The 72,089-nt window shown below is 45.7% G+C and overlaps 1 pseudogene; it reads right to left on the bottom strand.

Moving 5' to 3' along the window:
- Positions 1-13,006: 13,006 nt before the first annotated feature.
- On the bottom strand, positions 13,007-61,355 carry LOC119292755 (annotated as a pseudogene).
- Between the last annotated feature and the right edge of the window lie 10,734 nt (positions 61,356-72,089).

Here is a 72,089-nt window from a genome sequence, read left to right as displayed (position 1 = left end):
TATGAAAAGGGAATTTTATGTGTTTTAAATATAATGATACGTGTATATGAACTAGTAAAACTATAGGTAGAGATTAGAAAACAGATGTAGGACATGCGTTTCAAGAGGAAAATAGAACTGGGCTATGTGTTTGATTCAGTAAAAAAAACTGCCTGCGGATGTTGTAAGACAAAATATAACTAATGCTGGCGGGCCAGAGGCCAGTAGATACCTGCTGGATCTTTGTGCCCTGTTATCGTCATGGGCTGGGCTTGTTAAAAACAAAACCAACCCTGGGCAGTCTACTGCCCAGTGGAAACTTGCTCGACCTGAAAAAACAATATACTTGCTCAATAAACGAGAGAATTCTGCAAGCACAGACTGATAACTGGGATGCAGCACGGATATAGTTTTTGTATCGTGATAATAAGTGCATGCACTTGTTTCAAAAAAACTGCAGAACTGGGAATTCGAAAGGCGGGTGCTTATGCTACCCATCGAATAAAAATCAGGTGCCTGAGAATTCGTTTCGAAACAAATGATTCAACTTTATATCCACGTCGACCCTCGGCATGATGGTTGGAAGATAATGCAAGTACATACCAAAAGATCGTTAACAACAATACCAACTTGCGGACGACAAGGTAGTACAACTACCAATACCAAACTAACTTATAATCTTTTTACTCCTGGCCCTAGTGTTCGTCTGGTAGAAAATCTTGCAGAGGACCACCTCCCCCTCCTTCTCTTGATCTAGGTCCCCGAGGTGGTACTAGTGCATCACCCAGTTGGTCCTCTGCTGGTCGAAGTTCTTGTTGGTGTGCAGCACCAGAACCTTTTTTGCTCCCAGTCTGCCGGCTGTTGACCATCACCGGCAAGGTATTGCCGGTCTTGTGCCACATCGCGTGCATGCCGCACTCCGACTGTATCTTGCGACGCGTCCACGTGCCCCTTTTGAACGCCCTGGAATTGTGCTGGAAGAAATGCTTCCTTAGGCCACTCAGTGTGATACCTGCAGTATTGTGGAATACAGGTTTTAGTGTACCTAGTTGGCATTTTCATAACATCTTTGGCATGTTGCAGTCACTTGTTTCACTTTTTATTAACTGTCAAATTGTAATTGCTTCACCAGGCCTGCGTCTAAAAAGAAAAATAGAGCTATAAACAAAGGAATATGTTTGTGCAAGTAGACGGCCGATCGGTGTCTTACCTGGAAGTTTCTCAGGTTGGGTGTAGCATATGTCGTGCTCGCTGTCGATGGTTGGTATGAACAAAACAATGAGAGACTGAAATCTCGCGCTGTCAACACCAGCCGGCAGCACCGACCAATCCTTCTTCGACTTGCATCGGTAATTCCAGTTATATGGTACTCAATGTATGATCAATCGATTGTTTTAAGTGAATGATGAAAGATGTCGACAGATAAGTGGTACTCCAAATCTGAAGTCCAGAATACCCGAACACGCCGCCAGGATTCTTGTGTCTCCTCACGTGCAGCATGTTGTCACGTCAATTCAATGTGTGGACATGATGAATAATTTGACCGACGTATACTAGTACTGCTACTATACTACTTACTAGTCGTATTTAGTGTCACAATTTATACCTAGGTTTAACTAACAAGTACGCACTTGAAGCCTAACTGATGTATATGTATATATATGGCTTCTGCACAGCATCTCCATCATCATTAACAGTACATCCTATGCAGGTGAGTTAGGATGAACTTGATCCCAGGAAGGTATCTATCCTTCAAACCAGAGGAGTGCTTCAAACTAACAATAGTACATAATATCCAACAAAAGAGGGTCATGCGACAGTAGCAGAATACATGGCTCAGTTTAGATATCAGCACGAATCAAGTTGTGCATATTTCCTGTTGGCATGAACCACATCGCCGCATGTCGGGTTTGCAAAAGCCATCCATCGCATGGAAGCTTGATGCCTTTCACACACTGAAGATTACCTGGCAACAAGCGGTGTCGACGAATGTCTGGATATGGAGATTCATGAAACCCATGGTATGATGTGTAAACACATCCCCCCCTCGCGAATGGAAGTTGCATAGCACAATAATCATCGCCGGTGATATGATCGATGATTGGTTGGATGATTGGATAATTGAGCCCGAGGAACAAGGAGTGGTTGCCGAGGCTGTAAACCCGCCTCCAGTTGAATACGCCTGGCCCAACGGAGCTGGCATCTTTCTTGAACACGAAGTAGCCATAGCCATCAATGTCACGAACGCCCCATGCATTGTACTGCATGTGGTTTGATGTAATGGTTTGGTCAATTTGGTACGTGTGAATGAGCATCAAATGACCGCCGTCAGCTAAACGAGCGATAAACCAGCACCCATAGGTTGGTATGATTCCAGGTCCTCATGAAGGCCAGCGCATTTGCATCTGCTGAAACAATTCAAATTGGAGACCAAAAGGACAAAAATAAACATTCATGTTCAGAGTATGTGTGGAATTAAGATTATTATAACAGCGGCACATATCATAGACAGAGAATTGCAATGCCATGGTCATAATCATACCCCAAGTTAAAAAAATAAGCCAATGGCTTTCATATTCTAGCAACATGTCATGGTTCAAACATCATGTAACAATGAGAGGAAAACAGCTATGGCAGCGCCTACTCATATTCTACCATAGCACTTACTACTACTATTCTCATATCAACTCTAAGCAACAACATGCATTGTTATAAAAATCTTGTAAACGAGAGTAACATATAGCAATCATGATGTTATGCTCGTAATATGTATTCTAACAATCATTAGATGCCAATTGTTCTCATATCAACTCTAACAATAACATGTGTGGTCCTAAAAATCTAGGAAATGAGAGGAACATATAGCAATGATGTCGTTATAGACACGCTATGCATTCTAAATTTGTAACAAATGAACAGGCAGTCGTATTCATAAGGTAAAGATGAGATGAGATAGAACAATTACACGACGATAGATTCCACCAGTATAGGCAGCCAATCTGTGCGTCAACCGCGTAAACGATGCCATCATGCACTATAGCATCAGACAGAAATGTTGCCTCAATAGGATTGATGATGAGCCATAACCATGTATGGCGACCGGATTCCAGATAGACTAATCCCATGTTGAACAAGGCAATGAGCTTGTAATCCATGTAGCCAAAAGCTTGACGCATCTCGTGCGTAGTAGGCAGGAGTGTCTGGTGGGCCGCAAGGCTCGATGTTGGCGGTATCCAACAATGGAAGGGTGATCTCTCGCTGGGTGTAGATATCCACGAGATGCCACGGACTACCGGTGTGGTGGATGAGGACGATCCAGTTGTCCTTCATGCCCGCCCAGTAGTGGCCGCGCATGAAGGACAGGTGGACCGGTAGTGGTAGCATGTCAAGGGGCACCACGGCAACCTACGTAGGATCGTCAAGTCGGTGTCTGGGCCACCTGCGAGGATCGGGCATCAGCAAGCAGGGTGTCTTGAAAAGAGCCGGCCGGTTGCAGACGAGTAGTCGGTAGAAAGACACCGAGCATGCGGCCAGACGGACGGTGCTGAGTAGGTCCATACGACTACAGATCTGCTCCAGGAGAACATTGGGGAGGGAATTCCAATCGCGGCTCTGCGTGTCAGTTGGTTCTGCCATTCGGGTTTTCGGTGCCTGCGAGCCAACGGGGAAGTGGATTCGGGTGGGCGAGCGAAGAAGCTTCTCCTCATGTAGCTGAGCAGTGAGAGGGGGGATATGGTACGCGCGAGCTACCAAGGAAGATGGCGCGGGCGGGCGAGCAGTGAGCGGGGGTAAATGGTGTGCGGCTGACGATGGGGAAGAGAGGAGGAAGAAGAAGAGAGGAGGAAGAAGAGTGGAAGACAGGGAAGAAAGTGCATTAAATCTCAATTCTACTAGTACTACTACCAGGATATAGGCACCGTCCTTCGGAGTGTAAATAGTTACACCGATGACATGTGGGTCTACCACAAGAGGGCCTATATGTCAGTTAATGGAGGACAGAGGTGCGTAGGCGTATTTGCGGAAGCGTGCTCTACTGGCAAACATGATGGCAGTATTGGGTAAGGCTGATTTAGTAACACCAACACGCTGGTTCAGCTTATTAATTATGTGTCCCATCTGCTGCAGCGTGTATTGTCACTTCACTGCGAAGACTAGTTGAATAGTTCTCTCTGACCGAGATGGGGAATGATGGATCGCGAGGACTTCCTTTCTACAATATCCCTATGCCTCTACGCTCACTTCACTCATTTTGCTCCGTACCTAGTCACTTGTTGAAATCTATAGAAAGACAAATACTCCGTATTTGGGAACCAAGGGAGACTTTAACTCCGTACTATTTGGGAACAGAGGGAGTATCACCATATGGAGGGAACAGAGGAAGCTTTAAATATGAACATGTCAATGGGAGGGAGTAAGCCCCATGCATGCATGCATGCATGCAACATGCAACACTCACACGTACTCCACATGGACGCACGCAACACTCACGCACCCATGCGGCACACAGCACATGACGCAACACACACGCTCACGCTCAAGTGCTCAACCTACTCCCTACGTCCGTGAAAGACTGTACATTTAGAGATTTACACATTGACCAAGGTATAATTAACGCTGAAAAGTAGGAGACTTATGTATGCATGCGACCATTGAGATAAGAAGACTAAATGAAGGCCGTTGCATGCTGTAATTAAGGATAGACATGTAGCCTATACCTACAGCACAAGTTGGTGCATTAGTCAATCAATATCAATTTAGATTAAAGGCTAAATGCATTGGAAGTGTAGATGTACAACATGTACTACTACACTCCTTGTTTTATAGCCGATATACACTCTTTGTTGGAAGATCGAGGGAGGACACGTGCATGCACTCACATACACAGCCAGGGCGGTTCAGGCGCAAGGGTCGGACTCGTGTTGCTCCTGCGTAAAGTTTTGTTTAACTGATTTCTTTGCTCTGCCAACTGACAGGTGGGACCGAGAAACCAGGTGACAATTTAACCAGTCAACAAAGTGCCACGTCGACTAAGTGGCTGGTCAGTAGGGTGCAATATGGTGCTCTATGATGAGCTAGTGATCGTATAATCGACGCAAAACTATATATAGTGACCGTAAAGAGAGTACTATTACATACGTTGACCGCCAGTGTATTTTTCTCTTTTCAAATTAAGCCATATTAATCGGAAAGGATGCAGTATGGACTACTACTAGTACTAGTACTGCTTTGATGTGTCCTGTAAACTCGCCGAACGAGGATAAGCTTGCTTACTACGCCTCTCCCTCGCCCACGCGCACGGTGGTTCGCAGGTCGAGGAGAGGGTTTTGACTACAGCGCCCTCTCCCTCTCCCTCTCCCTCGCCCTCGCGGTGGACGTGCAACAGTTCAATCGGTGTCAGATTGCCAGAAGCATATACTGTAGTATCATCATTGTTGGACCTTCCGAAGAGACGAAGAGGCAAGTGCAAGGTTCACACGAGTACGAACTGTTGAACCTCCCGAAGAGGCAAAGAGCCAAGTGCAAGGTTTTATAGGAGTTGTCGTCCTAGTAGGAGTGTACTACAACTATAGGGAACGATGCTACTGTATGATGCCGCCACGTCACATATATCCAAAGCAGTGCCACCTTTTTTTCTCAAAGAGCGTGTTGGAGCCCGTGGAACAACCACACAAGCTGCACGTACACATAACACATTTACAAGTAATAAATTCTAAAGGACAAATGCCAGTATGCCACACAAGTTCATCTCCAATTCATGTGATAAATTTGTGCACGACTAGTCTACATATATTCACAGCGCTACCGTTCACAATTACCGTACTCCACTTACATGTTATAGATGGGCTACATGTCCTCCTCTAGGTTCCAGTCCCAGGTGTTCTTCATGGATGGCACGATCCATAGCGGTGGGCAACGGGAATCATTGTCGCAACTTTCTAGTCCGGTTCCACACGATGGAGACTCATCCAAGCTGAAGCGGCATAAATCAGGGATAGCGTGTCCCAGCATGTCATTCATCCGGCGGTGCGCACTGAAGACACAACCATGCTTCATGAACGGCAGGCATTCCGTGTCGTGCACAGAAGGTGGCATCCGCTTCACAATGGGGTAGCTGTCCCCGATGAAAAGCGAGTACTCTCCAAGAGTGTTCCTCGGCACCCACGTAGCATCACAGGGGTCGAACTCGGCGCCGTTCATCTGGTACACGCGGCATCCCAGATCTAGACACATGGTGACGTACATAGTCAAGGTCCATGCATAATAATGTTGTGCTCAAATATGGCGGTCAGTAATACTGTGCAGCAAATAGTACTACTCCGGTATAGAGGAAGTAAAATAACCGGCTTATTATATATAGCCACTCTTGGCTACATGGATGAGATAGTAAGCCATGGAAAGACAAAAATGGTGGCAGCTAGTGGGTTCAAGTCTTCAAGGGCCTAGCTAGCTATACGCATCCTCCAAGGTAAAAGGTGCTCCTACTAGTAGTACTAAGTATACTACTAGTACAACATGAAAGAGAAGGCGAGAGGATTACAAAATGGAATACCTGGGTAGATGGTGACGGTCCGATCATGGTAGATTGTGTGACCATGTTGCACATCAGTGGTACCATGGGTAACGACTGCTAAGATAGTTGATCCCAATATGCGAAAGTCAGCTACAAGGTTCCAGGTTAGACCGAATCGCGGATGCAAATGCACATCCAGGATCGGCGATCTTATTTGTGCCGTTAGGGATGACTGGTCCCTGCAAAATAATGGAGTACCGTTAGGGATGCAAATGATGGTTTGTGCATTCCATTTGTAATCTCCCGTACCGTAGGATGGCAACCAGATGAAACAAGTCCCTGGCTTGTCACCGTGAAGATGCGGCCTAGATGGCACACGGCGTCTTCGAACGTGTAGGGGTACAAATCTGCCGCCGCCAACATGCGCCAGCCTCTGCCGTTACTGCGTCTTGCATTGATGGCAATCCTTATGTCGAACACCACGATGAGATGGTAATCGTCGTAGCCGCGTAGATTTGTCGGCGGGTCCGCAATTGCTATCTCCTTCAATCTCATGTAGGCATCATCATACGTATTCAAGCCCAGCTAGTCCGGAAGGCCGATCCCAATGGTGGAGAAGGGGTCTACCGGAATGGCCGCACTGTTGTGGATGTTGTGCAAAATGATGGTGGTATCCGGCCGAAGGTATGCAAGCCAATCTTCGTTGGCACCGACCCATACCTATATATAAGACGGTGGGCAGCGGAGAAATTACGGGATGGAAATGGAATAACTAAGTACTACATGATCAAACTCCATTACTGACCTGCTCATCGGACAAAATCCGACTACCTCTCAACGTCGGCAACTCTAGCGGAGTCAACGTGCAACCATGGCCAGGGAGCGGTGGACTGTTTGAAGGATTGTCCCATAGAAGAACCTTCTCCTCGAGGACGCATGGAAAACCAACAAGCATGGCCTTTTCCCAAGCCTGTTTAAGCAGCGTCTTGAAAAAGTTGGTGCAGGAAGCACCGAGTCTTGCGGCGGTGAGGACGTCGGAGCGGCGTGCGATTCCTCCCAGAGGATCGTCGTCCAAGGTCTCCCAGCCCCAACGAGGAGGAGTACTGCCTGGCGAATCCATGGGAGCAGCGACGAACTGCCTTATCTTTGGGGGGAGGGGAACTGGCGAGGAGGAGATAAGAGCGTAATAACCGCAGGGCCTCGTCCCTTCCAACTGTAGATCGTCCCTCAGCAAAGGGGTGAGGCTATTATTTACTACTAGTACTAGCATTATGGAACGTTATGGGATTGCATGATACTGTAAATAATAGCACTAGTAAGAAATTTTTGGCACTAGGTAGTAGTTTTTGGCGTGGATTAAGAAATTCTGGGTATGTTTTTGCCATTTTTTGTACACGCCAACTAGTGTCACAAAACATCTTACATTATTTGACGGAGGAGTACGTACTCGTACTGTAGCAGTACCAGTAATACTTTTCTCAACTAGTAGTTGCTACCTCTTGAGCACTGGGTTGGATTTCCCCGAAGAGGAGAGGATGATGCAGCAAAGTAGCGTAAGTATTTCCCTCAATTTTTTGAGAACCAAGGTATCAATCCAGTAGGAGACCACACACAAGTCCCTTGTACCTACACCAAACGATAGCTACTCGCAACCAACACGATTTGGGGTTCTCAATCCCTTCACGTTCACTTACGAGAGTGAGATCTGATAGAGATGATAAATAATATTTTTTGGTACTTTTGGTATAAGGATGCAAAGTGAAAAGTAAAAGGCAAAGTAAAAACAAAGAAAGTAATAAAGTAGTAGAGATTGATATGATGAGAATAGACCCGGCGGCCATAAGTTTCACTAGTGGCTTCTCTCAAGAGCATAGATATTCTGCGGTGGGTGAACAAATTATTGTTGAGCAATTGATAGAATTGAGCATAGTTATGAGTATATCTAGGTATGATCATGTATATAGGCATCACTTCCAAGACAAGTAGATCGAAACGAGTCTACATCTACTACTATTACTCCACTCATCGACCGCTATCCAACATGCATCTAGAGTATTAAGTTAAAAACAGAGTAACACCTTAAGCAAGATGACATGATGTAGAGGGATAAATTCATTTAATATGATAAAAAGCCCATCTTGTTATCCTTGATGGCAACAATACAATACGTGCCTTGCTGCCCCTTCTGTCACTGGGAAAGGACACCGCAAGATTGAACCCAAAGCTAAGCACTTCTCCCATTGCAAGAACTACCAATCTAGTTGGCCAAACCAAAAGGATAATTCGAAGAGACTTGCAAAGATAACTCAATCATACATAAAAGAATTCAGAGAAGATTCAAATATTATTCATAGATAAGCTAGATCATAAACCCACAATTCATCGGTCTCAACAAACACATCGCAAAAAGAAGATTACATCGAATAGATCTCCACGAGAGAGGAGGAGAACATTGTATTGAGATCCAAAAAGAGAGAAGAAGCCATCTAGCTACTAGCTATGGACCCGAAGGTCTGAAGTAAACTACTCACACTTCATCGGAGGGGCTATGGTGTTGATGTAGAAGCCCTCCGTGATGGATGCCCCTCCGGCGGAGTTCCAGAACATGCCCCATGATGGGATCTCGTGGATACAGAAGGTTGCAGTGGTGGAATTAGGTTTTTGGCTCCTGTTCTGATTGTTTGGGGATACGTAGGTATATATAGGAGGAAGGAGTACGTCGGTGGAGCAACAGGGGGCCCACGAGGCAGGCTCGTGATCGCCTCTTTTGTTCCTTGGAGCAGGGTCCAAGTCTCCTGGATCACGTTCGGTGAGAAAATCACGTTCCCGAAGGTTTCATTCTGTTTGGACTCCGTCTGATATTCCGTTTCTTCGAAACACTGAAAGAGGCAAAAAACAGCAATTCTGGGCTGGGCCTCCGGTTAATAGGTTAGTCCCAAAAATAATATAAAAGTGGAAAATAAAGCCCAATATAGTCCAAAACAGTAGATAAAGTAGCATGGAGCAATCAAAAATTATAGATACGTTGGAGACGTATCAGGCATCCCCAAGCTTAATTCCTGCTCGTCCTCGAGTAGGTAAATGATAAAAAAGAATTTTTGATGCGGAGTGATACTTTGGCATAATTTCAATGTAAATCTTCTTAATTCTGGCATGAATATTCAGATCCGAAATATTCAAGACAAAAGTTCATATTGACACAAAAATAATAATACTTCAAGCATACTAATCAAAGCAATAATGTCTTCTCAAAATAGCATGGAAAAAGAAAGTTCATCCCTACAAAATCATATAGTTAGGCTATGCATCATTTTCGTCACACAAAGATGTTCCCAACTTCTATACCCCCGATGACAAGCCAAGCAATTGTTTCATACTTAAATAATCTCAAACTTTTTCAACCTTCACGCAATACATGAGCGTGAGCCATGGGTATAGCCCTATGGGTGGAATAGAATATGATGATGGGGATTGTGTGGAGAAGACAAAAAAGGAGAAAGTCTCACATTGACAAGGATAATCAACGGGCTATGGAGATGCCCATTAATTGATGTCAACATGAGGAGTAGGGATTGCCATGCAACGGATGCACTAGATCTATGAATGCTCAACAAAAGAAAACTAGTGGGTGTGCATCCAACTTGCTTTCTCATGAAGACCTAGGGCACTTGAGGAAGCCCATCGTAGGAATATACAAGCCAAGTTCTATAATGAAAAATTCCCACTAGTAAAAAAAGACAACTTATGAGACTCACTACATGAGGAACAAGGTGCTACTTTGAAGCACAATATATGAGACTCACTACATGAAGAACAAGGTGCTACTTTGAAGCACAAGTGTGGAAAAAGAGATAGTAGCATTGCCCTTTTTATTTATTTTATTTTTTGGCCTTTCCTTTTTTTTGGCCTTTTTTTTGGGCAATGCTCTAATAATGATGATCATCACACTTCTATTGATTACAACATAAGGATTACAACTCGAAACTTAGAACTAGATATGACTCTATATGAATGCCTCCGGCGGTGTACCGGGATGGTGCAATGAATCAAGAGTGACATGTATGAAAAATAATGCATGGTGGCTTTGCCACAAATACGATGTCAACTACATGATCATGCAATGGCAATATGACAAAAGTAAAGTATGTCATGATGATGATGATGGAAGTTGCATGGCAATATATCTCAGAATGGCTATGGAAATGCCGTGATAGGTAGGTATGGTGGCTGTTTTGAGGAAGATATAAGTAGGTTTATGTGTGATATAGCGTATAGTATCACGGGGTTTGGATGCACCGGCGAAGTTTGCACCAACTCTCAAGGTGAGAAAGGGCAATGCACGGTACCGAAGAGGCTAGCAAAGGCGGAAAGATGAGAGTGCGTATAATCCATGGACTCAACATTAGTCAAAAGAACTCATATAGCTATTGCAAAAATTTAGAAGTCATCAAAAATAAAGTACTACGTGCATGCTCCTAGGAGGATAGATTGGTAGGAAAAGACCATCGCTCGTCCCGACCTCCACTCATAAGGATGCACAAGCCAGGTACACTTCATGTTTCAAATTTGTTACACAACTTTAACCATACGTGCATGCTACGGGACTTTCAAACTTCAATACAAGCATTTCTCAAATTCACAATTAGTCAAGTAGCACGACTTTGATATTATCACCTCCATATCTCAAAACAATTATCAAGCATCAAACTTATCTTAGTATTCAACGCACTCAAAAGAAAGTTTCACATATCTTGAATACCAAGTATATTAATTTTAAGCAAATTACCATGCTATTAACGACTCTTAAAATAATGTAAGGGAAGCATGAGAGATCAATAGTTTCTTTAAAACAAATCCATCACCGTGCTCTAAAAGATCTAAGTGAAGTACTAGAGAAAAAAAATTATCACCCTCAAAAGATATAAGTGAAGCACTATGAGCAAAACTATCAAGCTCAAAAGATATAAGTGAAGCACATAGAGTATTCTAGCAAATTCCAATTCATTTATGGCTCTCCCAAAAGGTGTGTACAACAAGGATAATTGTGGTAGACTAACAAGCAAAGATGCAAATAATACAAGACGCTCCAAGGAAAACACATATCATGTGGTGAATAAAAATATAGCTCCAAGTAAATTACCGATGGAAGTAGACGAAAGAGGGGATGCCTTCCGGGGCATCCCCAAGCTTTGACTTTTTGGTGTCCTTGGATTATCTTGGGGGTACCATGTCTATCCCCAAGCTTAGGCTCTTGCCACTCCTTGTTCCATAATCCATCAAAAGAATTCACCCAAAACTTGAAAACTTCAAAACACAAAACTCAATAGAAATCTCGTGAGCTCCGTTAGAGAAAGAAAACAAAAGAATACTTCAAGGTACTGTAATTAACTCATTCTTTATTTATATTGGTGTTAGACCTAATGTATTCCAACTTCTCTATGGATTATAAACTATTTTACTAGCCATAGATTCATCAAAATAAGCAAGCTACACACGCAAAACAGAATCTGTCAAAAACAGAACAGTCTGTAGTAATCTGTAACTAACGCAAACATATGGAACTCTAAAAATCCTACCAAAATAGGAAGTCCTGGACAATTTGTTTATTGAACAGGAGCAAAACGAATCAACGCAATTCCTATGATTTAACAAAATTATATTCGTGCGTGCAAAGTTTCTGTTTTTCAGCAGAATCAAATCAACTATCATCGTAGGTTATCCTATAGGTTCTACTTGGCACAAGCACTAATTAAAAGATAAAACCACATCCAAACAGAGGCTAGATGGATTATTTATTCCTAAACAGAAGCCAAAAAAATTGGGTTGCCTCCCAACAAGCGCTATCGTTTAACGCCCCTAGCTAGGCATAAAAAGCAAGGATAGATCTAGGTAGTGCCGTAGTAATAAGATACATCGGTGAAACTCATTTCATACTCTCTACGTTCGGCAGCAAGTTTTATTTGAGGTAAGCAAAAGTAATCAAAAGGGCTAAATTTAATAGAGAAAAAATCCCCAAGATCAATTTTAGGAGGTATAGGTTCCTCTTTCGGCCCTTCATAATGCACAACCAATTCATCATTATAAGCGTTCTTTTGACAGAACCTTGTGAGTCTACACTCAAGAGAGTATCCTAACTCATTATTTCGAATAGACAAATCGTTATTAAGTTCAGAGATTCTATCAATTAAAATGTTGGTTGGCACCCTTTTTCTAAGGTTTTCATTGAAAGCAACATAGTCAAGAGATTGAAAACGCATAATTTCTTCTTGATCAAAGAGGATAGATTCTATGGGAGGACGACCGGCGTCCACCCTATAATGCGCAAAGATTTCTTTGACCTCTTTTATTATAAATCTGATTTCATGAGCCAAAAAGATAGTAGCAGCACGCTTAACAGAGGAGTGTTCGATATTAGAAAATTCTAGGAAAATCCTTTGTATAGAGGGGTGCATATGCATAAATTGCCTTTCAAGTTCAACGATAAGCATGGCAATGGTGTCAGCAAGACTACTGGTCCTATGAAGAATAGGACTGCCCATAGAGGGCAAAGCACCAGCACAAGTAAAGAAATCTTGAATAACTCCTTTTCAATAATATTACCACTATCGATTCGACATCTTTTTGTATGATAGGTAGGGGATTCTTCAGCAGGAGCTTCAGAATTTTCCATGATATTATTATCGCCCATGTCGGCAATAATTTCCCCAATTTCAGACATAACGACAAACAAGCAAACTAACACACGAGCAAACAAAAAGGCAACGGGAAAAGGAGGAGGATATTGGAAAAGAGAGGGCGAATAAAACGGCAAGGGTGAAGTGGGGGAGAGGAAAACGAGAGGCAAATGGCAAATAATGTAATGCGAGAGATAGGGATTGTGATGGGTACTTGGTATGGTTGACTTGCTCTTGCGTGAGCCTCCCCGGCAACGGCGCCAGAAATTCTTCTTGCTACCTCTTGAGCACTGCGTTGGATTTCCCGGAAGAGGAGAGGATGATGCCGCAAAGTAGCGTAAGTATTTCCCTCAATTTTTGAGAACCAAGGTATCAATCCAGTAGGAGACCACGCACAAGTCCCTCGTACCTACACAAAATGATAGCTACTCACAACCAACACGATTAGGGGTAGTCAATCCCTTCACGGTCACTTACGAGAGTGAGATCTGATAGAGATGATAAATAATATTTTTTGTTATTTTTGGTATAAATATGCAAAGTGAAAAGTAAAAGGCCAAGTAAAAACAAAGCAAGTAATAAAGTAGTAGAGATTAATATGATGAGAATAGACCCGGGGGCCATAGGTTTCACTAGTGGCTTCTCTCAAGAGCATAGATATTCTGCGGTGGGTGAACAAATTACTGTTGAGCAATTGATAGAATTGAGCATAGTTATGAGTATATCTAGGTATGATCATGTATATAGGCATCACGTCCAAGACAAGTAGATCGAAACGATTCTGCATCTACTACTATTACTCCACTCATCGACCGCTATCCAACATGCATCTAGAGTATTAAGTTAAAAACAGAGTAATGCCTTAAGCAAGATGACATGATGTAGAGGGATAAATTCATGCAATATGATAAAAAGCCCATCTTGTTATCCTCGATGGCAACAATACAATACGTGCCTTGCTGCCCCTTCTGTCACTAGGAAAGGACACTGCAAGATTGAACCCAAAGCTAAGCACTTCTCCCATTGCAAGAAGTACCAATCTAGTTGGCCAAACCAAAAGGATAATTCAAAGAGACTTGCAAAGATAACTCAATCATACATAAAAGAATTCGGAGAAGATTCAAATATTATTCATAGATAAGCTAGATCATAAACCCACAATTCATCAGTCTCAACAAACACACCACAAATAGAAGATTACATCGAATAGATCTCCACGAGAGAGGGGGAGAACATTGTATTGAGATCCAAAAAGAGAGAAGAAGTCGTCTAGCTACTAGCTATGGACCCGAAAGTCTAAAGTAAACTACTCACACTTCATCGGAGGGGCTATGGTGTTGATGTAGAAGCCCTCCGTGATAGATGCCCCGTCCGACGGAGCTCTGGAACAGGCCCCAAGATGGGATCTCATGGATACAGAAGGTTGCGGCGGTGGAATTAGGTTTTTGGCTCCTGTTCTGATCGTTTGGGGATACGTAGGTATATATAGGAGGAAGGAGTATGTCGGTGGAGCAACAGGGGGCCCACGAGGTAGGGGGCGCGCCCTAGGGGGGGCGCCCCCCACCCCCGTGACTGCCTCTTTTGTTCCTTGGAGCAGGGTCCAAGTCTCCTGGATCACGTTCGGTGAGAAAATCACGTTCCCGAAGGTTTCATTCCGTTTGGACTCCGTTTGATATTCCGTTTCTTCGAAACACTGAAATAGGCAAAAACACAGCAACTCTGGGCTGGGCCTCCGTTTAATAGGTTAGTCCCAAAAATAATATAAAAGTGGAAAATAAAACCCAATATAGTCCAAAACAGTAGATAAAGTAGCATGGAGCAATCAAAAATTATAGATACATTGGAGACGTATCAGTAGTGCGATGTACTGTACTTCTAGTCTAGTCTAGTATAGTGCACCAGTTTTGAACTCTTGAATCTCAGGGCCAAGGAGCTACAGTTGGAAGTGGAGGGTACTACTGTTCTCTAGAACCATCACTGTACTATCAATGCAGGGGAAGTACACCTGCGTAGTGGCCTAGTGGGTACTCTCGGTGCTATATTCAGCCGCTCCTCTCACCTAAGAGTAGATGGCCTACTCAGCCGCTCCTCTCACGCACACACTAGCAGCCTGTTTATCAGCGACGGTTACTGCGGTCTGCGGGGGCAGAACATTTGAGTTATTTGATACAGCGAGACTAGGATTTTCGCTTCCATTTGTGGAGGTGTAATGGATCTCATCGAACTTTGTTAGTAGTTCCTTCTTATGAATGAGATGAAGCAAAGATTTTGCCTCCATTTCCAAAAAAACACGTCAAGAGGAATTTCTTTTATAGTAGAGCCGATAATGGAGTGAAGTCCATGCGTGCAACGCCACAAGCTACAGAGTACTACCTCCGTCCGGGTTTATTGGTCCTCATTCTATTTCGTGTCAAATTTTGACCATAAATTAAACTAACAAAATGTTTACGCATGTTACCAAACATTATATTTTTGAAAACTATGTTCAAATACGAATCCAATGAGATAATTTTTTTGACATGCATTAACATTTTATTAGTTAAATCCTTAGTCAAAATTTGACACAAACTACAAAGGGGACTTGTAAACTAGGACGGAGGTAGTAGTAGTACAACACTTTACATACAGAGCCATATTGCACAGTTCCCAATGCCCCGCCAGGCTTTTCCAGCTCCTCGGGCTTAATTGGGAGGCGCTAGTTTAAATATGCTACTAGCTGATGAGGAAGCTGCAAGTGAGGTGCGGCTAGGGCGAGCACGTGAGCCATGGGATGCTGGGAAGGAAAACCCGTTCACGTGGCTAGGTTGTCCAGTGCACTCAGATTGTGGGGCCACATGTCCGTTTGACTTCAAAACTCAAACTACACGTGTAAAATATTGGCTCGCAGCAAAGTGTAGTAGTACTATTTTTTTTAAAAAGGCCGCCATGGATTCGGCCGGGATCGAACCCACAAAACGACGTATACACTCCCGCGACCACTAGTAGTACTCGTTAGAGTACAACGCAACCTAGAATCGCCTTTTGTCGCTAGTAGGCTAGTTCCAATGCATTGGTGTTTATATGAGGTGCTAAGCACATTAAAAACTTTAGCAACTAAAGCCCCCAATGCATAGGTGTTTAACTTGTTGGTGCTAAGCATCCTTCATTTAATGATTTTGCAACTAAAGTTCTTCATGCGTTGGCGGGATCCTTCGAATTTAAGTGTTTTGCCTAGGTTCTCGCGCTTGGCATTGTTTCTTCCTGGGGTCACCACACTCATCTCTCTCCTCTTAATTACCTTGCCACATCAGATTTTTTGCCCACATGGTAGCCTTAGCACCTGTACAAGGTGGAGCATTGGGAGGGGCCATAGTACGTACATTGTTCCTAACAAGAAACCCCTAATGATGCAAGAAACCACTAAAATGCCAAGAAACTACTACCACTTGCATACGTGGCAGACTTAAGATAAGACTACCTTATCAACCATTGTACATGCTCTTACTAACCAAAATCCTCGAGTGACCTCCTACCTCCGTCCCGTCCACCTAGTCATCCTCGGCCATGGGACGCAGCTACCGCCGTCGGCAGAAGGCGAGGTCAAAACCGCCGGCGGTGCGGAGCCCATGTTGCGGCAGCCCGGATGCCAGCTCCGTCCGGCGCTCGCGGCCGCTAGCTAGCCAAGATAGCGCCATCCAGCTGCTTGTCCGCAAGGCTTGCTAGCTAGATTGGCACGGCAGCGCGGCGGCTTGCTCGCGTGCGCCGCGCTCAGGCCGGCCATTTGGCTCGAGCGAAGGCCAGCGCGGCGGCTTGCTCGCTCGTGAGTCACGCTGGGCAGCCAGCCAATCCGTGCGGAGGCCAGCACGACGTCCGGCCCGTCCGGCGGAGCGGCGGCCAACTCGCTCATCACCGCCGCCACCGATGAACACGCATCGGTACTGTTTGAAGTAATCTTCAGGAAAAATAATGATTTGAGGGGGAATAATAGGAGAGAAGGTTAGATGTGGGTCCCTCGTGTCAACGGACAAACAAAATGTGTTGGTTTAAGCTGCCTCGTCAGCACGGACGTGTGGGCCAACCCAGTCATAAATGGGTTTCAACAAACCTAATCGGTAGGATTACTAGGTAGTAGTGTTTGGCGTGGATTAAGAAATTTTGGGTATGTTTTTGCTATTTTTTGTACAATAGATTCTTCCTAGGGCTGGTTGAAAGTGGTAGTTTTTTGTTAAATACTCTACATATTGTAAGTAGGAGTGAAAGTTAAGCTTTGGAAGCCAATAAGCAAGGCTAGTTACATAGTACATATGTGTACATGATTGAAAGTAAATATCAACCATGAGTGACTAATATCTTGATGGAAAACTTGAAACTATGGAATACTAGGAAAAAAATGCATGGTTGGAAATACTAGCAATGTTCATGTCCATTGCAACGAATCATAATTAGAATAATACTTATTCACAAACTTGGTACAAAACACCCTAATTTTGATATACATATGTCACTAGAGATATATTATGTTTCAATTATAATATATTCCTTGGGCTGTTTTGGTGAGGCCAGGGAGGGATGTGGTTGGTTTTAAGATACTAATTATGGGTTTTTCTGCAAATTGGTAGACAACTGGGATGTTGGTGAGAAAAGGCAACAACTTACCTCACAATCGTTAGATGTAGATCTAATGGTCAGAAACGACGGATGGCGGACACACCAACATCACCAACTTAGTCTTGTGTAGGAGTACTAGCAAGATCCATGCATTGCACGGAACATCAAGATGCATTTTTTTATAAAAACACTTGTTGTGATTGACCCTTGCGGGAGTAATCCCATGTGTAAAAACTAATGATATCTCGAGAAATATGAGATAAGGTGAAGAGGAGTGGGGTGTGGTGGTGGTTTGTGGTTGGACTGAGCGGAGGCATGGGGATTGACGACACCGGCAGCGGCCACCAGGCCAATTTGTCCCAGAGGCTTCCTTTCTTAATTGCTCAACAATGAGGTTTGTTGGAGATAAGGATGAACGAGGGAAGGCCTTGTCTGCAAATGTGGAGAGGGGTGCGGGTATCTTTTAGTTTAATTTCCATCTGTCAGATATAGATCGGACGGTCTATATTGCAAGATAGCACACGTACCATCATCACCAACTCGGTTTTTTATAAAAGAAGAATTATAAGTATGGAGATACAAACGTATTATCGATACTTGCTTCCGTAAACTAGCATCTACATTCTATTCAACGCCTCGGCATGTGGGGCCTTAGCACAATGACTTCTCGACTGTGTAAAACAAAGATTTTCCCGTCACCGACAAGGAGGGGGTGACGGCGGCGCGCTTTTTGGCTTGCTCTAGTCCTAGTAGTCATACTAGGTGGTCTAAGCACATGTAGATTTATTCTTTTTCACGTCTCGTGTTCGCCGTACTGCCACGATTGTTGATGAGTAGACGGTAAGTTATTCACGGGGAAACCCTTGTTGAGCGTGTTTGCGAGAGAGAGAGAGAGAGAGAGAGAGTGTGCGTGTGTGATATGTTAGAGACTGAGGCAATGATAACAGATTCTTTGTATCTATGTGTGTGGAGGATAGAGAGAGACATGTACATGGGGCTTTGTGTTGTGTAACGTGGAGACACATATACATAATTAGAGAGTGAGTGTCTGAGATACACATGCGGACATGGGGAGAGATGAGGATCCAGATAAATGGGTGTTTGTGCGTGTTTGTGTGTGTTTGTGCACGCGTTTGTGTGTGACAGGGAGAGAGTGTATGTGGAGTAGAGAGACCACTGATTATGTAAACCTAGTATAAGGGAAGGGGGAATGGTGTGACATGTGTAGTAGCGAGATAGCACGGGTGCGGGTGGGGGGAGCAGACTATTTGGAAGAGACATCAAGTGTGTGTGTGGGAGAGGGGTGTGAGAGCGAGAGAAAGAGAGAGCTAGCGACGGAGAGAGAGAGAGAGAGATAGAGAGAGAGAGAGAGAGAGGGCGAGAGGGGTCGTTTGTGTCCATAAATGGCGTATACATAGCTAGGGAGACAATGTTGATGTTGTCCGAAATTGGCCTATGAACAGAGACACAAGGGAAGCGAGTCATCGTGTGTGTCATAGAGACTTCATGAGAGATCTAGAATAGATGGTTTAGAGAACAATGTGCGAAATCGAGAACAATGATACATTAGGGAGCTATGGAAAGAGTCACGACATATATGTATACAGGGAAGGAGCTGGGGCGGGTCCGCATGTGGGAGAGATAGAAAGAGGAGAGTGGTGCACAAGGAGACAAAGTGTGCTTGTTTGCAGTGGGGGTGGTGTGTGAGGTGAGTGCTCGAGAACCACATAACTAGGGAGATAGACGTTTGGGGGCGACGTTTTGTCTGTATGGGAAATATAGACTCTACATAGTGCGTGTGCTTGGGTAAGAGAGATAGCGGGAGACCTAGAGAGTGAGGGAAGAGATGTGTGCATGCCCGAGAGACAAAGTGATAGAGACCTATGTTGGGGTCCGGACTTTACAAGAGAGAGGGGTGTTAATGTGCTCGTGTGTTGGTGTCTGGGGGAGAGAACGACTTCTCTATGTGTGTGTGTGTGTGGTGGTGGTGGGGGGGGGGGTTGACTTCAGGTAAAGAGTGAGGTGTCTATATTTGAGCGACTTTAGCGTAATTTAGATATTGTGCACTCATGGTTGATCAATTTGTTTCACATACTATGAAATAACGATACTTTTGAACATGCGTGATATACCTTGATGTACCAGAATTACAAACCTAAGATTGGAATTGTGGAATTCGACTCCATCATTAGCTTTTGTAATTCATTAAGGAGGTACATTTTTAAGCCGGGATTTTGTGATTTCAAATTCATATATCAAACCTAGAGATATACACATACGGGCATGTTCAAACTTTATAATCATTCACTTTATTCATACACATACACATTTTTTCTTTTGTCATCATATTTAGGATAAACACATTTGGAATTTCATTTGAATTGGACCGTATGATGGTATTTGCATGTAGTAGCTCAATGATCCATATTTGAATTGAATGGACAATCTAAGTTTCGAGTTGGAGACATTGATTTTCAAAACTTGCACATTTCTTTGCATGCAAAACAAACAAATTGTCGGCCATGATATCATAGTCGGCCGTATGAGAGCAGAATACTTATAATTTTAGGCGCCAAAAGCTCTCAAACTTCCCGCTCACATCGAAATATCACACGCCCAAAAGTTTAGCCCTGCGATATTCCTGTTTTACCCCTGCCACATGAACGGAAAAGGGCTGCTTTGGTAACTCCATCGTTTTCCCCTCTTTGCCCCCAACATTCTTCCCTAGAGCCCCTCCCCTTCCCCTCCCCGACCCCACATCCATGGGAAGCCGCCGAATCTAGTCCTCCGCCGCAGCGGTGGACCTCACACCCCGCTGGATCTACCTTCCGCACCTTGGAACCCCCAAGTGCCAACTCACCACTTCACCGGAGCCGCTTCAGTGACTGGCTTGTCCACTGCTCCAGATCTCCTTGACCGCCATCATGGTCCACCGCACCGGATCTGCTTAACTGGTACCCTAGTCCACCATAGCGTAGGCCCTTCACTGACTCCCTCATCCGCCCCTTCACTGGCCCTTCATACAAGCCCTCGTCCGCGGCAACAGATCCGCCTCACAGAAAGCATTGTACAACGCGCCCGCCGAAGCCTTCGTCCACTGCAGCGGACCCGCTCCACAGACGCCATATTCAACTCCACCGGCCCTGCTACCACAGCCTCATCAGGTTATTTTTGATTTGTACTCCTTCGGTTTTATCTTTATCGTGCAACTGTTCACTTACCATAGATGAGCTTTCTTGTATGTCAACAGGCGCCGCAACCGTAGCACCGGAGCCGCTTCAGCGACAGCGACAGCCGGCCCAAACTCAACCTCAACACGAGCACCATCGACGATCCTTAGCTATCAAGTATGACAACGATACCCATATGCCGCCGAGAATCAGGTACTATTATCCAACGGCCGGCGCCTATGCTCACTTTCCTAGCATAAGCACCGCACCTTTGAATTTCTTCAGGGCATCATTCAGTTTTTCATGAGACGCGTTATTGTGCTTGCACCTGTGGGGTCATACTTCTGGCAGTGAACATGTTACATGTGCTAAATTACATACCAGTGCACATACAATTAATATGCTTTAGTTTTGTTCTGATGCCACCTGTTGGTTCCATCAGACTGCTTAATGTTCTCTATGCTTAATTACACATCAACAAACTAGCATGTTGTTCCGCTGCTTTTTGTTCGTTTTACCCTACATTTTCTGATGCTAGCTATTACATCACTGCTCCGAGCCTCTGTTCATTACTTGTTTGTGTGTTCTTGATCTTCCCAAGTTGCATGACTAATTTGATGCTTCTATTAATTATGGAGATGCCAACCCCATCAAGCAAAATATTTGTTCTTTTGGGGCTAGCACCTCGAACAAGCATAAAAATAGAGGGAAGCATATATATTGTCGTGTATGCACACACCCTTCTTTCATTAGCTTAGATGAACCATTGATGATCAATTCGGACCAGTGCATACGATTAAAATTAATTTTACCTAAATTGATGGTGCAAAATAAACTACAACAACTAGATTTGCAACCATGGGATGCTGACGTTACCTTCAAAGAACATTGCAACAACAGCTAGGCTTCACAGCAACATATGGTAAGCCAATGTGTTTTAGTACATGTGAAATGTAATGCGAGTGGGCTGCTTTCTTGGCTTGTGCCCTCAACGTGTAATCCTACCGAATTACAAATAGTTCAGTTGTCTGCTTTGCTGTATTGCTTGATTCGGATGCATGTTTGTTGTTACGCTATACCTGAGTTGGCCAATATGTCAGCAGTGCCTGTTGTACTATCGTAAAGAAATGCATGCCTATTTCATTTGAGTCCTTAACTTTTCCTCTCAAATTCATCACAAGACTGTCTTCGTAGTTTATATGGGCCACACTATTAAGTGCTTTCTCAGATTATTTCAACTGCTTAGATGCCTTAGCAACTTAAATATAGTGGTTGTACACTCTCTTTCAACTAGGGATGTCAACTGGGTCCCGTTTAATCACAATTAAAGTCCAGTAGTGGTATGATAGTTCAAAAGAGTTTTTGTTTTTTGAGGAAAATGAACTAGGGAGGTAGCAAAAACTAACTAGATGGGACTGGCGGATGTCGTTTATTTGCCACTTACATCCCTAGTTTCATCTTACCATTTTAATTCCTTTTCTGCTGATCCTACTTCGAACCATTTAAATATAGTTTGCCATGCTCGGCAATAATTCGTCCGTCGTTTACCATGTAAGCTTACTCTACCTAGATCATACGATAACTATCTCTTACTTATGTCCAGCGGAAACCTTTCAGGATGTCGTTCACACTAGGACACAATGTACAACCCCAGAATCTATTTGTGGAAGCAGTGCGCCATCCATGTTACCAGATGGTAGCAGTTCAGAGGCAACACCGCCGGAGAGCAGTCTGAGCACATATATTATAGTGCTTGAGGCTCTACTAGAGGCAGAAAGAGATGGTGTGGCTGCCATGAATGAAGTAATCTTTATCTTGAGGCTGGAAATTACGGAATTAGCGGCACGCATTATGCAAGCAACCCAAGAATTGGAGGAAGTAAGAATGTTGCATTTGAAGACGGAGGAGGTCCTGCTGTTTCTGCTATCTGAAGCCCAAGGTAATCCCGGTTCTTCTTTAGATACCAGTTGAAATTTTCATTTGATTATTGTACTTGCATGTTGTGTCATGTCTCTGAATTGATTATGTTGAAAGACCCCCTATTTTTTCCGTATTTCCATGTTGTCCATGTGTTGTAATGATCCGAATTTTTTAGGCGAGGTAATCCTCAGTACTTGTATGATTGACATAAGGTGAACTATTTTTCGTGTGAGCATATTGTATTGGATGAAATAACTGTTTGAATCAGAGTGTATCCAACCTACTGAATTCAAAGATCACGACATTTCTAAATCATAATCATATATAAAGGTTGAATAAATCTTTGTTGTGGTGTTGAAGAAATAAATAACAAAACGTATAATTATCCATGGATATTCGTAATCAGATACAAATTGGATTTGAATTCAGTTTGCCAGGTCCCAGGGCAAACTTGAATGCTAATTCTCCCAAGTTTTGAACGAAGCGGCTAAACACCCACTATAATTTGTGGGCTGCCCGAAGCAAGTGTTTGCGAGATGGAAATTACTGTCTACCCCTGACACTTGACATCCTTATCGACCAGATTTACACTGCTGTCGCTAGGGGCAGACTAGTAACTTCAATCAGACGTGACACGACGGCCTCTGAGCCCATTCAGACACGGTGGGCGCCAAACATGGGCAGCAAAACACATTTGATTCAAGCTCGTCCGAAAGACATGTGTATCTTCCTCCATTTCCCCATTCATACACGGTGGGCGGCAAAACAAACTCTCCTCGTCCGAAATCAATGTAGGCTAATATTTTAAATAGGGGCAGATGTGTAACTTCCATCAGACGTGACACAACCGCCCTACCTGTCAGCCCCGTTCATACACCGTGGGCGCCAACCATGGGCGGCAAAACACCCTCTCCTCGCCCGAAATAGTTACTGGCAAATATTTGGGAGATGCGAGATTACCGTCCTATCCCCAACCGACGTGATGTCCAAAATTTTAAACGGGGGATAAGTTCGTAACTTTCCCCCATTTCAGAGAAGCGCATCCCAAAGTTTGAGATCCCCCCTCCATTTCCCCATTCATACACTGTCGGCGGCACGACAACCTCCGCACTGCGGCCAGCCTCCTCCGTCCGCCACCCCATCCCCCACCTTGCCGGAGCCGCTACCCCTACCCCGTCGTCCACTGCAAGAGATGGACGTCTCTCATCCATGGCGCTGGACCAGGATCCTTTCATCGCCTCCTCTCGCGCCATCGGCGCCATCGTCCACCTTGATGTTGCCGCTCCTACGACCGCCTCGTCCACGGCAACAGGATATATCCCCCGACCCGACCGTTTGTTGTCTACAGTCTTCTTCCCCGCCACCGACAGCCATCACACCCGCAGCACCCTCAACGTATCAGCATAGGCCTACACGGCGTCGCAAGAGAGGTGGTACTCTTCCATATGTGCTTAAGTTATTGATCTCACCCAGAAAATAGATCGTAATTTGTTTACTGTACTTTTCTTGTCCGTACCAAATCGTAGTGGCTAGTTAAAAGCAAACATTGGTTGCAAAGTAGCTTTGTCCGGTTTGCACCTTCAGATCCGCCATGGCACGGGCACTATACTCGTAAAGCTTATGGTTTCCCGCCTTTATATTCACTACCATCATCGTGGGTGCTTCGTGTCGTGCTAGCACTGCTCCTCAAGACCTCAAACCAAAGCTTACGTGTTGAAATATGAATCTGATATGATGCTCATATCACTAAAATAGAGAATGTTTAATTGGCCACCTAATGTTCCTATATTCATTTCGAAAAGCATGTGCGCCACCCACTGGTCAAGCTAGTTCCACTTTCCTAATTTTTCTCTTGATGCTTAGGGTTTTCCCCTTTTATCTGCGTAGGTGCTTTCTGTCGTACTAGCATTACTCAACCCTTCAAGCTAAACAACACAACACTCAGAATTTTAAAGCTTAGTTGTTCAAATATGATTGTGATATGATACTGATATTAGTTAACTGACACATTTAATTGGTTAGCTAAAGGTCCCACTTGAGTTTCCAAATGCATGTCACAGAGACAGCATAATTGCATTTCTTTGTCACTTGTCGACCGTACTTTCTTATCCATACCAAATCTTAGTTGTTATTTCAAAGCAAACATCGGTTGCTAACTACCTTTTGTGCGGTTTGCAGCTTCAGATCTGCCATCCCACTGCCACGGTCAACACTGTACTATCATGCTTATGTTTTCCCCATTTTATGATGAACACAATCAGCCTACGTGGTTCGTGTCGTAATAGCACTGCTCCACCCATCGAGCTAAACAAGCTTAGTTGTACAAATTCATATCTGATATTATTGCTGATATTAGTAAAACTGAGAGATGTTTAATTGGTGAGCTAAATGTTCCTACTTTAGTTTCGAAATGCATGTGAGCCACATATGGAGAGACCGGAAAGAATAGTATTTCTCTGTGCGCTCTGGTTCATCATGGGTGGCCAACCGACATTGTATTGAAATACTTGTAATATCTTCAATCTTCTTGCTCTTTTGCTCTTCTTTAAGATGATACTCTTCTCTTGCGGTCGACTGGTCTGGTCGAGTTGTTCTCCCTTAGTATATTTTGAATCTGTCAGGTCAGGTTGACTTGTTCTTATTTACTATATGTTGAAGCTATCATCTGTGAAGTGTCATCACTTCTGGAGCTCTCATATTTTGAGTAGTAGGCCATATTATATTAATGCACACAACAAATTACAGCATGCATGGCATCTTTTAAAAGAATTGCAAAGATAACACAAAGGGGTTTATAGGGAGGCAGTATTGGATTAGAATCACTTCTGCATTACAAAGAAAATCTCACTTGTTTTTATGTTTTCATGCATGTCAGATATTGAACATTATCAAAATGAATATGAGAATGGGAGCACGAGAGGAATATTACGGAACGATCCACTGGCTAACAAACTTGGCATGGTGGAGGATGGCCTATCTTATTCACCCATCAAGGTGCTTGCTCTAGCTTTGCAAAGTTGTATTGGTCGCACATATTTTGCATCTGACCTCTTGCATTACTTTTACTTTGTTACACCATCTGCTTAGTTTAAGCATCATATATGATTATATGCCATACCTATCCATTTTTTGTACCTATTCCATGTGTTGTCACACTATGTTTATCCAGTCAAATGTTGTTCTTTCGTAATAGATGTCCAAAAGGAAGAGGGTGAGTGCAGATTCTCAAGGAGTACAAACTAGGTATTTGGAAAAGGTAGTGATACCTGTTAAATCAGATAGATCAGCAGTCACAGAAAACACAGGCCCAACTGTACCTCACTTTACCCCTACTCCAGTGGCCCAACCCCTATTAGAACTACTGGGAGCCCAAGCGTCAGGTACTGTCTATGATATCAATTCAAAATTTGAACTCCTAAATTTCTGCTTGTGCCTTACCTTCTCTCTTGTATGAAAACTAATTTCAGATGAATCTCCTTGCTCAAAGGATCATACGATCTCAAAACAATAATGGGCTCTGCATTGCTCTTGTCAGTACCTCTCTCCCTTTTGCCTTGTAACGCTGTACTTAATTAATTGCTATTTTATTATGTATCATCAGTCTGCACCTGAGCTTCATTATCCCCTGTTTCTTCCAATATTATTTGATCTATATTTACTCTTTGCAAAATGTAGAATAATGGCAACGCTTGTAAAGAATTTTCTTTGGGGAATTTATTGAATTATCCTTCCATCAACATGGAGAAGGGCTTTGTCCAGCCCGTGTTAACATGTAATGTAAGTTCATCCTTCTCAAGCCTTCAAACTTTGTTCTGTATAGATTTGGATAGGCATCATTTCCTCCACCGCTATTTGCTTTGCTGTTTACATCTGATTGGATGTTTGCAACAACTACTAGTTTCAAATTGTAGTTGTAAAAACATGTTCCTTATGCAGAACAGATCCATTTATTTTCTTATATAATTGTGAAACCTGTTACGTGTCTCCTTGTTTCTCTTTCAGAGTCGTATCTCTTACGCCAGGCAGAACTTTAGGGAAGATAGTGAGCCAAACCATCTTGTGGACACCGAGATGACCCCAAGGTCCTGTCTTGATGAAGACAGTGAGTTGAAGCTACTCACCAGCAGGTGTGAGACAACCTCTGTGCAGTCGTTGCCTCAATCAGTTCGACTTCTTCAGTCTCAACTTAAAGCGGAAAGGCTTGCTTCAGCTCAGCTCCGACTTGAAGTCAGAGATGCAATGAAAATGTCAGAGGACTGCCGTGCGCACCATCATGCCTTAAATCTAGTGTTGATGCATCTATCATTGACACAACTAAGGTCTACTCAGCTTCTTCAGCTGTTTGGGGGGCCTTTCCTGGCCAGGTCTAGTGCCTTCTGAAGTGCTCTTAGTTTTGTGTATTCTTTTGTCGGCGCGTTTATTTGCACTGGTGGCGAATTTTGATGCCCAGTGGATGTAATATGTGATAGCCGTGATAGCCTATTGTAAGTTGCTTGCTTATTTATTTCCTTGTTGTCTTGTTTATTTGTTTGCTTGTAGTCATTGCAGTTCTTTTTCCGCGGTTTGCTAGTGGCTGCAATAACCTATTTTCTAAAACTAGGCTACAATAACCATGGGCTAATATTTACTGTAGTGACACTGGGCCTCCTACGGGCCATAGAAACAGTGGGCCTTCTACGGGCCGTAGAAACAACGGGCCTTCTACGGGCCGTACAAACAATGAGCCTTCTACGGGCCATATCATCAATGGGCCTTATACGGGCAGTATGATAACATGGGCCAATAACAGACCGCATTATGGCCATAAACGGGCTAGAGTTGGAATTGTCTGTTCATGGGCCGACCATAACGGGCCATCGTTAATAGGCCGTATTTCATGATGCTATGAAAATGGCCCAACGTATTAACGGACCACAAACGGGCTGACTATAACCATAGGCTGAATTTGGCCCACAAGCAGAAAATGACAGTAACGAGCGTAAGTAAATGAATGCTGTAAATGAGCCCAAGAATAAATGGGCTTCGAGAAGGCTGAAAGATAGCATGGGCTGGAAATGGCCCAACGGAATAACGGACCGTTAATGGGTATAAAGTGATACACTGTTCATTACGGGCCAGTTTCACCATGGGACGTTAATGGGTGTAAAGTGATACACTGTTCATTACAGGCCAGTTTCACCACGGGCCGTTAATATGCCAAGAGTTACATAGGGCCTCATATGGGCCGAAAGACGTCATGGGCCATACATTTGCCAGAAGTGAAAACAGGCTGGAATCATATTGGGTGGCCGAGATGACGCTACTGGGCCTAATTCGGATAGGACATAACGGGCCTTGGGTTAGCGGGCTGTAAATGGGCTATATGCGAATAGGCCGTTAACAGGCTTTCCATGGGCCAGCCCGCCACATTTTGACCAACTCAAACGGGCCGGCCTTTTCACAAGAATGGGCCTTTGTTGGGTCGTGCCACAGGTCGACATATCATAGGCGCCTGCCGTCTAATGAGTGGATCACATCTATCCCAACGATGAGCACACACGTGTTTCCTCCAGCCAATGATGATTTTACACGTGGAAAATCCCCATTGGTCGGGGCTGTTAACGGGTTATCGGATCCAAAACCCGACCCGATAGCTTAACGGTGTTCCGTTACGGTGGATGCCACTTGTCGGTCACCCTTGACGAAAGCACTTCTGTGACGCACGATTTATCGTCATGGAAGTGGACACTTCCGTGATGATAATTTTGGTAATGTCATGGAACACTTCTACGACAGCATAGGTACGACTATCTTGATTCTGTCATAAAATTGTCATGGATGTACATGCATGACAAAAAACGCGACCTACTATGACAAACACGTATCATCACGGAGGTGTATTTTTTTGTAGTGAAAATGGCAGCCCTAATATCTCTTATGACCCGCTTTTGCGCGGGCGAGGACAGTTGGTTGGCCCATAGTGGCACCAGCGACCCAGGCACACCCGAAATCAGGGATGGCAATGGGAAGCCGCGATGCAATAAAAACAAGCGTCGAAATAATGAAGATAGCCCAGACAACACATCAGTAAACGCCGGATTCAGGGGCTCTAGACCCGGTCAACGGAAAAAGCCATTTAAAGGCAGCAGAGATGGACCGTCTAGCCTAAATAAAATTCTAGACAGATCCTGTCAGATTCATGGCACCCCAGAGAGACCTGCGAATCACACCAATAGAGAATGCTGGGTCTTCAAGCAGGTCGGCAAGCTAAACGCCGAACACAAGGGGAGGGAGCCGCCAAGTGAAGACGAGGACGAACCTCGCCATCCGAACACTAGGGGACAAGGACGAACCAAAGAGGAAGCGCAAACGCGCACTCCGAGACGTATACGCTGTAGAACCACTCGCCCCCAAATTTAATCCATGGTTGGCCTGCCCGATCACTTTCGATCGCAGGGATCATCCGACTAGTATCCGACATGGAGGTTCGGCCGCCTTGGTGCTCGACCCAATAATTGACGGATACCATCTCACCCGAGTCCTCATGGACAACGACAGTAGTCTTAATCTGATATATCAGGACACTGTCCGCAAGATGGGGATAGACCAATCAAGAATCAACCAAAGTAGTACTACCTTTAAAGGAGTAATACCAGGTGTAGAGGCCCGCTACACGGGCTCTTTGACATTAGAGGTTGTATTCGGTTCTCCCGACAACTTTCAATGCGAAGAACTAATCTTTGACATCGCTCCGTTCCGGAGCGGCTATCATGCACTACTCAGAAGAACGACCATCGCGCGTTTCAACGCAGTACCGCATTACGCTTATCTCAAACTTAAGACGTCTGGTCCATGCGGCGTCATCACTATCAGCGGAAACACAAAGCATTCTCTCTTCACGCGGAAGACTACGTGGCGGCTCTAGCAGCCGAACCACTGAACGACCTCTCCAACCCGAGTAACTGATCGGTCTTCGAGACCACGGACACGGCTAGACGTGTCCGGCGCACCACTAGTTACAACAGCCTAGATAAACCTGAGCTTGATTAATGGCTAGGCCCCCATATGTGGTGCTAGGGGCTACCCGCATGCAAAAGGCTCATTGTTCGGCCCGACCGTATTTACACTCAAGAGATCGAATTTTCACGGTTCATTAAGATTGACCGACTTCACGCACGGTCACACCAGATTCTTTCACCTGGGTTTTTTCTTTCTTTTTAGAGATGACCATCGTGCTATACCCTTCCAGGATACGGCACAACAGAGACAAAGGCACAGACGTGCAGCATGGCCCCATTCCAAGGTTTCTTTTTAGATTAAGACCCTGTGTAAACCTTTTTTATTGTCTCTTGTTGGCCCACACCCTCCTGGTACTTAAAATGACCAAGAGGGATACCGGCGTTATTGGCAAGCTTGTTATTCGCTGATGTAAAATAGACGTTACAAGGGCAGCAACCAATGCATTTTTGGGATCTATGCTCTCACCACAGCCGCTCTTTCGTCACGCCAGATTAATGAACGTACCTGGAAATTCAGGGCTCATTACTGAGGGCGGTACTCAGCCCAATATATGTTGTAAAGTCTGAATACCTTCGGGAGTGTTCGGCGTCGCGAGTTTGCCCTTATATGCATCAGCTCTGAATCATGTCTTTGGTCAATAGTTGGGTTTGACCGGCTCCCATGTTTTGCTACCTTACATTACGCTACATCAGCTAAGGTGGCACCGGGAGAACTACTGCGATTGTGCCCTGGTTCATCCGGATGAGCACCTAATTAGAGAAAGCCAAAAAACTGACTGTCATGATAAAGCGAGAGACTGGTCAACCACTCGATGACTCAGCGGAATCTTTGCGATTCCTCCGCATTAATGAAGGACCGGTTTTCCGGTCACGTATGTACACGCACCGTATTCGGATGAACGCGGACATACCAGGGGCTAGATAGTAGCCCCACCGTCAAACTCCTATGGCTAAGTGAAAGTGTTAAAGCTATATAGTCCGATTGCCTCGTTCGCCGCGCCACCACCTCCTTAATGAACCAAGATGTTGGATCAAGTGTGATTATGCGCTTTGTCGAACACCCCCGCATTATATGCGAGGGGGCTGAAGCCGACGACTGCAAACTTTCAGGTTATATACATATGTACATAAGCGGCCGCACAGGAGGCACTACAATACTTTATGGGCAAAAGTATAAATTTAGCCTTTATTATCACAAACATTGTTCTTTAAATCAAAATAGATGTCATTCAAACATGGTATTCTTTGAGCACTGAGCCTCTATTAAACAGGCACCTTCTAAGACATCTTCAAAATAGTGCTCGGGCGAGTCCTGACCCCCGGGCGGACCCCTGGTTGCCATATCGGTGGCCTCCATCTTCACGCAATATGTCTTAACATGGGCAAGGGCCATCCGCGCACCCTCTATGCATGCCGACCTCTTGATAGCGTCGATATGCAGCACAACACGAATAAATCGTTGCACCAAACCAAAATAACTATCCGGATTTGGTTCCTTCGGCCACAGGTGATCCACGACGGCCTTCATAGCAAGCCCGGATAACCTATGAACCTCGGCCCATTCGGCCATTTGCTCATTCAACAGCAGCGGACGCCTCGGAGCACTGAACTGCGACCAGAAGAATCTTTCCTCCTCATGATCTTCTCGATCTTTGAAATACTGTGTCGCATGAGCAGCACTCTTTGCCAAATCGAAGTATGCATCTGAAGAACACCACAATTGATTAAGAGGGGTATACTTCGGATCGCCGAATTTCATTCAAAATAAAAAGGGCTTCCTAGCTGCGATATCACTGGCTTGCTGAAGCTCCTCCCACGCCGCTCTGATTTTAGAGCGAGTTTCCTTTGCTGCTTGTAAGGCCTTCTTTAGGTCAGCCGTTTTCGTTTGGTTTTTCCTTTCGGGAAGCTCATATTGGCTGGCGGCATTTTGTAGCTCAAGAGCCATGTTGGCTATTTTATCCTCACTTTGGCGATGAGCAGCCTGTCCGGCTTTTAGTTCTTCAGCTGCCTTCATGGTGGCCGCATTGCTTCTCCTGGCTTCTTCCTTGGCCCGGGCAAGCTCTGCCTGAAGGGTCTCCACGGCGGCAGCTCCATCTGCAGTCAAAGCATATTATAAATCCTAGCATCATGCTCTTGTTAATATTTGCTAACAACCCAAATATACATACCCTGTGCCTCGTCAAGCCGCTTGTTCTCAAGCGTGATATCCGCATCCGCCAAGTCAAGTTACCGCCTCAGTTCGGCAAATTCCACAGTCTGGTCAGCCACTGGATCTATAGCCGCCTGCGTACAAAATCAGCACTATTATTACCTGAGACTATGATCCTCTGCTCGCATCGTCCGGATGGAAACCAGAGTCGCAAGGTATACTATCTATACAAAGTAAACCTTGCGTGTACTTACAATCAAAATATATATATATATATATATATATCACTTTGCGTACCTCAAAGCCTCTTAGCAGGCTCGTAAAAGATTCATTCAACCCGCTTTTTGCAGATGAAATCCTCTCCACCATCGTACCCATTATGGTACGATGTGCCTCTGAGATAGCCGCTTGCTATAGAAGACCCATCAATGTGTCTAGTTGTACATCGGACAATCCCGGGCTTTTTCTGTTGGTCTCTCTAGGAGCTGAAAACCCTAGACTTCGGACGGCCGAAGAGTTACCTTCTGGTCTTTGCGGATCGGGAGAGATCCTCCGGGACGACACCTCAGGGTCGACTGCCTCAGGTAGAGAAGTAGAAGGAGGCGTTTCGCTCTCCATCATCTCCGGAAGAAGATCCCCCGAAGACGAACACTGTTGAGGGAGGCTATGAGCCGAACTGCAAAACATATGTCTCGATCGTTATTCTTAGGAAAAGAACATGGTAGGTTCACTAAACACCTTTGTTCACTTACGGCTCGGTTAGCGGCTGGCCCCTTGAGGGCGTTGTGCAACAATGTTGCCCTTTGGGGCGGGGCCCCTTGATGAAGGTTTCTTCCCTCATTTGGAGACCTCTGCTTCCAAGTCTTCAGGGGCGGTGCTTTTCTCCCCATGGGGAGAGGGGATGCTGGATTCTCCTCCCCTTTCATCCTTCGACATGGGGGTACTAATTTTCTCGGTTAGGATGTCTAACGTACCTCTAGCATGAAGTCCATTTTAGGCTTCCCCATTCCTCTCCTTATCCTCCCCTGATGTCACTTGATAAGGTGCACGAGCCAGCATCCTGGTCAGTACAGGATCCGGTGAATCTTAGGGAAGAGGGGCCGAACACCTGATCATCTCCGCCTTTCTTATCTAGTCCTGACTGAGGGTAGTTTTTCAGAGTAATGTTGTCACAAATATAATGACAGAATGTTCAGTCGCGGAATTGCTTACCTGGGCATCTGGATAGTTGCAGTTGATACCCGCATCCTCTGTGGTGACCGGACACTTTATTCGTGATCCGAAGAATAATTGATACATTCCTTCAAGCGTCCTGCCGAAGATGTGCTGGACAGTTCGCGGTCCTTCCGGGTTGAACTCCCACATACGGAGAGGTCGACGTTGGCACGGCAAGACCCGACGAACTAGCATTACTTGAATTACTTTGACAAGACTAGTATCCTTCTTGAGGAGATCCCGAATGCGGCTTTGCAATGTCCGCACGTCATCAATCGATCCCCAGTCCAGCCCCTTGTTAGCCCATGATGCAAGCTGTGGCAAAGGGGAAGAGCGGAAGGCCGGGGCGGCCACCCACTTTCTACCTTGGGGTGCCGTGATATAAAACCACTCCCGTTGCCATAGGTCGGAAACTTCCGGGAAGGAACCCTTTGGCCATAAAGCATCGATGCCTTTGCTTATTATAGCACCTCCACACTCCGTGTGTCGCCCGTTGATCATCTTCGGCTTCACATTGGAGGTCTTGAGCCATAAGCCGAAGTGTGGGGTAATGCGGAGGAAGGCCTCACACACAATGATGAACGCCGAGATGTGAAGGAAGGAATCTGGGGCTAGATCATGAAAATCTAGCCCGTAATAGAACATGAGCCCTCTAACAAAGGGATGAATACCGAAGCCTAGTACTTGAAGGAAGTGGGAGATGAACACGACACTCTCGTTGGGTTTGGGAGTAGGGATAACCTGTCCTTGAGCGGGAAGCCTGTGAAGGATTTCGGTGGTCAGATACCTAGCCTCTCTAAGCTTCTTGATGTCCTCCTCTGTGATGGAAGAGGCCATCCACCAGCCTTGAAGGTTGGATCCGGACATGGTTGAAGGTCCGGAGCGCTTGGACTAAACTTTGGGTGTTGGAACTCGAGGTGGGAGAAGGGAAGGATCAGGCATTGAAAGAAAATGACAGGTCTTGACCTCTTTATAAAGGGGATGAATGTCAAGCATTCTCCGCGCGGCCCTTTGGAACTTGCCTAAACCGAGGAGTCATACTAACGGCACGGTTAGGTTACCCACGCTCGTATTGATGAGAATCCCGTGATAAGGGGGACACGATCTCTGCTTCGAGAAGACGTGCCAATAAAATCGCCTCGCAAAGCATGTAGTGGTAGTTGGAAAATGGTTTGAATAATAACCGGGCCGCGACGTGATGTCATGCTAGGTAAAAGTTGTCAGCAGATTAGACTCGTGGAGTATTGCGCTCTCTACGGTAGTATGTGGAATTTGTTTTGCAGAGCCGGACACGGTTCTTGTGTTAAAGATCTACTTTGGAGTATTCGGAGAAGGAACCCGCCTTGCAATGCCGAAGACAATCTGTGCGCTGGACTCATCGTCATTGAAGCCTGGTTCAGGGGCTACTGAGAGAGTCCTGGATTAGGGGGTCCTCAAACAGCCGGACTATATGCTTATGCCAGACTGTTTGACTATGAAGATACAAGATCGAAGACTTCGTCCTATGTCCGGTTAGGACTCTCCTTTGCGTGGAAGGCAAGCTTGGAGATTCGGATATGTAGATTTCATTCTCTATAACTGTGTAACCCTAGCCCCCTCCGGTGTCTATATAAATCGGAGGGTTTAGTCCGTAGGACAACAACAATCAGAATCATAGGTTAGCTTCTAGGGTTAGCCTCTACGATCTCGTGGTAGATCAACTCTTGTAATACTCATATCATCAAGATCAATCAAGCAGGAAGTAGGGTATTACCTAGAGAGGGCCCGAACCTGGATAATAATTGTGTCCCCCGCCTCCTGTTACCATTAGCCTTAGACGCACAGTTTGGGACCCCCTACCCGAGATCCGCTGGTTTTGACACCGACAACGGGTAACAAGCAATGAAAGTAAATAAGGTGCAGCAAGGTGGCCCAATCCTTTTTGTACCAAAGGACAAGCCTGGACAAATTCTTATAATGAGAAAAGCGCTCCCGAGGACACATGGGAATTATCGTCAAGCTAGTTTTCATCACGCTCATATGATTTGTGTTCGTTACTTTGATAATTTGATATGTGGGTGGACCGGTGCTTGGGTACTGCCCTTTCTTCGACAAGCATCCCACTTATGATTAACCCCTATTGCAAGCATCCACAACTACAAAAGAAATATTAAGGTAAACCTAACCATAGCATGAAACTAGTGGATCCAAATCAGCCCCTTACGAAGCAACGCATAAACTAGGGTTTAAGCTTCTGTCATTCTAGCAACCCATCATCTACTTAATACTTCCCAATGCCTTCCTCTAGGCCCAAATAATGGTGAAGTGTCATGTAGTCGACGTTCACATAACACCATTAGAGGAGAGACAACATACATCTCATCAAAATATCAAACGAATACCAAATTCACATGACTACTAATAGCAAGACTTCACCCATGTCCTCAGGAACAAACATAACTACTCACAAAGCATATTCATGTTAAAGATTAGAAGAGTATTAATATGCATTAAGGATCTGAACATATGATCTTCCACCAAATAAACCAACTAGCATCAACTACAAGGAGTAATCAACACTACTAGCAACCCACAGGTACCAATCTGAGGTTTGGGTACTAAGATTGGATACAAGAGATGAACTAGGGTTTGAGAGGAGATGGTACTGGTGAAGATGTTGATGGAGATTGACCCCCTCCCGATGAGAGGATCGTTGGTGATGACGATGGTGATGATTTCCCCCTCCCGGAGGGAAGTTTCCCCGGCAGAACAGCTCCGCCGGAGCCCTAGATTTGTACCGCCAAGGTTCCGCCTCGTGGTTGCGGAGTTTCATCTCGTAAGCTTGCTTATGATTTTTTTCCAGGGTAAGAGACTTCATATAGAAGAAGATGGGCACCGGAGGGCCACCAGGGGCCCACGAGGCAGGGGGCGCGCCCAGTAGGGGTGGGCGCGCCGCCCACCCTCGTGGCCAGGGTGTGGGCCCCCTCTAGTAATTATTTCGCTCAATAATTCTTATTAATTCCAAAAATGACTTTCGTGGAGTTTCTGGACTTTTGGAGCTGTGCAGAATAGGTTTCCAATATTTTCTCCTTTTCCAGCCCAGAATACCGGCTGCCGGCACTCTCCCTCTTCATGTTAAACCTTGTAAAATAAGAGAGAATAGCCATAAGTATTGTGACATAACGTGTAATAACAATCCATAATGCAATAAATATCGATATAAAAGCATGATGCAAAATGGATGTATCAATCATACATTATTCAAGATTCTAGTTTTAGTCGTTCGTTTGACGTTCGGAAGCACGTTTCCCGGCATGGACAACTTTGATTTTCTATCATTCATGTAATAAGCACGATACCTTGGATTTTTTCTGGATTTTTGCTCGCTTACACATACATGTGTATGTGTAATGCAGTCAGACTATATGTTTCGTACCAATAAATTTTTCCTTCCCTTCATTTGTTCTAGCTTAATGTTTTTTGCTGCTGTGATCATTCTTTTCTTCCATGGAAGAGTAATTCATTTTGTTTTTACTTTTGGATTTTTTGATTTTATTTTTCATTATTCAACAATAAAAAAATAAAATTTCGACAAATTCCTTTTTTTGCCTGAGAATCACCCTCGGATGTCATGCCATTCGGCGTGGGATCCCGCATCCGAGACAACGACAGATCCAGTCCCGGCGCAGGTGACCCGGTCGACGAGCACCAGTTGGCGCGGGGGGACGCGCCAGGTCCGGTCCCGCCTGACCGCTCAGTGGAGACAACCCACGTGTCGGACGCAGACAGGCCACCCGTGGATCCTGCGGTGGGCGGAGTAGGTGGATCCACCTGGGATCCTGTGCGCATGATTGCCACTGGATCTCTCGGGATCGGCGTCCTTAGGTGGATCTTCCTCGTGTCTTGCACCAGACTCCCTTGGCGTTATGTGTTGCTTGAAATCACGTTGCACAAACTTTTGTGCTGCATTTTTGTTAGCCTTTTCCTTTTCTACATCATGAAGATCAGGATCAGTAGCACCATCAATCACATGATCAACAACTCTTTCGCCCCCTTGATCAGTAGGATTTAGAGCTCCGGTGGAAGCAAAAGAATTTCAGTGCTTTGCCGAGAACCCGCATTAGGATGCATGTCAGAGAAGGGAAAACTTTTTCGAAAGTCATATAATTTATTAGTTAATATAATATACTTAGACCTTACACAATTGAACTGGCGACAAATAAACCACAAAACATACGTAAAATTCATCACAAATCTCCTTCACCTTCTTGATCTTATCAACGTACCCATGTTTCTGTTTGAGAAAATCTGCAATAATATACTCAAAATTTTTCTTCTCTTGCTTCAACTGGTCCCTCTCTCTCATCACTTGGTCTCTCTCTAGCACCAAACGGTCCCGGTCTTTCTCAGCCTTTGCCCTCAGGACCTGTTGTAGATTGGCACAACCATGGTCTGCCATCTTATTCTTCTCTAGCTCCTCTCTGAGATCGCTAAGTGACAATCTTGCATTGTGTCAGGACCCCGACTCGATGTCACATCGATCTAGCCGGTAACACCTCATATCACTTTGCGGCCTCACGCACGGTATCCCCACAGGTGTCGCCTTACCTTTGCCCGGGACCGTTTGCGCCTTTTGGCTCACGTATATGATAGTGTCGCTAGCATCCATATGATAAGGAGCCCGGGCTGACATGACTAGTCGTAAACCCAAAGTGGCACAGACTTACAGGGACAGGCATCCATGACCCAGCTTCGAACGTGTCGGTCATCAGCAAATGGGTCCGGGCTGTAGCACTGGGCTAGCAGGACTCCGGTAAACCGGGCTGTAGCGGGCTAACAGGACTCCGGTACTCAAAGCGTGACATTTCCCCGAAGGGACAGACACAGGAACGAAGAAGGACACATGCCGGCCAGCCTAAGTGTTCCAGAGCAGTAGCAAGCTACCATGGCTCAGCGGTAACACTAGGAGACATTTCCCGGTAAGAGAGGCTACTAAAGATAAACAACTAGATAGTCAGATCCCACACATACCAAGCATTTCAATCATACACACAATATGCTCGATATGTGCAAATACAACGAAGCATCACAACATGACTCTACGACACAAGTACTTTATTTAAGGCTCAGGGAGCCATACATAACATACACAAAGGTACGGGTCTCACGACCCAACATTCAAGTCATACAGTCATACAAACCAGCAGCGGAAGTAACTTGTCTGAGTACAGACAACTAGTGAAATAAAAGAGGCTTGGAAAGCCTAGCTATACTACATGGTCCTTCACAAGCTCAGGGTCACCACCTGGGTCTTTAGCCTACTCGTTGATGTCAACGTCTACATAGAACCCATCAGAAGGGGTTGCAGCGTCTTCTGTAAAAATGTAAATTATAGCAACATGAGTACAAAGGTACTCAGCAAGTCTTACATCAGATCCTACATACATGCATAGTATCAAGAAGGGTTGGTGGAGTTATTGCAGCAAGCCAGCTTTGACTCTTGGCTAAACTATCCTACGATACTCCATCTTGAAATGGTTTTGCGCACACGAGTCCACTACTCACCACTTCAATACACTACCGAGGATCCACCTCCGTCTTCCTACGGAAGAGCCATCCTCGGCACTCACACTTATCTTGAGGCTTTTAGTAGTTTCCATTTACTTGTCTATGAACTGTATAGGCAACCAAGTAGTCCTTTACCGCGGACGCGGCTATTCGAATAGATCATGTTAACCCTGCAGGGGTGTACTCCTTCATACACGCTCTCACCACTTACCGTCGTTTACACGACATGTACTCGGCAACCTTCAAGCGGAAGCCCAACGTGGGTGTCAGCCACGACCTACCTAATCACCTAAGCCTCCAGTCCAGGTTTATCGCCTATCCAGGTTCCATCCGCAGGGAGTCCGGCCGAGGTTTCCCATACGGCCCCGAACGATGTGAACAGGGTTCCCGAGATACCTAACGGGTATTCGGTACACCGTGCCACGTACCTACCGCATCACAGCCCACCCCTACGGTCAGCGCTGTCCACGGCCTCCAGTAGGCTACAAACACCAGAAACTACTTGCAACTCCTGGACGGAGAACTAGGGTGAATAAGAAGCCGAGAGGGTCCATTGGTTTCGGGCCCAATGCATGATAGTAGCTGATTCTTAAATCACACATACAGATCTCAGTGCTTAAGGTCGGCTTCAATGAAACAACCCACCATGTACTCCTACATGGCCTCTCATCGATACCTTTACCAAATCGTGTTCACCACACCACTCTCATTACCGACATAAACATTTCACTCTAGCCCATCACCCAGATGAACCAGACCTGACACGACTCTAAGCATAGCAGGCATAGCAAGGTAGAAACAACACATACATATGGCTCAAACAACTCCTACACATGCTAGTGGGTTTCATCTAGTTACTGTGGCAATGACAGGTCATGCAGAGGAAATGGGTTCAACTACCGTAGCACACAGCAGTTTGAAACGCGTTGTCTTAATGCAGTAAAAGAGAGCAGGAGCGAGAACATGGGATTGTATCGATATGATCAAATGGTTGGTTGCTTGCCTGATGGTTCGATGCACTGATACGGTTCTTCATTAGGGTAATCACGGTACTCCTCGGAGGCAGAACCTGTCGCAAAGGACACCGATACACAACCATCACCAAACAATGTGCAACAATATGATGCATGCATGAAACATAGCAATATGAGTGTGTTGGGCTAATGCAACTAAGACCAGAAGGGTTTGAACAAATTTGAATCAAAGATTCAAATTTCAAACTCAAACATGGCCTTTTAAAGTGCTATTCCTTATTCTGCTTAAAACATCAATTTAACTTGTTTGATCATGCATGAAAATGGTACAGATGGATAGATTGGATTTTTCTGATCATTTTTCATATATAATTTGTCCAAATTGGAGTTACAGAATAAAAGTTATGAATTTTTGAAGTTTAAATAATATTCTGGAATTTCCTGATTAAATTAAATCCAGAAATATATATATTGCGCCAGCATGACGTCAGCATGACGTCAGTGGTCAACTGCGGCTGGATGAGGTCAAACCTGACGTGTGGGGTCCACACGTCAGTGACAGGGGGGTTTAACAGGGTTAACTTAATCCTAATTAGGAATTAGTGGCGCTGGGGCCCACTGTCAGTGTCAGGGGGGTAGTTAGTTTAACTGATTCGGTTAGTGCTAATCCTAATTAGCTACAGGGCTGGGCCCACTTGTCAGGGACACAGGGGGGGTCCTGCCGTGGTCAAGGTGGGTCAAACCCACCGGCGACATGATGCCGGCGAGGCCCGAGACGGCGGCGCGATGCGGGATCGCGCTACAGGGCACGGGCGAGGCCGTGCTTGGGCTCGTTGGAGAGCTCTTGCTCCCGCGCGTCGAACGGTGGTGGTGGCCGTGCCTGAGGTGGCCTGTACCGTCGACGGCGAGCTCGTGAGCGGCGGCCGGAGTTCGGGTGCGGTCGGAAACGGCGTTGCAGGGCGTTTGGGGAGGCGTTGGTGCGTGCTGCGTGCTCCTAGTGAGGTGTGGAGCACGATGGTGTGCTCGATTGGGCGCTACGGTGCCTGTGGCCACGACGGCGACATCGCCGGCGGCGTCGAGCTTCGGAGCTCAAGGGGGCGGCAGCTACAGAAGGCTAGGGACGACGGGGCGAGGGGGAATCGAATCAGTGGCTCACCGCGGAGCTGCAGGGATGGTTAGCGGGCTCGGGGACGGCCGGAGTGCAGCGAATCAACGGCGATGACCTCCGGTGGCCGAGGAGGGGAACGGTGACGTAGGCGGCGATGCAGGGCTTCCGGAGACCCGTGGAGCGGTGGGGAGGAAGAGGGGGTCGAGGCGGAGCTCCTGAGCTAGTCGGGGGAGCGAGGGGTGGCCGGTGACGGCTGCTATGGCGAACGGCGGCGAGGGTGGTGTTCGGCGGTGTGAGAGAGAGAGCGAGGGAGGGGAGGGAGGAGCTGAGGGAGAGTGAGAGAGAGCAGGGGGGCGTGGCGTCGTCCGGGGCATCGAGCGAGGAGGGGAGGGCAGGCAGGCAGCCGAGCAGGTGGCGTGGCGCGGTGGCGCGCGCGCGCGCCGGCCACACTCCCCTCCCTCTGTCGAGGACGAAGACGACAGAGGAGGGAGGCGGGCTAGGCCGCCTGCTGGCTGGGCCGGCCAGCTGGCTGGGCCGCACAGTGGAGGAGCCCAGGTAAGCTCCTCCTGTTATTTATTTTTCTGTTTTCTAATTTCTGACATTTGTTTTGATTTAAATAATATATTAAATCATTTATTTAACTTATGCCAATTTTTGCAGGAGCTAGATATATTATTCCAGAGCTCCTTTATAATTGGCATAATATTTGGACATATATTAATATATATAATTAATATATTTCCAATGCAAATATTTATGCATTAATTCCAAATGCCCAAAATAAATACCTATGAGCTCTTAAAAATATTGGTTTGATTTTTATCTCTGTCCAATATTTTTAGAGAGCAACATGAGCATTTTCTTGGACCCTTTTGGAGAAATTTTTATTTGGATCATTTTCAAAAATGATTCTGAGGGTTTCACAAATCCCCATTTCAATTTAAATGGAATTTTAAACATGATGCACACACTCTGATGCATGACTAGCTAGGGTGTGACAACTCACCCCCACTCAAAAGAATCTCGTCCCGAGATTTGGGTTCCTCCGGGAAGAAGGCGGGATACTCAAGTCGAAGACGATCCTCCCTTTCCCAAGTTGCTTCATCCTCAGAATGGTGCGACCATTGAACTTTGAGAAACTTGATATTATGACGTCGGGTGGTACGTTCGGCCTGATCGAGGATACGAATGGGGTACTCTCGATATGTAAGATTATCTTGGAGATCAAGCGTTTCGTGGTCCACTTCACGGATAGGATCCGAGAAGCAACGCCTGAGTTGGGAAACGTGGAAGACATCGTGGACTCTGGAGAGGTGCGGGGGTAGCTCCAACTGGTAGGCAACTTCTCCTCGTTTGGCGAGAATGCGAAAAGGTCCAATGTAACGAGGAGCCAATTTGCCTTTGATACCGAAACGATGGGTTCCCTTCAGAGGGGTGACCCGAAGATAAGCCTTCTCGTCAACCTCGAAAGTCATAGCCTTATGTTTTCGGTCATATTGACTCTTTTGACGAGATTGGGCTGTTTTCAACTTTTCACGAACGATGCGAACTTGTTCTTCTGCTTCCTGAATCATATCCGGGCCAAAGAATTGTCTTTCCCCGGTCTCTGACCAGTTAAGGGGTGTTCGACACCGTCGTCCATAGAGAACTTCAAAAGGGGCTTTACCCAAGCTAGATTGATAGCTGTTGTTGTAAGCGAATTCGGCAAATGGAAGGCACTTCTCCCAGTCCATTCCGAATGAGATAACAGAGGCTCGAAGCATGTCTTCTAGAATCTGGTTGACGCGTTCCACTTGACCACTCGACTGAGGGTGGAAGGCGGTGCTAAAGGAGAGACGGGTTCCCATAGCATTTTGTAAACTTTCCCAAAATCGAGAGGTGAAAAGACTTCCTCGATCCGAGTTAATTTCCAAAGGAACACCATGGAGGGACACTATTCGGGAGATGTATAAGTCTGTCAGCTGGCTAGCGGTTATACTCTAACGAACAGGTAAGAAATGGGCTACTTTGGAAAGACGATCGACCACGATGAAAATAGCATTATTCCCTCTCTTGGTCCTGGGAAAACCGGTAATGAAATCCATACCAATTTTATCCCATTTCCATTCAGGAATAGCTAAGGGTTGAAGGGTGCCAGCAGGCCGTTGATGCTCTGCTTTTACACGACGACAGATGTCGCAATTTGCAATAAACTGAGCAATTTCTCTCTTCATCCTAGTCCACCAGAACCTCTGGCGTAGGTCCTGATACACCTTAGTACTACCGGGATGAATGGTGAGAGGAGATTCATGAGCTTCCTTAAGGATCAAGCGCCTCAGGTTTCGCACTTTGGGAACCACTAGTCGATTCCCGAAGTATACGACCCCTTGATCATTAATGGAGAAGCAATTCGCAATTCCTTTCTGAATGTTTCTCTTGATGCGGGAGATTCCCGGATCTACCTTCTGTGCTTTGATAATCTGATCCGTAAGGGTAGGTTTTGCCACCAATGTGGAAAGAAAACCTTGAGGTACAATGTGAAGGTTAAGCTTCTGAAATTCCTCATGAAGAAGCGGTTGACTTTGTTGTAACATCAGGTTGTTACAATAAGTTTTACGACTTAGCGCATCAGCCATGACGTTGGCTTTCCCTGGGGTGTAGGTTATTCCTAAGTCGAAGTCTGTGATCAACTCAACCCAACGTCTTTGCCTGAGATTCAGATCCGGTTGGGTGAAAATGTACTTCAGACTTTGGTGATCAGTGAATATTTCGCAACGATTACCGAGGAGGTAATGTCGCCAGGTCTTAAGTGCATAGACTACGGCTGCAAGCTCTAGATCATGAGTAGGATAATTCTCCTCATGTGGGTGCAATTGCCGTGAAGCGTAGGCAATTACGTGTCGATCTTGCATAAGGATGCAACCTAGTCCTTGTCGCGAGGCGTCGCAGTAGATAACAAAGTCCTTGGAGAAGTCTGGCGGTACCAGTACGGGAGCAGAGGTCAGGCGTCTTTTTAGTTCCTGAAAGCTGTGCTCACATTGTGGAGTCCATTCGAACTTCTTATCTTTCTTGAGGAGTTCGGTTCGAGGTTTGGCAACCTTGGAGAAGTTCTCGACAAAGCGACGACAATAGCTCGCTAAGCCCAGAAAACTCCGAACTTGCTTGACCGATTCAGGTGGAGTCCAATTAAGGACGGCTTGAACTCGCTCAGGGTTAACAGCAATACCTTTACTAGATATTACATGACCCAGATAGGTCACTTCTGACAACCAGAATTCACATTTAGAAAATTTGGCATAAAGGCGATGCTCTCGAAGTTTCTTCAACACTAGCCTTAAATGTTCGGCATGTTCTTCCTCGTTCTTGGAGTAGATGAGTATATCATCGAGGTAAACCACGACGAATTTATCCAAATACTCCATGAAGATTGAGTTCATTAACCGAGAAAAGGTGGCTGGAGCGTTGGTTAAACCGAAGGACATGACGGTGTACTCGTATTGGCCATAACGAGTAACAAAGGCCTTTTTAGGAATGTCCCCGTTTCTGATTTTGATTTGATGGTAGCCCAACCTCAAATCCATCTTGGAGAAGACTGAGGATCCAGCGAGCTGATCATACAGGTCGTTGATCCTGGGAAGCGGATATTTGTTCTTGATTGTGACCAAATTGACAGGTCAGTAATCTACAACCATCCGGTCCGTACCATCCTTCTTCTTGACGAATAGGACGGGGCAAGCCCACGGAGATGAACTAGGTCGGATGAAACCCTTTTTCAAGGACTCATCGAGTTGTTTCTTAAGCTCGGCTAGTTCTAGTGGTGCCATCTTATAAGGTCTTCTAGCAATCGAAACGGTTCCTGGAATGAGGTCTATTACGAACTCAACATCTCTGTCAGGTGGAACACCTGGCAATTCCTCTAGGAAGACATCCGGGAAGTCACGGACTACCGGAACGTCCTCAAGGTCTGGCAAAGGGCTGGCGTTAAGAGAATATAATTGTCGCTTGGATATTCGGGTCAAGACATTGACTATCTTCCCCGAAGGATGGGTGAGTTGAACAGTCCTAGAGAAGCAATCAATTTTGGCTTGATGAGCTGACATCCAGTCTATACCCAAAATGATATTAATATCTGAAGATTTAAGGGCTATCAAAGACGCGAGGAAAACAAGTCTGTCGACTTGGATTTCATTTCCATGGCTTACTCTAGAAGTTTGCCATTTGGATCCCGGAGTTTGAATTACCATAGAGGTTGGCATATCACCGAATGCGACGTTATGCAAGCAAGCATAGTTTTCAGATATAAAAGAATGAGAGGCTCCTGTATCGAAAAGAACAGATGCCGGGTGGCAATTAACAAGAAGCGTACCGAGAACGACGTTGGGATCCTCTTGAGCTTCTTCGGCAGAGATACAGTTGACATGGCCACGTGAAGCGGTGACCGGCTTGGCGTGGAATATTTTTCCTGTCGGCTTGCCACGGCCAACAGCTTTAGCAGACTGGTTGGGGTTGGTCTGGGGACACTCACGCATATAGTGACCAGATTCCCCACACTTGAAACAAGTCACGGAACTGGTACGTGGAGGAGCATTGTTAGTTGGACCCCCATAGGGCTTGGCCGGAGCAGACTGTTGAACAGGGCGAGGCGCCTGGAAAGATGGCCTCGGTGTGAACCTGGGTGGCAGGGCGGTGTTGGGTACCCACACGCGGCGCTTCTGAGGACCAGCACCGGATGAGGATCCCATGTCATGGCCATGCTTGCGTGTTGCGTCATAGTCAGTCTGACCAGCTTCAGCACTGATGGCTTTGTTAACAATTTTCTGAAAAGATGTGCACTCATGCAGACGGAGGTCACGGCGAAGCTCAGGACTAAGGCCCTTACGGAACCTTGCTTGCTTCTTGGCGTCAGTAGAAACTTCCTCGGTTGCATATCGTGCGAGATTACCAAACTCCCTGCTGTAAACATCCACAGAAAGTCGGCCTTGGGTGAAACTGCAAAATTCTTCACGTTTACGGTCCATGAGACCCTCCGGAATGTGATGTTCACGGAAAGCCTCGCTGAATTCAGCCCAAGTAGTGACATGGCCCGCTGGGCGCATAGCTCCATAATTCTCCCACCATAGACTGGCGGGGCCTTCAAGATGATATGCAGCAAAGGTGACCTTGTCAGCCTCCGCTACCAGCGCGGAACGCAGTTTGTGAGCGATACTGCGAAGCCAGTCATCAGCGTCGAGAGGCTCGACGGAGTGGTGGAACGTGGGTGGATGCAATTTGATAAAATCACTGAGTGACACCACGTTAACCCTCTGATGGTGTGCTGTGTTCTGTTCAATACGCTCCAACAAACGGTTGGTCTCCCGCTTGTTTCTCTCAGCTTCCATCATAACCTCGGCTAGGGAAGGAGGATGAGGCAAATTTTCATTCCTGCCTTCACTGCCTTCGGCCTGCTCTTGAGAAGCAGGGTTAGCGCGCGTGTTGACCATCCTAGGTAAACAAGACAATGATTTAGTCAGAATGATAAAATTCCGACATAGGATACAGAATGTAAGGAATAACTCGAAATGCAAGATGATCATCCGTATGACATGGTAAAAACAGAAACTGCTTCTTTTATTCCATCGTCATACACACCATACAGGGTTTAGTACAAGACCAAACAAAGTACTATTACGGTGAGAAAAGGATTACATCTCATCAGAGGCATTCCAAGCTCCTATACATTATTTTTCTACTCCTCCGGAAAGAGTACAAACTAGGTCATATCCCACGAGTCACGCGGGACGATAGACGACACAGCTAGTGCGAACTAGTGATACTACCACTAACTCAGACCGATCCGTAGTAGTCCTCGTAGAAGTCACCTCCATAGCCTGGAAGCTCAACATGATCATCCGGAAACAGACGATCTCGCGGAGCTTGTGGACCATAGGGGCTAGGATGAGGCCTTGGACCAACAGACGGTGGCCTGCGGGGACCGCGAGGTGGGGTGATGCCTCCTACATCACGCCAAACCATCACGTCTGGCAGAGCAGATCTCACAGGATAGAGATCGCGCATATCTGAATATCCAGCTTGCACCGCCGGTGCGAACCGAGTCAAAGTGGCCCAGTGGTCAGCACGGGTATTGAAGAGCTCTAACCTCAAGGCCCGATTTTCACGGTCCTTATCCTCGAGCATCTCAGCAGTGGTGCGAGTCCGTGAATCCTCCTGAGTGGGGTCAGCATAGATAGCTTGGAGATACCCTTGTGCTCCCGGAAGTGATCCTGGCATATACCGGAAATCAGAGTCCCGAAATAGACCAGATCTGACTCGCATAATGGTCATCATAGAGTAGGCGGCGTCCTGCACAGCCATCTCAATAGTAACCCCGAGTCCATAGGAGCAGTGAAGGGGCTCGGTGGATCCAGGATAAGATGGAAATATCCGGACAGTGCAGAGATACTGGCTTATATTGAAGTCCCGAAATTGCTCCTCGACCGTGTACTCAGGATACCAACAGTATCCGGCCTCAGTCATTACCCTGACCAACTTGGCAGTATGGCCGGGTACATCTAGGCATCGAGTCAGGCGAACCACTTGATTGAGGTCGCGAGTGGCCATCTGAAAGCACAATCATAATGCAAGGGCATTAGAATTTCTAGCAAAATTTCGGCAGCATAACAGCTGTAAATGCTCAAGAAGGATTTTTGAGACATTTGACAAAGGATTTCGTACACACTCAACATCATCATATCAAAGTTCTGAATCCATTCTAACAACATAATATGGTAGTAGAACTGAACTAGGCTTGAATCATCAAACTTATAAGGTACTACTGATTAGTAACACGTGATCCTGATAGAGAGAACAGATCCTAATTCCTTAACCCCCGGTGGAAGAATGGACTGACTCAGATCAGAATGTCATAAGATAAAGGAGTAAAAAGAGCCTTACGTTCCAACCCACAAACAATTCCCCTACATATAACTAAAGAATTTCTAGACTCAACATCGACCAGTTTGGCTTGGAGAACCTACAGGCAGTCCGGCTCTGATACCAACCCTGTCAGGACCCCGACTCGATGTCACATCGATCTAGCCGGTAACACCTCATATCACTTTGCGGCCTCACGCACGGTATCCCGCGGGTGTCGCCTTACCTTTGCCCGGGACCGTTTGCGCCTTTTGGCTCACGTATATGATAGTGTCGCTAGCATCCATATGATAAGGAGCCCGGGCTGACATGACTAGTCGTAAACCCAAAGTGGCACAGACTTACAGGGACAGGCATCCATGACCCAGCTTCGAATGTGTCGGTCATCAGCAAATGGGTCCGGGCTGTAGCACTAGGCTAGCAGGACTCCGGTAAACCGGGCTGTAGCGGGCTAACAGGACTCCGGTACTCAAAGCGTGACATTTCCCCGAAGGGACAGACACAGGAACGAAGAAGGACACATGCCGGCCAGCCTAAGTGTTCCAGAGCAGTAGCAAGCTACCATGGCTCAGCGGTAACACTAGGAGACATTTCCCGGTAAGAGAGGCTACTAAAGATAAACAACTAGATAGTCAGATCCCACACATACCAAGCATTTCAATCATACACACAATATGCTCGATATGTGCAAATACAACGAAGCATCACAACATGACTCTACGACACAAGTACTTTATTTAAGGCTCAGGGAGTCATACATAACATACACAAAGGTACGGGTCTCACGACCCACCATTCAAGTCATACAGTCATACAAACCAGCAGCGAAAGTAACTTGTCTGAGTACAGACAACTAGTGAAATAAAAGAGGCTTGGAAAGCCTAGCTATACTACATGGTCCTTCACAAGCTCAGGGTCACCACCTGGGTCTTTAGCCTACTCGTTGATGTCAACGTCTACATAGAACCCATCAGAAGGGGTTGCAGCGTCTTCTGTAAAAATGTAAATTATAGCAACATGAGTACAAAGGTACTCAGCAAGTCTTACATCAGATCCTACATACATGCATAGTATCAAGAAGGGTTGGTGGAGTTATTGCAGCAAGCCAGCTTTGACTCTTGGCTAAACTATCCTACGATACTCCAACTTCAAATGGTTTTGCGCACACGAGTCCACTACTCACCACTTCAATACACTACCGAGGATCCACCTCCGTCTTCCTACGGAAGAGCCATCCTCGGCACTCACACTTATCTTGAGGCTTTTAGTAGTTTCCATTTACTTGTCTATGAACTGTATAGGCAACCAAGTAGTCCTTTACCGCGGACGCGGCTATTCGAATAGATCATGTTAACCCTGCAGGGGTGTACTCCTTCATACACGCTCTCACCACTTACCGTCGTTTACACGACATGTACTCGGCAACCTTCAAGCGGAAGCCCAACGTGGGTGTCAGCCACGACCTACCTAATCACCTAAGCCTCTAGTCTAGGTTTATCGCCTATCCAGGTTCCATCCGCAGGGAGTCCGGCCGAGGTTTCCCATACGGCCCCGAACGATGTGAACAGGGTTCCCGAGATACCTAACGGGTATTCGGTACACCGTGCCACGTACCTACCGCATCACAGCCCACCCCTACGGTCAGCGCTGTCCACGGCCTCCAGTAGGCTACAAACACCAGAAACTACTTGCAACTCCTGGATGGAGAACTAGGGTGAATAAGAAGCCGAGAGGGTCCATTGGTTTCGGGCCCAATGCATGGTAGTAGCTGATTCTTAAATCACACATACAGATCTCAGTGCTTAAGGTCGGCTTCAATGAAACAACCCACCATGTACTCCTACATGGCCTCTCATCGATACCTTTACCAAATCGTGTTCACCACACCACTCTCATTACCGACATAGTCATTTCACTCTAGCCATCACCCAGATGAACCAGACCTGACACGACTCTAAGCATAGCAGGCATAGCAAGGTAGGAACAACACATACATATGGCTCAATCAACTCCTACACATGCTAGTGGGTTTCATCTAGTTACTGTGGCAATGACAGGTCATGCAGAGGAAATGGGTTCAACTACCGTAGCACACAGCAGTTTGAAACACGTTGTCTTAATGCAGTAAAAGAGAGCAGGAGCGAGAACATGGGATTGTATCGATATGATCAAATGGTTGGTTGCTTGCCTGATGGTTCGATGCACTGATACGGTTCTTCGTTAGGGTAATCACGGTACTCCTCGGAGGCAGAACCTGTCGCAAAGGACACCGATACACAACCATCACCAAACAATGTGCAACAATATGATGCATGCATGAAACATAGCAATATGAGTGTGTTGGGCTAATGCAACTAAGACCAGAAGGGTTTGAACAAATTTGAATCAAAGATTCAAATTTCAAACTCAAACATGGCCTTTTAAAGTGCTATTCCTTATTCTGCTTAAAACATCAATTTAACTTGTTTGATCATGCATGAAAATGGTACAGATGGATAGATTGGATTTTTCTGATCATTTTTCATATATAATTTGTCCAAATTGGAGTTACAGAATAAAAGTTATGAATTTTTGAAGTTTAAATAATATTCTGGAATTTCCTGATTAAATTAAATCCAGAAATATATATATTGCGCCAGCATGACGTCAGCATGACGTCAGTGGTCAACTGCGGCTGGATGAGGTCAAACCTGACGTGTGGGGTCCACACGTCAGTGACAGGGGGGTTTAACAGGGTTAACTTAATCCTAATTAGGAATTAGTGGCGCTGGGGCCCACTGTCAGTGTCAGGGGGGGTAGTTAGTTTAACTGATTCGGTTAGTGCTAATCCTAATTAGCTGCAGGGCTGGGCCCACTTGTCAGGGACACAGGGGGGGTCCTGCCGTGGTCAAGGTGGGTCAAACCCACCGGCGACATGACGCCGGCGAGGCCCGAGACGGCGGCGCGATGCGGGATCGCGCTACAGGGCACGGGCGAGGCCGTGCTTGGGCTCGTTGGAGAGCTCTTGCTCCCGCGCGTCGAACGGTGGTGGTGGCCGTGCCTGAGGTGGCCTGTACCGTCGACGGCGAGCTCGTGAGCGGCGGCCGGAGTTCGGGTGCGGTCGGAAACGGCGTTGCAGGGTGTTTGGGGAGGCGTTGGTGCGTGCTGCGTGCTCCTAGTGAGGTGTGGAGCACGATGGTGTGCTCGGTTGGGCGCTACGGTGCCTGTGGCCACGACGGCGACATCGCCGGCGGCGTCGAGCTTCGGAGCTCAAGGGGGCGGCAGCTACAGAAGGCTAGGGACGACGGGGCGAGGGGGAATCGAATCAGTGGCTCACCGCAGAGCTGCAGGGATGGTTAGCGGGCTCGGGGACGGCCGGAGTGCAGCGAATCGACGGCGATGACCTCCGGTGGCCGAGGAGGGGAACGGCGACGTAGGCGGCGATGCAGGGCTTCCGGAGACCCGTGGAGCGGTGGGGAGGAAGAGGGGATCGAGGCGGAGCTCCTGAGCTAGTCGAGGGAGCGAGGGGTGGCCGGTGACGGCTGCTATGGCGAACGGCGGCGAGGGTGGTGTTCGGCCGTGTGAATGAGAGAGCGAGGGAGGGGAGGGAGGAGCTGAGGGAGAGTGAGAGAGAGCAGGGGGGGCGTGGCGTCGTCCGGGGCATCGAGCGAGGAGGGGAGGGCAGGCAGGCAGCCGAGCAGGTGGCGTGGCACGGTGGCGCGCGCGCGCGCGCCGGCCACACTCCCCTCCCTCTGTCGAGGACGAAGACGACAGAGGAGGGAGGCGGGCTGGGCCGCCTGCTGGCTGGGCCGGCCAGCTGGCTGGGCCGCACAGTGGAGGAGCCCAGGTAAGCTCCTCCTGTTATTTATTTTTCTGTTTTCTAATTTCTGACATTTGTTTTGATTTAAATAATATATTAAATCATTTATTTAACTTATGCCAATTTTTGCAGGAGCTAGATATATTATTCCAGAGCTCCTTTATAATTGGCATAATATTTGGACATATATTAATATATATAATTAATATATTTCCAATGCAAATATTTATGCATTAATTCCAAATGCCCAAAATAAATACCTATGAGCTCTTAAAAATATTGGTTTGATTTTTATCTCTGTCCAATATTTTCAGAGAGCAACATGAGCATTTTCTTGGACCCTTTTGGAGAAATTTTTATTTGGATCATTTTCAAAAATGATTCTGAGGGTTTCACAAATCCCCATTTCAATTTAAATGGAATTTTAAACATGATGCACACACTCTGATGCATGACTAGCTAGGGTGTGACACATTGCCCAACTGCCTGAGAGCATCCTTCTTACCAGCCACCATTTTAGCAAAGTCCATTTTGAAAAATCTTAGCTCTTCCTCCGTCCTCCGCTTTTCTCCAATTAACTTGAAATTTTCTTCAGCATTCCTAACATTCTGTCTCAGCTTCTCGTCATACATGCTCCACAGTTCTATGAGGCAGAACTTCGTAGCCACTGACCACTCTGGGTCTACCCATTCCACATAGTTACATTTCACTTGTTCCTACAGTATGAAAAAAATATGATCTCAATCATATATGCACAAATGCACTACAATTACATGCAATGCACTACAAATATGGTCTCAATCATGTAAACAAAAAATGTAGCATGCAATGACACACACACGCACACACACACACACACACACACACACACACACACACACACACACACACATATATATATATATATATATATATATATATGGATCAATTAACAACAAGTATATGCTATTATGGGCTAAAACAAATATTACACCGTAAAAAAGACAACATAAATACGGACTTTGTAAATGCACAAATTAATTGAAATTGTATGCAATTATGGGCAGAACATGGATTACCGCGAAGTAAATCGAGCACGAGCTAATGTAAACATATATTTACAGTACGAAAAAACATACCTTCTGACCACATGCAAGAAAACTTCTGCGAGTGTCCAAGGAATCAAAAGCAACTAGCCTGACGCAAGGTTCTTGATGCAGACAACGAGAAGACAGATCGTGAGCAATGCCACTCCATTCATAGCAAGGGATAGTCATAGGAAGCTAAACGAAACAACAAAGATAATGCACAAATCAATGCCCTGCGTTAAAAACCGGAAATGAAGAACCCTAACCCTAAGCCTAGCACTATCTGGAGATTATATAGTAGGAGTGTACCTGCAGGCTAGTCACAGATTCGCTGTTCGAAGAAGAGCTCGACTCGTTGCTCCACGTAACCATGGCATAATGCAACCGGCGGCAAGACGTGGATCGATGGCGGCGGCGACGGTCGCAGTGGATAGACAGAACGCGCCTGGTGATCGCGAGGGAAGAACCGCCCAGACCAGGTGGCCAGCGCGGCCCATTTAAACGGGCTGTAATCAAAATAAAAAATGTTAAATGGGCTTGGCAAAGGGAGCCACCGTGTGTCGCGCCATCTAACGGCATCCGTCGCCCCCCGTCCATGTCATCGTGACAAGTGGACCGAGTTACAGAACAAGCCATAAAATGGTGGGTTTTTCTTTTCTGTATGTGGGGAAAATGGTGGGTTTTTTGGTACCAAGTCTATACTCTATACCCAAGTGAGCTGGTATCTTCTATATCTAAATGGTGGTGAACCAGAGTAGTGAAAATAATAATAATAATTACCACACATAATTACATCTTCTATATCTAAACAACTAGCCCCCACTAACCTATTTCTCTTAACATGCAAGTTTGCCACCTCATCATTCAACATGCATGGAGAAAGGTCCACCACAACATGCAATAAAAAAGATTCCCGCAACAACGTACACATGTTCCACGTAACCATTTCTCTATGAATATATTGCAAAACATTCCCGCAACAACGTGCGGGGTATCGTCTAGTTTTCTAATATAATATAACTCGAGTGGACAACACAAAAGATGCCATCATTACAATGGCTAAAATGCTATGCATTTTCCATCATTAAAGTCCCTAGTCACCGCGTCTTGTTTAGTCCATATATGCTACAAGCGCTATCTCAAGGTCTTGGCCTCTTGGAAGTGTCTACATCATGTATTCAGTAACACATTGTAAACACCTAACTATTAGATCACTGGATTCATCCGTACATAACTCTAGCAAGTGTTCTACTCTTCTTCGCCCACCATGTTTCAGCACATGACTACAGGAAAAGTTAATGAATGACAAGTTAAAAACAATTATAACCTACAATGCATACAAAAACTTACTTCTTATTTAGTTTGCATTTCTTGCTGCGTTTAGTGTGCCCTAGCAATTTGCATGTGCCGCACCTGATTCTGATCTCGTCATAGGAAAGTGGCCTACCATTTTTCAACATAGGGCAGTTCTCATCTACCTTAGTTGCACCTTTCGTTGACACTTTAATAGGATCTTGAACTTCAACTATGTTGCCTTCACCATCGTCTACATATTCAATTGCACCACCTACTGAGATCAGCCATTTTCTTACTCAAATTTTCCTTTAGCCGATCATACTCATGGTTCTTAGCTATCACGACCTTCAAACTTTCGTGTAACTGATCCCACAAAGCTGGGTGTTTGCATGCTGCATGCATAGCTTCTGAAGCCAACACACTGACCTGGCTATATTTCATTCTTTCAGCTGCGCCAGTCCATCCAAATCCCAACAGATTGCTTGTGCGCCTCGCGGGCAGTCCCAACCTTGTGTCTTTCGTGAACCGCACAAGAACTAAACACTTTGGTATTCTAGATATATTCAAGTACTTCAGTACATGGAAAATGTGCTTGCAAGGTAGACCCTTTCGAATGATTCTTCTGGAGCTGCACCTTATAGTTTCTGCGGAATTTACTGGTGTGTACTCCGCCCAAAAACGGCTCTTCCGGTTATTCTTCCAGGCCACAAAGTACTGTTGCGATCCGTCTCCGAGCTTTATTTCTACAATCTCCATGCCGCCAAGTTTCCTCAGATCAAGTTGCAACATATAGAGGTTTGCTGGAGTGAAGACGTGAGAAGCAGCTATCTCAAGTTCCCTTGAGCTCGTAACGGGCACTGGTAATATCTGTGAGGCCGTGTAGTCATCTCGTGCCTCATTCTCATGGATACGTACAACGACGTTCTCATAGTGCAAAATCATATCCACCAGGGTCATTTCACCATCTAGGTGGAGGTGAAGGCATGAGTTTAGACTTTCACTCCTCTGGTTGCTTTTCATGCCAAGCCAAAAATCCCTATGTCAGATAAACCACGGCCCACAGTCTCCTCTTCTTATACATCTGTCTCAACCATGTTACTGTTTTTTCTGACTACCATCTTTTGGAAAACGCATGCCATCTCTCCTCAAACATGGTCGTGGACCTGCTGTAGTACAATAGAGTTCAGAACTCCTTCAAGGACTTGTGACTGAGGTGAATCTACATATTTTTTTCTATATGCCAGGTACATATACGGTGCCACATGTCTAGCAAGACTTTACGAATTCTCTTGATCATCACAGCGTCGGCGTCCGTGATAACACTCATTGGCATCTTTTGACATATGGACCTCAAAAAGTCTGCAGCAGTGATACGTCTCCAACGTATCTATAATTTTTGATTGTTCCATGCTATTATATTATCTTTTTTGGATGTTTAATGGGATTTATTATGCACTTTTATATTATTTTTGGGACAAACCTATTAACCGGAGGCCCAGTGCAAATTGCTGTTTTTTTGCCTATTTCAGTGTTTTGCAGAAAAGGAATATCAAACGGAGTCCAAACATAATGAAACCTTTGGGAGAATCGTTTTTGGAACGAACGCAATCCAGGAGACTTGGAGTGGATGTCAAGGAAGCAAAGAGGCGGCCACGAGGTAGGAGGGCATAAGGACTGGAAAGAGCCTAAGCTTGGGGATGCCAAGGCACCCCAAGGTAAAATTCAAGGACAACTAAAAGCCTAATCTTGGGGATGCCCCGGAAGGCATCCCCTCTTTCGTCTTCGTCTATCGGTAACTTTACTTGAGGCTATATTTTTATTCACCACATGATATGTGTTTTGCTTGGAGCGTCATGTATGATTTGAGTCTTTGGTTTTTAGTTTATAACAATCATCCTTGCTGTACACACCTTTTGGAGAGACACACATGAATCGGAATTTATTAGAATACTCTATGTGCTTCACTTATATCTTTTGGGCTAGACAATTTTGCTCTAGTGCTTCACTTATACCTATTTTTAGCACAGTGGTGGTTTTATTTTGTATAAATTATTGATCTATCATGCTTCACTTATATTATTTTGAGAGTCTTTTAGAACAGCATGGTAATTTGCTTTGGTTATAAAATTAGTCCTAATATGATGGGCATCCAAGTTGGGTAAAATAAAAACTTTCATATGGAGTGCATTAAACAGTATGATTAATTTGTTGATAATTGTTTTGAGATATAAAGGTGGTCATGTTAGAGTCATGCTAGTTGGGTAATTATGAAATTGAGAAATACTTGTGTTAAAGTTGGCAATTGTCATAGCATGCATGTATGGTGAATGTTGTGTGACAAATTTGAAGCATGGGGTGTTCTTTGATTGCATTCCTTGTGAGTGGAGGTCGGGATCGTGCGATGGTTAACTCCTACCAACCCTTCCCCTAGGAGCATGCATAGTAATACTTTGCTTCGAGGGCTAATAAACTTTTGCAATAAGTATATGAGTTCTTTATGACTAATGTGAGTCCATGGATTATACGCACTCTTACCCTTCCGCAATTTGCTAGCCTCTACGTTACCGTGCATTGCCCTTTATCACCTTGAGAGTTGGTGCAAACTTCGCCAGTGCATCCAAACCCTGTGATACAATACGCTCTATCACACATAAACCTCCTTACATCTTCCTCAAAACAGCCACCATACCTACCTATTATGGCATTTCCATAGCCATTCCGAGATATATTGTCATGCAACTTTCCACCATTTCGTTTATTATGACACGCTCTATCGTTGTCATATTGCTTTGCATGATCATATAGTTGACATCGTATTTTTGGCAAACCCACCTTTATAATTCTTTCATACATGTCGCTCTTGATTCATTGCATATCCCGGTACACCGCCGGAGGCATTCACATAGAGTCATATTTTGTCCTAAGTATTGAGTTGTAATTCTTGAGTTGTAAATAAATAGAAGTGTGATGATTTCCATTATTAGAGCATTGTCCCATGTGAGGAAAGGATGATGGAGACTATGATTCCGCCACAAGTTGGGTTCAGACTCCAGATGAAATAAAAAAAGGAAAAAAAGAGGCCAAAGAAGCCCAAATAAAAAATGAGAGAAAAAGAGAGATGGGACAATGTTACTATCCTTTTTCCACACTTGTGCTTCAAAATAGCACCATGATCTTCATGATACAGAGTTTCTTATTTTGCCACTTTCATATACTAGTGGGAATTTTTCATTATAGAACTTGCCTTGTATATTCCAATGATGGGCTTCCTCAATGCCCTAGGTCTTCGTGAGCAGGCAAGTTGCATGCACACTCACTTAGTTTCTTTTTGATGAGCTTTCATACATTTATAGCACTAGTGCATCCGTTGCATGGCAATCCCTACTCCTCGTATTGACATCAATTGATGGGCATCTCCATAGCCCGTTGATTAGCCGCGTTAATGTGAGACTTTCTTTTTTTGTTTTCTCACATAATCCCTATCATCATACTCTACTCCACCCACAGTGCTATGTCCATGGCTTACGCTCATGTATTGCGTGAGGGTTGAAAAGGCTGAAGCGCGTTAAAAAGTATGAACCAATTGCCATGCTGAAACTGGTGTTCTGCATGATGGGAGCATTTTGTGTGACGAAAATGAAGCATGGCCAAACTATATGATTTTGTAGGGATAAGCTTTCTCTATGCTATTTTGATAAGACATAAACTTTTTGGTTAGCATGCTTGAAGTATTACTATTTTTATGTCAATATTAAACTTTTATCTTGAATCTTTTGGATCTGAACATTGATGCCACAATAAAGAGAATTACATTGAAAATTATGTTAGGTAGTGAGGGAGTCCTGGACTAGGGGGTGTCCGGATAGCCGGACTATCATCATCGGCCGGACTCCAAGACTATGAAGATACAAGATTGAAGACTTCGTCCCGTGTCCGGATGGGACTTTTCTTGGCGTGGAAGGCAAGCTTGGCGATACGGATATGTAGATTTCCTACCATTGTAACCGACTCTGTGTAACCCTAGCCCTCTCCAGTGTCTATATAAACCAGGGGGTTTTAGTCCGTAGGACGAACAACCATTACAACAATCATAGCATAGGCTAGCTTCTAGGGTTTAGCCTCCTTGATCTCGTGGTAGATCCACTCTTGTACTACCCATATCATCAATATCAATCAAGCAGGAGTAGGGTTTTACCTCCATCGAGAGGGCCCGAACCTGGGTAAAAACATCGTGTCCCTTGTCTCCTGTTACCATCCGCCTAGACGCATAGTTCGGGACCCCCTACCCGAGATCCGCCGGTTTTGACACCGACAGGTAGCATTCCACATCAAAATTTTTGTTTTTATCATTTGCCTACTCGAGGACGAGCAGGAATTAAGCTTGGGGATGCTTGATACGTCTCCAATGTTTCTATAATTTTTGATTGTTCCATGCTATTATATTATCTGTTTTGGATCTTTAATGGGCTTTATTATGCACTTTTATATTATTTTTGGGACTAACCTATTAACTGGAGGCCCAGTGCAAATTGCTGTTTTTTCTGCCTATTTCAGTGTTTCGCAACAAAGGAATATTAAACGGAGTCCAAACGGAATGAAACCTTCGGGAGAATAGTTTTTGGAATGAATGCAATCGAGGAGACTTGGAGTGGACATCAAGGAAGCAACGAGGCGGCCACGAGGTAGGAGGGCGCGCCCAGGGAGGTAGGCACACCCCCCACCCTCGTGGGCCCCTCGTGGCTCCACCGACCTACTTCTTTCACCTATATATACTCATATATCCTGAAAACATCCAAGAGCACCATGAAACCCTATTTCCACCGCCGCAACCTTTCGTACCCGTGAGATCCTATCTTGGGGCCTTTTCCGGCGCTCTGCCGGAGGGGGAATCGATGATGGAGGGCTTCTACATCAACACCATAGCCTCTCCGATGAACTGTGAGTAGTTTACCTGAGACCTTCGGGTCCATAGTTATTAGCTAGATGGCTTCTTCTCTCTCTTTGGATCTCAATACAAAGTTCTCCTTGATCTTCTTGGAGATATATTCGATGTAATACTTTTTGCGGTGTGTTTGTCAAGATCCGATGAATTGTGGGTTTATGATCAAGATTATCTATGAACAATATTTGAATCTCCTCTGAATTTTTTTATGCATGATTTGTTATCTTTGCAAGTCTGTTCGAATTATCAGTTTAGTTTGGCCTACTAGATTGATCTTTCTTGCAATGGGAGAAGTGCTTAGCTTTGGGTTCAATCTTGCGGTGTCCTTTCCCAGTGACAGCAGGGGCAGCAAGGCACGTCTTGTATTGTTGCCATGGAGGATAAAAAGATGGGGTTTATATCATATTGCATGAGTTTATCTCTCTACATCATGTCATCTTGCCTAATGCGTTACTATGTTCTTATGAACTTAATACTCTAGATGCATGCTGGATAGTGGTCGATGTGTGGAGTAATAGAAGTAGATGCAGAATCGTTTCGATCTACTTGTCACAGACGTGATGCCTATATACATGATCATGCCTAGATATTCTCATAACTATGCACATTTATATCAATTGCTCGACAGTAATTTGTTCACCCACCGTAATACTTATGCTCTCTTGAGAGAAGCCACTGGTGAAACCTATGGCCCCCGGGTCTATTTTCCTTCATATAACTTTCCGATCTATTTTATCTTGCAATCTTTACTTTTCAATCTATAACATAAAAATACCAAAAATATTTATCTTATTATCTCTATCAGATCTCACTTTTGCAAGTGGCCGTGAAGGGATTGATAACCCCTTTATCGCATAGGTTGCAAGGTTCTTATTTGTTTGTGCAGGTACGAGGGATTTGAGTGTAGCCTGCTACTGGATTGATTCCTTGGTTCTCAAAAAACTGAGGGAAATACTTACGCTACTTTGTTGCATCACCCTTTCCTCTTCAAGGGAAAACCAATGCATGCTCAAGAGGTAGCAAGCAGCCACACATATGTCTCTTCGGTCTTGTCCGAAACTATGGCACAAGAAAAAATAGTGGTCTTCCGATGATTGTAAGACCAACAAAAGTTATGAATGACATACCATACCGGTTCATCTTGTATGTGCTGTCAAATACAAGCATGTCGCCGAAGTCCTCATAGTCATGACGAGACTGGGAGTCACACCAAAACATCCTATTCATCTGTCCTTCCTTATCTGGCTTGTACTCGAAAAAGAAGCTAGAATCCCTCTGTTTCCTACTGGCCATGATACCTATGGCTATGGCAGCATCACCTTTGAAAGAAGCTTCCTCTTCTCCCTGGCGCAAAGGTTGTATATTTCACGCCTGGTAAAACCAACACCGCCATACTATACATGTTTGCTGATGAAGGAATCCATCATGTCGTGAATTCTAATCCCTGCAGCTCCCATGGAAATTATCTCAGCTCTCTGGTACTCTTTGATTTATCTGTGGGACCAAAGAAAAGGTACCTCGTCCGGTCCTGCCAAGATATGGCTATGCTTGCCCTCAAAACTTTCAACATACCAAACCCCACACTTTTGGTCAAGCTTCACGGTCAGGTGCGCTTCGCAGTGGCAGCGTGTCTCGGTCTGAGCCTACGGCTATGTGCTTCGTCGGTTAGCAACCTGCTGTCACGTTTTCCTTGTTTGGAACAAACAAACCGCCTATAACGCATATGATGTGACTCGGCTTTGCTATACCTAACCTTATTCTTTCTAATGTTGAAACCATTATCTCTAGCATAGATGTTGTAGAAATCATACGCAGCATCGTGAGACATAAAAGTCATTTGTTTTATCTGCATGAACATATCCCTCTTATCATCTGCACAGGTAGTATCTTGGACATTCTTTTCCCCCTCATCTTCTGTCACCTACACAATCATAACATAGCCATGAAAACAGTTTTCTATGGTATAACATTACTTACATACAACATTGATTACATACATACCTCACTCATGATCACCGACGACTACGACTCTCCAGAATCAGGTGCAGCTAATGATCTGTCATCAAGGCCTGTCTCCGCGTTGGATTCACCGTAATAGTCGTACACATTATGACATTTGGAAATGAGCTGAAAAATATAACACAAATACATAAGTACTTATCATATAATATTCCAGGATAAATTCAATTTGCATGCCAACAAAAAATTCCACTTCCATACCTGACTAATGTAATCTTCATTCGAGATCTCCGAGTTGTTTTCCTGACCATCATCATGCTCATTGTTTCCCTTGCCATCATCATGCTCATCCATCTGTAAATTTTCAATACAAAAATATAATATTGTCGGATGCCACCAAAAAATTACAACATGATAATGCCACTCACATTAAGATCTTCCAATTCGTCACCATTCTCTGACCTATCTCCACGATCTGAATTTTCATCATCTGACCAATCTTCTATCCAGTCTTTCATCAGTTCTCCAAACTCCATGTCATACATCATATCAGTTAACTCATCGTCTGCCATTTCCTACAACAAATAATATGTATCATCACATGTGCAAACATTATAAATGCTGAAATATACAACACCTAGCACACGATCACATATGTTAAATAAACTACCCCAACCGAAGAGCGCCCAAAATGGGCATTCAGATCGTGCACACAACCGACGCCAACGACCTCTGACCACCCATGGATCCTCCCCCTCTCCACACCGGTCATCAGCGTTAAGGTACGTCAACCCTAGTAAGGAAGATGCCCACGGCACCAGTACATGATCACTTTGGATCGCGAGAAGCAGCACTACCCATGATAACATGCGCCGCCGGATTCCTAGCCCACGACACCAGTCGTGATCACTTTGGATCGCGAGATACCTAGGTAAGCCGCCGCATCAAATAACGGAGCCGTTGTGCACACAACCAACGGCAACCGACACTAGGTTAACCCTAGAAAGAAGAAACCCACTTTAGCCCGCGTGATCACTGTGTATATCATGACGAGCAGCACTACGAGAACAAGATCTGCGATGGCCTGGACCGCCGGAAAGCTAGGTTACCCGCCCCGCTAGGTTAACCACTATGATGAAAACTGCGGCAGTTTGGTTGAAGCTGCCATGAGCAAGACAAATGTGGGGAAACAGGATGCGATACCTGCGAGTGCTGGAGGTTCACGACAGTGCCGCGCGCGCTCTCGGACGAGATCGCCGGTGATGAGATTGCTGGCAATGAGATCGCCGCCACTGATATTCCTACAGAACCTCAACAGAATGATGGAGGAGCTGCGTGAATGATGGAGTGATATGCCTCCAACGTATCTATAATTTATGAAGTATTCATGCCATGTTTATAATAGTTTTATATGATTTTGGTATGATTTGATTAGAACTAACCCAGACTGACGCTGTTTTTAGCAAAACTACTGTGGTGTTGTTTTTGTGCAGAAATAAAAGATCTCGGAACATGCTGAAAATCAACGGAAATTTTTTCTGGAAAATATGAAAAATACTGGAACAAAAATCTACCGGAGGGGAGTCCCGTGGGCCCCACGAGGGTGGGGGCGTGCCACCTGCCTCATGGTCTCCCCGAGGCCCCCCCTAGCGTGACATCAACGCCAACTCCTCCTATAAGTACAGAAAACTTTGGGAAATAGCCTAGATAGTAAGTTCTGCCGCCGCAAGCCTCTGTAGCCACGAGAAATCAATCTAGACCCTCTCTGGCACCCTGCCGGAGGGGCCCATCATCACCGGAGGCCATGGAGGAGAATCCCGGAGGGGCCATCATCGCGGACTAGAGGACCAGAGGGAGAACCTCTCCCCATCCAGGGGAGGCCATGGAGGAGGAAGCACAAGGGGGAGAACCTCTCCTCCTCTCTCTCGGTGGCGCCGGAGTGCCGTCGGGAGGGGAATCATCACCGCGGTGATCGTCTTCATCAACATCACCACCCTCATCTCTTTTACACGGTCCACTCTCCCGCACCCCGCTGTAATCCCTACTTGAACATGGTGCTTTATGCCACATATTATGATCCAATGATGTGTTGCCATCCTATGATGTTTTGAGTGGATATCCTTTGTCTTTGGGTTCATTGATGATCTAGACTACTAGGAAAAGGGCTATAGATGATATGGCCACTAATGGCGCACCAGGCATGTGGTGGGCCATTACTATATACTAATGGCGCACCTTGTTCAGGTGCACCATTAGTAATATACCTGGTGCGCCATTAGTAGTTTTGAAAAATAAAATAAAAAAAATTGTGCCCTCCGTGTGTTTTATTTTGGTGCTGTCCTATGGTGCCCTCCGTGTCGCGCAAGCGTGAGGGATTCCCGCTTTAGGGTGTTGCAATATGTCCATGGTTTACTGATTGTCTGCGTTGCTTGAGTGACAGAAGCATAAATATGGATAAGTGGGTCACAGCGTAAAGGATAAAGGGGACTTGATGCTTTAATGCTTGGTTGGGTTTTATCTTAATGATCTTTAGTAGTTGCGGATGCTTGCTAGAGTTCCAATCATAAGTGCATATAATCCAAGAGGAGAAATTATGTTAGCTTATGCCTCTCCCTCATATGAAATTGCAATAGTGTCGGATTTCGGGTTCCGGCAGGACCCTTGAGGTTCGAACACTGGGGTGCGCGCGGAGATTTCGCCCTCTACCTACCTGCTCCTCGCCGCCTCGCTAGGATCTAAACTACGAAAGGAATAACACAAGAGACACAAGGTTTATACTGGTTCAGGCCACCATTGCGGTGTAATACCCTACTCCAGTGTGTGGTGATGATGGATTGCCTCTTGGGCTGATGACGGACAATACAAGAAGGAACAGCCTCGCGAGGGTCTGTTCTTGGTTGGTGCAATGAACTGCTAGGGGGAGTTCAGTTGCTTTCTCTACTGGTTTCTTGGCGGGGATCCTCCCTTTCTACCTTGTGGTGGCTAGTCCTATTTATAGGCAAAGGCCCTGGGCTCTTCCCAAATATTGAGCGGGAAGGGCGCCAACAATTGGCCATTTTCAAGGGGAACATCGGGTACACTTATCCTGACTAAAGTTGGTCCTCGCCTGTCAAAGGCTCTGGTGGTGACGCCTACTTGGGCTCCACAATGACTTCCTTCCTGCCGTTGGGCTGGTCTTGGTCTTGTTGCACCGAAATGGATGCCTTTGCTTGATGCTCTCGCCTGCGCTTGCTCCCTTTGCACCAAAGAGGAAAGGAGGACACTGCGTGGGCTGGCACCCGACTAGCGCCCTTGGTCGTCATGGCTTGCGTCATGGGCACCTCGTGAGGTACCCCGCCTTGAACTTTCCGCCTCCTCGTGAGCCAGCCTGATGAGGTCGTGCCTGAGGAAGCTCCTTGGCGTCCGCCCTGCGAGGCTTGGCCCCTCGCGAGGGTCTTGAGCTTGTGTTGATGAAGATGGGCCATGCTGGGCCCCCTTTGAGCCACGCCGCAGGCCGCAGGCAGGCAAGTCTGGGGACCCCCATTCCCAGAACGCCGACAGTAGCCCCTGGCCCAAGGCGCACCCGGACTTGGCCCAGCAGAGAGGCGAAAGGGCAAGTGCGAAGCGCCGCGGGCCCTAACAGCCTGCGGCCTTGGGTGCCGCGTGGCGGTTGATTGGACGTGGGCAACACTGTTCCCCCACGCCTCCTTATTTTGTGCCATGCTAGGCGGACTCGTAGTCGCACACAGCCGCTCCCCTTGTCGTCGCCTGAGCGTCCTCTGCCCTTCCTCCTCTCGAACTCCAGCTTCCGCTCTCAATCCAATCTCGCACCTTCCCCCCCCCTTCTACTGCCATGGCTCCGACGAAGAAGGGAAGAGGGAAGAAGCCCATGCCTCCGCCTCGCTCACCGTCGCTAGCGGTGTTGGGGAACGTTGCAGAAAACAAAAAAAATTCCTACGGTTTCACCAAGATCCATCTATGAGTTCATCTAGCAACGAGTCATTAGATGCATCTACGTACCTTGTAGATCGCGAGCGGAAGCGTTCAAAGAACGAGGATGATGTAGTCGAACACGACGTGATCCAAATCATTGGAGATCCTAGCACCGAACGGACGGCACCTCCGCGTTCAACACACGTACGGAACAGCCACGTCTCCTCCTTCTTGATCCAGCAAGGGAGGGAGGAGAGGTTGAGGGAGATGGCACCAGCAGCAGCACGACGGCGTGGTGTTGGTGGAGCTGCAGTCCTCCGGCAGAGCTTCGCCAAGCGCTATGTAGGAAGAGGAGGCGTTGGAGAGGGAGAAGGAGGCAACCAAAGGCCAAGCTATGAAGTCCCTCCTCTCCCCCACTATATATAGGAGGGCCAAGGGGGGGTGGCCGGCCCTAGGAGATCCAATCTCCTAGGGGGGCGGCGGCCAAGGGGGGTTTCCCTGCCCCCCCCCCCCCAAGGCACCTAGGAGGTGCCTTCCCCTCCTAGGACTCTTCCCCTCAAACCCTAGGCGCATGGGCTTATGTGGGGCTGGTTCCTTGGCCCATGCAGGCCAAGGCGCACCCCCTACAGCCCATGTGGCCCCCCAGGACAGGTGGACCCACCCGGTGGACCCCCGGGACCCTTCCGGTGGTCCCGGTACAATACCGATAACCCCGAAACTTGTCCCGATGCCCGAAACAGGACTTCCCATATATAAATCTTTACCTCCGGACCATTTCGGAACTCCTCATGACGTCCGGGATCTCATCCAGGACTCCAAACAACATTCGGGTTACTACATATACATATCCCTACAACCCTAGTGTAACCAAACCTTAAGTGTGTAGACCCTACGGGTTCGGGAGACATGTAGACATGACCGAGATCGCTCTCCGGTCAGTAACCAATAGCGGGATCTGGATACCCATGTTGGCTCCCACATGCTCCACGATGATCTCATCGGATGAACCATGATGTCGAGGATTTAATCAACCCCGTATGCAATTCCCTTTGTCAATCGATATGTTACTTGCCCGAGATTCGATCGTCGGTATCCCAATACCTCGTTCAATCTCGTTACCGGCAAGTCACTTTACTCGTACCGTAATGCATGATCCCGTGACCAGACACTTGGTCACTTTGAGCTCATTATGATGATGCATTACCGAGTGGGCCCAGTGATATCTCTCCGTCATACGGAGTGACAAATGCCAGTCTCGATCCGTGTCAACCCAACAGACACTTTCGGAGATACCTGTAATGCACCTTTATAGTCACCCAGTTACGTTGTGACGTTTGATACACCCAAAGCACTCCTACGGTATCCGGGAGTTACACGATCTCATGGTAGAAGGAAAAGATACTTGACATTAGAAAAGATCTAGCAAACGAACTACACGATCTCACGCTATGCTTAGGATTGGATCTTGTCCATCACATCATTATCCTAATGATGTGATCCCATTATCAATGACATCCAATGTCCATAGCCAGGAAACCATGACTATCTATTGATCAACGAGCTAGTCAACTAGAGGCTTACTAGGGACATGTTGGTGTCTGTTATTCACACATGTATTACGATTTCCGGATAATACAATTATAGCATGAATGAAGACAATTATCATGAACAAAGAAATATAATAATAATGCTTTTATTATTGCACTAGAGTCATATTTCCAACAGTCTCCCACTTGCACTAGAGTCAATAATCTAGTTACATTGTGATGAATCGAACACCCATGGAATTCTGGTGTTGATCATGTTTTGCTCTAGGGAGAGGTTTAGTCAACGGATCCGCTACATTCAGGTCCGTATGTACTTTACAAATCTCTATGACTCCATCTTGAACATTTTCACGAATGGAGTTGAAGCGACGCTTGATGTGCCTTGTCTTCTTGTGAAACCTGGGCTCCTTGGCAAGTGCAATAGCTCCAGTGTTGTCACAGAAGAGCTTGATTGGCCCCGACGCATTGGGTATAACTCCTAGGTCGGTGATGAACTCCTTCACCCATATTGCTTCATGTGCTGCCTCCGAGGCTGCCATGTACTCCGCTTTACATGTAGATCCCGCCACGACGCTCTGCTTGCAACTGCACCAGCTTACTGTCCCACCATTCAAAATATACACGTATCCGGTCTGTGACTTAGAGTCATCCAGATCTGTGTCGAAGCTAGCGTCGACGTAACCCTTTACGACGAGCTCTTCGTCACCTCCATAAACGAGAAACATTTCCTTAGTCCTTTTCAGGTACTTCAGGATATTCTTGACCGCTGTCCAGTGTTCCTTGCCGGGATTACTTTGGTACCTTCCTACCAAACTTCGGCAAGGTTTACATCAGGTCTGGTACACAGCATGGCATACATAATAGAACCTATGGCTGAGGCATAGGGGATGACACTCATCTCTTCTATATCTTCTGCCGTGGTCGGACATTGAGCTAAGCTCAATTTCACACCTTGCAAAACAGGCAAGAACCCTTTCTTGGACTGATCCATTTTGAACTTCTTCAAAATCTTATCAAGATATGTGCTTTGTGAAAGACCTATGAGGCGTCTCGATCTATCCCTATAGATCTTGATGCCTAATATATAAGCAGCTTCTCCAAGGTCCTTCATTGAAAAACTCTTATTCAAGTAGGCCTTAATGCTGTCCAAAAGTTCTATATCATTTCCCATCAAAAGTATGTCATCTACATATAGTATGAGAAATGCTATAGAGCTCCCACTCACTTTCTTGTAAACACAGGCTTCTCCATAAGTCTGTGAGAACCCAAACGCTTTGATCATCTCATCAAAACGAATGTTCCAACTCCGAGATGCTTGCACTAGCCCATAAATCGAGCGTTGGAGCTTGCACACCTTGTCAGCATTCTTAGGATCGACAAAACCTTCCGGCTGCATCATATACAATTCTTCCTTAAGGAAACCATTAAGGAATGCCGTTTTGACGTCCATTTGCCAAATTTCATAATCATAAAATGCGGCAATTGCTAACATGATTCGGACGGACTTCAGCTTCGCTACCGGTGAGAAAGTCTCATCGTAGTCAACCCCTTGAACTTGTCGATAACCCTTAGCGACAAGCCGAGCTTTATAGATGGTCACATTACCATCCGCGTCTGTCTTCTTCTTAAAAATCCATTTATTTTCTATGGCTCGCCGTTCTACGGGCAAGTCAGTCAAAGTCCATACTTCGTTTTCATACATGGATCCTATCTCGGATTTCATGGCTTCTAGCCATTTGTCGGAATCCGGGCCCGCCATCGCTTCTTCATAGTTCGAAGGTTCACTGTTGTCTAACAACATGATTTCCAAGACAGGGTTGCCGTACCACTCTGGTGTGGAACGTGTCCTTGTGGACCTTCGAATTTCAGTAGGAGCTTGATCAGAAGTATCTTGATCATTATCATTAACTTCCTCTCTAGCCGGTGTAGGCACCTCCGGAACATTTTCTTGAGTTGCGCCATTTTCCGGTTCAGGAGGTAATACTTCATCAAGCTCTACTTTCCTCCCACTTACTTCTTTCGAGAGAAACTCTTTCTCCAGAAAGGACCCATTCTTGGCAACAAAGATCTTGCCTTCGGATCTGAGGTAGAAGATATACCCAACAGTTTCTTTAGGGTATCCTATGAAGACGCATTTTTCCGATTTGGGTTCGAGCTTTTCAGGTTGAAGTTTCCTGACATAAGCATCGCATCCCCAAACTTTTAGAAATGACAGCTTAGGTTTCTTCCCTAACCACAACTCATACGGTGTCGTCTCAACGGATTTCGACGGTGCCCTATTTAAAGTGAATGCGGCAGTCTCTAAAGCATAGCCCAAAAAGATAGTGGTAAATCGGCAAGAGACATCATAGATCGCACCATATCTAATAGAGTGCGATTACGACGTTCGGACACACCATTACGCTGAGGTGTTCCAGGCGGCGTGAGTTGTGAAACTATTCCACATTTTCTTAAGTGTGTACAAAACTCGTGACTCAAGTATTCTCCTCCACGATCTGATCGTAGAAACTTGATTTTCCTGTCACGTTGATTCTCAACTTCACTCTGAAATTCCTTGAACTTTTCAAAGGTCTCAGACTTGTGTTTCATTAAGTAGACATACCCATATCTACTCAAGTCATCAGTGACGGTGAGAACATAACGATAGCCACCGCGAGCCTCAACACTCATTGGACCGCACACATCAGTATGTATGATTTCCAATAAGTTGGTTGCTCGCTCCATTGTTCCTGAGAACGGAGTCTTGGTCATTTTACCCATGAGGCATGGTTCGCACGTGTCAAATGATTCGTAATCAAGAGACTCTAAAAGTCCATCAGCATGGAGCTTCTTCATGCGTTTGACACCTATGTGACCAAGGCGGCAGTGCCACAAGTATGTGGGACTATCACTATCAATCTTACATCTTTTGGTACTTACACTATGAATATGTGTAGCATTACGCTCGAGATTCATAAAGAATAAACCATTCACCATCGGAGCATGACCATAAAACATATCTCTTATATAAATAGAACAACCATTATTCTCGGATTTAAATGAGTAGCCATCTCGAATTAAACGAGATCCTGATACAATGTTCATGCTCAAACTTGGCACAAAATAACAATTATTGAGGTTCAAAACTAATCCTGTAGGTAAATTTAGAGGTAGCGTGCCGACGGCGATCACATCGACCTTGGAACCATTCAAGACGCGCATCGTCACCTCGTCCTTCGCCAGTCTCCGTTTATACCGCAGCTCCTGCTGTGTGTTACAAATATGAGCAACGGCACCGGTATCAAAAACCCAGGAGTCACTACGATTACTGGTAAGGTACACATCAATTACATGTATATCAAATATACCTTTGGTTTTGCCGGCCTTCTTGTCCGCTAAGTATTTGGGGCAGTTCCGCTTCCAGTGACCACTTTCCTTGCAATAAAAGCACTCAGTCTCGGGCTTGGGTCCATTCTTTGGCTTCTTCCCGGCAGCTTGCTTGCTGGGCGTGGCAACTACCTTGCCGTCCTTCTTGAAGTTCTTTTTACCCTTGCCCTTCTTGAACTTAGTGGTTTTATTGACCATCAACATTTGATGTTCCTTCTTGACTTCTACCTCTGCTGATTTCAGCATAGCAAATACTTCAGGAATGGTCTTTTCCATCCCCTGCATATTGAAGTTCATCACAAAGCTCTTGTAGCTTGGTGGAAGCGACTGGAGGATTCTGTCAATGACCGCATCATCCGGGAGATTAACTCCCAGCTGAGTCAAGCGGTTATGTAACCCAGACATAGTGAGTATGTGCTCACTGACAGAACTATTTTCCTCCATCTTACAGCTGAAGAATTTGTCGGAGACTTCATATCTCTTGACCCGGGCATGAGCTTGGAAAACCATTTTCAGCTCTTCGAACATCTCATATGCTCCATGTCTCTCAAAACGCTTTTGGAGCCCCGGCTCTAGGCTGTAAAGCATGCCGCACTGAACGAGAGAGTAGTCATCGGAACGTGCCTGCCAAGCGTTCATAATGTCTTGTTCTGCAGGGAGAATAGGTGCATCACCTAGCGGTGCTTGTAGGACATAATCTTTCTTGGCAGCTATGAGGATGATCCTCAGGTTCCAGACCCAGTCCGTATAGTTGCTGCCATCGTCTTTCAGCTTGGTTTTCTCTAGGAACGCGTTGAAGTTGAGGACTACGTTGGCCATTTGATCTACAAGACATATTGTAAAATATTTTAGACTAAGTTCATGATAATTAAGTTCATCTAATCAAATTATAATGAACTCCCACTCAGATTTGACATCCCTTTGGTCATCTAAGTGTTACACGATCCGAGTCGACTAGGCCGTGTCCGATCATCACGTGAGACGGACTAGTCATAGTCGGTGAACTTTCTCATGTTCATCGTATCTTCCATACGACTCGTGTTCGACCTTTCGGTCTCCGTGTTCCGAGGCCATGTCTGTACATGCTAGGCTCGTCAAGTTAACCCTAAGTGTTTTCGCTGTGTAAAACTGTCTTACACCCGTTGTATGTGAACGTAAGAATCTATCACACCCGATCATCACGTGGTGCTTCGAAACGACGAACTGTAGCAATGGTGCACAGTTAGGGGAGAACACTTCTTGAAATTTTGTAAGGGATCATCTTATTTACTACCGTCATCCTAAGTAAACAAGATGCATAAAACATAATAAACATCACATGCAATTATATAAAGTAGTGACATGATATGGCCAATATCATATAGCTCCTTTGATCTTCATCTTCGGGGCTCCATGATCATCTTGTCACCGGCATGACACCATGATCTCCATCATCGTGTCTTCATGAAGTTGTCACGCCAACGACTACTTCTACTTCTATGACTAACGCATTTAGTAATAAAGTAAAGTAGTTTACATGGCGTTCTTCAATGACACGCAGGTCATATAAAAAATAAAGACAACTCCTATGGCTCCTGCCGGTTGTCATATTCATCGACATGCAAGTCGTGATTCCTATTACAATAGCATGAACATCTCATACATGACATATAGATCATTCATCATTCATCACAACTTTGGCCATATCATATCACAAAGCACTTGCTGCAAAAACAAGTTAGACGTCCTCTAATTGTTGTTTGCAAGTTTTACGTGGCTGAAGTAGGGTTCTAGCAAGAACGTTTTCTTACCTACGTGAAAGCCACAACGTGATTTGTCAACTTCTATTTACCCTTCATAAGGACCCTTTTCATCGAATCCGCTTCAACTAAAGTAGGAGAGACAGACACCCGCCAGCCACCTTATGCAACTTGTGGATGTTAGTCGGTGGAACCGGTCTCACGTAAGCGTACGTGTAAGGTTGGTCCGGGCCGCTTCATCCCACAATACCGCTGAAGCAAGATAAGACTAGTAGCGGCAAGAAAGTTGACAAATCTACGCCCACAACAAATTGTGTTCTACTCGTGCAAGAAGAACTACGCATAGACCTAGCTCATGATGCCACTTTTGGGGAACGTTGCGGAAAACAAAAAAAATTCCTACGGTTTCACCAAGATCCATTTATGAGTTCATATAGCAACGAGTCATTAGATGCATCTACGTACCTTGTAGATCGCGAGTGGAAGCGTTCAAAGAACGGGGATGATGTAGTCGAACACGACGTGATCCAAATCACCGGAGATCCTAGCACCGAACGGACGGCACCTCCGCGTTCAACACACGTACGGAACAACCATGTCTCCTCCTTCTTGATCCAGCAAGGGAGGGAGGAGAGGTTGAGGGAGATGGCACCAGCAGCAGCACGACGGCGTGGTGTTGATGGAGCTGCAGTGCTCCGGCAGAGCTTCGCCAAGCGCTATGGAGGAAGAGGAGGTGTTGGAG

This window comes from Triticum dicoccoides, chromosome 4B, assembly GCF_002162155.2.
Source record: "Triticum dicoccoides isolate Atlit2015 ecotype Zavitan chromosome 4B, WEW_v2.0, whole genome shotgun sequence".
NCBI classification, from domain to species: domain Eukaryota; kingdom Viridiplantae; phylum Streptophyta; class Magnoliopsida; order Poales; family Poaceae; genus Triticum; species Triticum dicoccoides.
This window is presented reverse-complemented; position numbering and strand designations above follow the sequence as displayed.